General features: G+C 38.5%; 5 protein-coding genes and 1 long non-coding RNA gene across 16 annotated transcripts in view; 5 read left to right on the forward strand and 1 right to left on the reverse strand.

Annotated features, from left to right (window-relative positions):
* Nucleotides 1–1,601, forward strand: part of PMCA (plasma membrane calcium-transporting ATPase 3) — a 107,683-nt gene extending 106,082 nt beyond the window's left edge. The window contains exons 10-11 of the transcript XR_015324536.1: nucleotides 971–1,144; nucleotides 1,350–1,601. The gene's annotated coding sequence lies outside the window, so the exon portion shown is untranslated. The remainder of the gene's footprint in view (nucleotides 1–970; nucleotides 1,145–1,349) is intronic.
* LOC111246638 (peptidyl-prolyl cis-trans isomerase NIMA-interacting 1-like) lies at nucleotides 1,450–4,056 on the forward strand. Of its 2 annotated transcripts, none has more exons than XM_022796554.2 (4): nucleotides 1,450–1,601; nucleotides 2,173–2,328; nucleotides 2,639–2,742; nucleotides 3,075–4,056. In XM_022796554.2, the coding sequence occupies exons 2-4, from the start codon at nucleotides 2,186–2,188 to the stop codon at nucleotides 3,293–3,295; spliced, it is 468 nt and encodes a 155-aa protein (XP_022652289.1). In that variant the 5' UTR covers nucleotides 1,450–1,601; nucleotides 2,173–2,185; the 3' UTR covers nucleotides 3,296–4,056. The 2 variants fall into 2 exon arrangements, with proteins under 2 accessions (XP_022652289.1, XP_022652288.1); XM_022796553.2 differs by having other exon boundaries at nucleotides 1,457–1,601; nucleotides 2,170–2,328.
* LOC111246637 (uncharacterized) lies at nucleotides 4,046–16,843 on the reverse strand. Of its 4 annotated transcripts, none has more exons than XM_022796551.2 (6): nucleotides 15,542–16,843; nucleotides 6,959–7,084; nucleotides 6,347–6,496; nucleotides 5,500–6,050; nucleotides 5,019–5,187; nucleotides 4,046–4,637 (listed from the first exon to the last, which is right to left on the reverse strand). In XM_022796551.2, the coding sequence occupies exons 2-6, from the start codon at nucleotides 7,082–7,084 to the stop codon at nucleotides 4,503–4,505; spliced, it is 1,131 nt and encodes a 376-aa protein (XP_022652286.1). In that variant the 5' UTR covers nucleotides 15,542–16,843; the 3' UTR covers nucleotides 4,046–4,502. The 4 variants fall into 4 exon arrangements, with proteins under 4 accessions (XP_022652286.1, XP_086840823.1, XP_086840822.1 ...); XM_086984697.1 differs by lacking the exon at nucleotides 15,542–16,843 and adding an exon at nucleotides 7,854–7,899; XM_086984696.1 differs by lacking the exon at nucleotides 15,542–16,843 and adding an exon at nucleotides 7,858–7,893.
* Nucleotides 16,844–20,931: 4,088 nt separating this feature from the next.
* On the forward strand, nucleotides 20,932–33,039 carry LOC111246636 (acetylcholinesterase-1-like). 3 transcript variants are annotated; one of them, XM_022796548.2, is made up of 18 exons: nucleotides 20,932–21,091; nucleotides 24,473–24,597; nucleotides 24,985–25,049; nucleotides 25,530–25,785; nucleotides 26,005–26,182; nucleotides 26,343–26,450; nucleotides 26,862–26,961; nucleotides 27,405–27,512; nucleotides 27,787–27,912; nucleotides 28,377–28,508; nucleotides 28,770–28,928; nucleotides 29,331–29,423; nucleotides 30,076–30,187; nucleotides 30,506–30,597; nucleotides 30,878–30,964; nucleotides 31,183–31,295; nucleotides 32,091–32,148; nucleotides 32,526–33,039. In XM_022796548.2, exons 1-18 carry the CDS (start codon nucleotides 21,081–21,083, stop codon nucleotides 32,622–32,624), a joined length of 2,022 nt encoding a protein of 673 aa, XP_022652283.1. In that variant the 5' UTR covers nucleotides 20,932–21,080; the 3' UTR covers nucleotides 32,625–33,039. The 3 variants fall into 3 exon arrangements, 2 of the variants coding, with proteins under 2 accessions (XP_022652283.1, XP_086840812.1); XM_086984686.1 differs by lacking the exon at nucleotides 20,932–21,091 and adding an exon at nucleotides 21,106–21,313; XR_015324537.1 differs by lacking the exon at nucleotides 32,526–33,039 and having other exon boundaries at nucleotides 20,951–21,091; nucleotides 30,916–30,964; nucleotides 32,091–32,117.
* An 850-nt stretch (nucleotides 33,040–33,889) lies between these two features.
* LOC111247679 (protein RCC2 homolog) lies at nucleotides 33,890–40,953 on the forward strand. 5 transcript variants are annotated; one of them, XM_022798921.2, is made up of 7 exons: nucleotides 34,301–34,795; nucleotides 35,772–35,818; nucleotides 36,178–36,308; nucleotides 36,589–36,684; nucleotides 37,062–37,143; nucleotides 37,463–37,767; nucleotides 37,952–40,953. In XM_022798921.2, the coding sequence occupies exons 3-7, from the start codon at nucleotides 36,198–36,200 to the stop codon at nucleotides 38,822–38,824; spliced, it is 1,467 nt and encodes a 488-aa protein (XP_022654656.1). In that variant the 5' UTR covers nucleotides 34,301–34,795; nucleotides 35,772–35,818; nucleotides 36,178–36,197; the 3' UTR covers nucleotides 38,825–40,953. The 5 variants fall into 5 exon arrangements, with proteins under 5 accessions (XP_022654660.1, XP_022654656.1, XP_086840815.1 ...); XM_086984689.1 differs by having other exon boundaries at nucleotides 34,301–34,774; XM_086984688.1 differs by lacking the exon at nucleotides 35,772–35,818 and having other exon boundaries at nucleotides 34,323–34,339; nucleotides 34,615–34,795.
* Nucleotides 40,954–45,427: 4,474 nt separating this feature from the next.
* On the forward strand, nucleotides 45,428–47,170 carry LOC147756414 (uncharacterized). The gene is made up of 2 exons (XR_015324039.1): nucleotides 45,428–46,141; nucleotides 46,557–47,170. It is a non-coding gene; the product is annotated as an uncharacterized LOC147756414 (long non-coding RNA).
* Nucleotides 47,171–50,669: the final 3,499 nt, after the last annotated feature.

Below are 50,669 nucleotides of genomic sequence, written 5' to 3' on the forward strand. Positions count from 1 at the left end.
ATATATAGTGGCGTCGTGTTCAAGAGATATTTCCCTTTTTATCCACCTTCTATCTAGCAATTCCATTTGAAAAAGGCTAATAATAATATTAATTTATTAACGTGGTAACAATTTATGAAATTTTAAAATTGCTAAATTGTCATTGGTTGGATTTGTACGCATTATACACTTGAGAAAGACTTGAGAATTTTGGCTTTGTCACTTTCAAAGACTATTGTCGATTAACTCCGTAATAACCCGCATCACTTATGGGTGTGCCACATTAACCACTCAAACCCAAGATGTTGAAATTTTTATCAAGTATCAAAGCTTAGGTTTGAGCATTCATTTGCCCAATCAGAAAAAAAAGAAGGAAACAATAAACGTATGAGCTTTCTGTGATTTAGTTTTCGTTGTAAGTTCGTAAGTTTGAGTATATATCATATAAGTTGCATTTACAGTTGCTGCGTAGATACATCGTGTATTTATTTGATCCCACTAGAAGTAATTAGTAAGAAATACTGCGGTAATGTATCGTTGTAGATATGCGGATGTACCAAGAGTTCTGGTTCTCGTCTTTAAGAAGTCTATTGAAGCTGTTGAGGTCATTATGATTGCTGAGTCCGCTGATTTCTAACGTACAAAGAAAAATGTCCAATAGCTTCCTTTGACGTTCGGGAAGCGGCCTTTAGGGGAGTCCTCCCACTCGGACCTTATTAGCGACTTGTAACAAAGATGCTTGCTTGTTATGAGATTGTAGTAGAATCAGCAATGCATTGTCTTATATAAGCATATGCGAATAAATCTGGTTTTCACCATACCATCGCCGGTGCGGATGAGGCACTACTCGTCTTACAGTCAGTCATTCAACTGTAATATATGCTGTTCTCTATGGCGACTACTGGAAGACCACACGGCCCTGTGGATAATAGTGACAGTAATCAACATACGAGTCTTAGCTAATGTCTTTATTTGCATCATTTTGTTTCAGCTATTGTTCTCCAGCTACTGCTGTTGTTATTGTTGCGACGGCAGCCGCCACAGGTCATTTCGACCTTGAACAAGGAAAAAAGTCAATGCCAGGCTTTCATTACTACGAATATCCTAAATTGGTCACTGATGAATAAACTTATTAACAATAACGTACGCTAACATGGATTATCAGGTGACTACAAGATGAATCGACGGTGTTTTTAACTTCTCGTTTTTTTTTTTATCAATATATTAATTCACTCATGTTCACGTCCTAACATTAGAACGTGTTTTTGAAATGACATATCCTATATTATTCTATCTTGGTTGATCTTTTAAGCTAGCTGACCACTAATTTGAACAAAGTAATTAGTGATTAGTGCGAATCATTTTTGCAGCCGGATGCCCATCTTCTGATGAACTTGACAGATTTGAAGTTCAGCGGCGGAGCAGACGACTCCTATTGTGTGTTTATTTGGTGGTTCATGAGCAGAATAAGCCGGGTTCGGGAGACTATTGAGGAGACTGTATCTACTCTGCTAATCGTTCCTATCACGGATTCTGTCTATGTAGGAAAACATACGCACTTCAGTTGCAGTATCTTCCTTTGTAAAGCTTGAGCATTAGACTATTTGGGTTGTCAACCTAAGGTATGGATGCCACTGTTGCACTGACTGAAAGTAATGTACAGTTATGAGGTGTTTGATATTTTTGATGACAGCCTTCAATATTTTGGAGCAACCATGATTTCTGGTTGCAGTTTTAACTAGTTGTTCAGATGAAGGTTGATCTGGATAGTTTACTATTCTCTACCAGAATGCTTTTAATAGCACTTTAATTATGTTTGATATCGGCACATTTCTTGATAGACCACTCTTGTTTTCGTATTTACTCGTTCTATGTAAAAGTGTCAACTACAAGATCTATAGTGATATCTATTTAGTACCATATGACACCTGCTTTCTACTCAAGAAATCTTTTTCAACACGAAGTAACCATTGTATGTTCAACGGCTTTAATATTTTTCCTACGATGAGTGAACGTAAAAATAGTGTCATTTAAGTACCAAAGCAGACGCGATGCAGATTTGTTCTGCTCTGCTATTTTTTCTTTCTGTCTTTAGAGATATACATTGTTTTTTTTTTGTACATTAAACGGTGTTCATTTTTGCCTGTTATACATCCATGTACCTAACCTAACTTAATCGTCTCTATTCAGCAGAAAAAAATTCAAAATGTCGAACGCATCTCTTCCCGCCGGATGGGAAAAGCGAGTTTCGCGCAGTTCTGGTGATTGCTATTACCTAAACGTGCACACGAAAGAATCGCAGTGGGAACTGCCAACTGAACCCGCCCAACCTAAGGGCGATAAGGTCCGGTGGGTAACCTAGTGGTCATATCGACGCTACAACTATACTGACAACCTTTGATTAGCAAACGTCATCGAAGATTAAACCTATAGAAAATTGTCAGTGTGAATAACTTTAGCCGTTTTTAATTCAGTTTGGAACAAAGCTGAATATGTTCATTAAGTTTTCCGAAATAGCAGTCTAAACCTTTAGTAATGAGTCTATTAACACATGAGCATTTCGAATATTTTCGTACACAAAAATAGTTATATCTTTGAATTTAGTTTGAAATGGTACTTGATCTAACTGCGTAGGCCTTCTGTATTTTTTCTGCGGAAGAGTGCGACATTTGCTGGTAAAACATAGGGATTCAAGGAGACCTTCGTCTTGGAGAGAGGAGAATATTACAAGAACCAAAGAAGAAGCCCTGGAAATTCTCCGAGGTACAAAGAGATTTATTAAATTTTAGCTTTTCGTTAGCTTTAGTTTAAATAGCAAAAAGATTCAAACGATTTAAAAACCAAACTTATTCAATCTGTGCTCTTGACATACACCTCATATTAAAAGCTGTTTTTTTACGAATTATAAAGCGTATTAATGCAGCTCAAGAACTGGGTTATTAACAGCAACGAGATATCAATGCAGACTTGAAATCAAAAAACACTAACTGTCTAATAACAATCTAGTTCCTCAAAAGAGAAAATGATTGATAGCAGATAATGTGCCGTCCGCTATAAACTAAGCAGTTCATTATATATCCCCTTATCCTTAACAGACTACGAATCCCGTATTAAAGCTGGATCAGCGACCTTTGAAGACCTTGCCACTAAATTCTCGGATTGCAGCTCAGCTCGCAAGGGCGGAGATTTGGGCTTCTTTGGACGTGGAGCAATGCAAAGACCCTTCGAAGAAGCTTCATTTATCCTACAACCAGGTCAGATGTCGGGGCCTGTGGATACCGATTCAGGAGTTCATCTCATTCTACGAATTGAGTAGGCTGTCGAGTGAGTCACTGATGTTACACCAATAATTGACTAAGAATAAAGTCAGCCGATATTCCTTAAAAAAATACTATTATAAAAACTATCATTAATAGTTCCGGGGTTTCTAAAAGCTCAGTTATACTGCATCTGTGTCCGTCAGGCGTAAGGAGTGTGTGATCAGATAACGATACTGCGGGCAACCTATTCCATAGAATGAAAGTTAATTCCCACAGAGGAATCTATTCGGATAATAAGAATCACAACACTAGAATATATAATGGCCATTTTTCCCGACACATAGTGGAAAATCGAAAGACTGTGTAGCGAATGTAGTAGCACAAAATTTTTGAATCAGAGTTTGAATTGTTTAGAAATTAATTGTGACTTGACAATGAAATACAATAGCAGGAAACATTGTTGTTACTTGCCAGCTATGTTAAGTGATCTTTGAATGAACCGGAGAAGCCAGAGAAGAAGGGCTGTTTCCTATGTTTCGAATAATTTGAAGGACAGAAAACATTGCGTTTGAATCATAAACAGCTATAATGGATATATTTGTTTATGAATGCATTTAGTTAGATAGATCATCTAACTTTTTTTGGCTAAAGTTTTGGGTGAAAAGACGGATAATTTGACGAGTAAAAAGTAAAAGGGGGCATTTATGTCAAAACAAAACGAACAATCGATTCTAACTATAATACACAAAACAAGATATAAACTTACGGAAGTGTATGCTAGTGAAAGAGAAGCAAAAAAGCACGTATTAAATATTAACTTCGGTTTGTTTTTTATTAAATATTTCCCTTTTATTTTACATAGACACAAAAGCCTGGGTACAGCGACGTTGAAGTTACCGGTCTTTTTATGAATTCAAACCCGTCTTCTTCCTTGGGTTATTTAGGAGCAATGGTAGTCCACGTTCTACTCTACATGCCTCTTTTGTATTATAATTACATTATTATTATTACTGTTTGGTAGCAGGGGCACAATTCTTTATTACAGAAGGTTATTTGGCATGTAATTATTTCAATTAGTTATTGAACTTTTATACTCATTATCGTTAGGATTACTAAGTTATATCTCTAACTGACCTTTGCGTTCCTATCTGTAACAGCAAACTTCGCCTTTCGATTCGATTTGGTAGTAAATTTAATAATAAATATACGCTGGCGCTTATTATGTCACGCGGTTGAAATCGTGCTAATATTAATATACAGTTTTTAGAATTTCTTGAGTGTTTTTCGAATGAGTGCCAAACGCTGTTTGTGAGCCTCAGAAGTTGATGTTTTCTTGTACGTGTGCAGATCTTCACCGCCAAAGCCTGGAATATATAGATTATGTTGACGCTCCAGAACCTGTAATAAAGAAAGCGTTTAATATTCATGGAGGTTATGAAAATGAGAGTTTGTTTCTTACCATGGCGCTTGGAAATAAAAGCAAAGTACCCGTGAACAATTCAACTTCTACCTGAACAGAACGTTTGTATATATCCAAGCTATGTTGTGGACAGGAGCACTCCCGTAGGCGAGATGAGGTATGTAATACCTTAACGCGCTGAAAAGTGCTTCAGCATTGAAAGTTACTTCAATAAACGACTAATGCTAGACAAAATAGGTGTCTGTTGTCAAAAAAAAGTAATTGTTTTTTAATCAGTAAACATCGGAGCCTACTTAGTGCTCTCTATAGGTTGATACCACAAGATTTGTGATCCATTTTGTATAGGTAAAATACTATACCACGGAGACATCCTTAGCTTCGAGAAGCTGACTTTTGCGGTGTTTTGCCATAAGGCATGACGAACTAACAACGCTCTCGATAAAATCATCCGCCAGTTGAAGTAAAACCCCTTCGACCTCTTCATCTAATTGTTGCATGGGGTCAACTTCTTTAACGAGCTCGGTTAGCCTGTAATGATTTATACGGCCACAGTTTAGACATATTATAATAGACATCAGCGAAAAAAATATTGATAGACAATATTTTGCTGATGTCTATTATTTTTACAAGACGCTCATTAACGATGTAATGATTTATACCAAAAATCTAACGCCTTGTATGTACATTATTATAATACAGTAGGTTTTGAGCTATACTTAGCATTTTTAGAACCAGATAAATATTCGCTAAAATACTGAAGAAAACGCTAATCAGGCCTGGCATACATGGCTAGCGTCTACTATAAAACGTGCGTCAATTAATGAAAGCAGAACTACGTACTTTTCTCTATTGAGAATTTGCTTATCGTCGTTTTTATTCTCCTGATCATGCTGATCTTTCTCCTTTTCCTTATCTCTTTCTGCGCGTTCCTGACGCGCCCTCTCCTGTTGCTGTTGTTTCGAGCTACTATTCGCACCTCCTGGGCCAGCGCCGCTACTGCTGCTATTACTTCCACTTCCACCACTAGCGCTACCGGATCCACCGCTTGAACTGCCCCCGCTACCTGAATTGTTGCTGATACTGTTGTTTGAAGTGTTGCCACCGCCTGCATTGCCTGTCGCTGCGCTAGTCGGCCCGGCACTGCTAGATTCGGATTTTGGTGCTCCTCCTCCGGCACCGGTAACTGCATTTCCGGCCGGGGGTGCAGCAACGGCAGTTGATATAGTAGGTGTCCCTGCCGATATTGGAGTAGACGCTGGTACAGACCGGTCGGAAGTTGGTCGGACGGAAGAGCTTGTATTGATCGGCGTTGACGGCGCAGCTGCTAGAGGTCGTAACGGAGCTTGCAGCGTGCTCAAAGGAAGTGTGACAACTTGCGGGCTATTTGTGATCTAGAAACAACATGAATGGCAAAAAAAATAGCTGCATTATTCTAAAAATTGGCTAAAGCAAAAGAGTGAATACGTTAGAAACGAAAAAAAAAATGCTAACTATGTTAATACGGCAAATAATATCTTAGTACAGAGGTATCTAAAAAGCTATTGATCTGTGCAATTCTCCTTCGCCAACATGTAACTACTTGGTAATTAGTTACTTAGATGATTACTTCGTTCTTTTGTCCCTTTGAAGGCTACTATTTAATGATTGGAAGTTCTTTTTCAATATGTCAGTTCTAGAGAAGACTTACCCTAGCGGTAACAGACGTAGGAATTGCTGATGTGGTTACTGCGGCAGTGCTAATTAAAGTTGCTGGGGAAGCGCCACCTCCAACAGCGGTTTGAATCGAACGACGAGCAACGACCGGTGCCGCTACAAGGGTGCCTCCACTCGTCGATAACTGAGGCATCACATATTCCACCCAGAAATAACAACTATTTAATGAAGTAAACGACTCTACTTTTCTTCTGCGGCTCTATCATCGGCTTTAAAAGCTTTATCATCCATATAAATGTAGATGAATGACACAACACTAAAGTAATAACAGACAATCGGACTAACCTAGCACCATTGCCGTAAACCAATGCCGTAATGCCTTAAATCTTAAATGATGTATCTCGGAACCCCGACCCATCTTCTTTCACATATTCAGGTAGGTATATTAAAATATTACGAGCTCACATGAAATAAGTTCAGAAAGAAGCTGCCTCGAAGTTTTTGTCTAGTGTTTTTCTAGATTTCTTAAAATAATTGAGTTGTCATACCAGACTGCCGTTAATTGAGGTTTTGCTTGCGACTATATTTGTTAATTTTGCATAGCTGTTATTAAATTTTAAGAGAATAATAGAAACATGATACTCACAGCGGTGACAGGTAGCTGCACCATAGTAGGATTGGACGATACCACAGTTGCCTGTGGAAATGTCGACACAGCCGAAAATATTGGCCCTGCCGATGAGACTACGATGTGCGAAGATGGAAGAGACATCTGGAAGAATACATTTTCCATTATTTGCATGCTTTCGTGTTACATTGTAATTACAAGTGACTTCTGTCTCAAACTAGAATTTGCGGTAATAGAAAAGCTCATTGAATTTTTAGCAGGTTAGCAAATAATACATATATAAATAATATATATATATATATATATATATAACGATAAACATTGTCAAGCCACTTATTTCTTATCTGTCTTTAATAAAGTTTCTTTCTTAAACATTTTTTGATGATTTCTGGCAAAAGAATACTTTAATAAAATAGCATCTTTATGTATAAGCTTTAGCAAAGTGTTAGCATTGTCGTCGTCACTGCTGGAGTGATCAAGAAGAGATTACCTAGGCGAAGTGTGTGCAGTCTATCATTGACCCTTAGCGAACTTGCATAAAGGCAACAATGATGCACTTTACTAACAAACTACATAGAAATAGAGTAGATATAGGTAAACAAAACAAAAAGTTTTTGATTCTACTTTTGGAAGATAATCTAAATAAACGTATTTTGCTTTAGAGTAGTTCAGTCACTGGAGAAACCATTGTAACCTCCCCGACCAAAAAGAAAGGCATGGAGACACTCAGTAACGTTTCAGTGCTGCAATACGAACTATTCACTATAACTTTAACACTTTCAGTACACACGAACCGTTATATTTTCGGTGACTTAAATGTTTATAAGATTGCTACAAATTACGAAAATTAGCCAGATAGAACCCATGCGGCACACACACACACACACACACAGTACGTTCTAATTTAGCCGACCTGCCTTCTTTAGAACTCCTGCCATAAAATATCAGAATCCTGATCAAATGCATTCTTTGTAAACAAATATGCCCTTTCCACGTATACTGGCGCGGAATTTTGAACATGGTTTGGCGCGAGAGTCTACGAACTACGTTGGATGAAGAATATGATCATAAAGACCAGTCAGATATTGATGCTGCTACTAGTAATCATGCTAACAAGCATACAGTCCAATAGAAGTACGCGCTCGTAATATGCATAGGATCAATTACTACGTTATGAGTGTTTATTTAAATTTAGTGAAAAATTTCTACACAGATGGCACGGAGGGTACGCGCATTTGGAACAATGAAGTAACGAGGATGGAGCACAGAATTATTTTAGAAAGTACTTCGTGAGATTTTTGCTTTCTGACAATAAACAAGAGCAAGTAGAAAATAAATCAGAGAGGAAGAAAAGAACTAATACGAGTAAGTATAAAATCATGCTCTGATAGCATCTACGTAAAATTACGCTATTTTCTTATTGGCAGTTTGTTTCATGTTAAACTCTTCCAGAAGACTCCAATAACCAACTTATCATTCTAAATTAATTTCAGTTTTTTCAAACCGATTAGTCCCGGCAGCTGCTAGTGTTTAACTGACGTTTTTTTCGAACTTTTTTTTACCAGTGGGCTTGCTGATTCGCTTTGTTAGAAATATCGTTTGTTCCTTGCAGCGAAACGAGCCAAGAAGAAAAAGGGTGAGTCTTCTTGGTATTGTTAACAAAGTCTGCCTTCTTTGTCATTTTCAGCGCGTCTGATAACGTATTTTTATGAATCTTCAAGCTGCCGCGCTCTGACTTCCTCCCATCAGTCACCTTGCCAACACATCATAAGTGCCGTTTCAACTAATAAAATATTACGTCGTTAGCCAAGAAATTCGCAACACGTGTAAAGTGCATTTTTTAAATGATGTAATAACCATTCTCCTTAATTAACAGGTGTTTTTCCTCTAGAGGCATCATTAATAAAAGTATTTTATGAAACGCCATATACGATTACTCAGTTATGAGTAAGGTTCGTGAAGCTTCAATTCATGCGACGAAGAATTAACGAAGTCTCTTCGAAACACTCTTGCCGTATATAGGCAAACATACTCGTATTTCGGCACGCAATTCCGAAGTGGAGGAAGAAAATAATAAAAAATGTATCGAATTTTCTGAGACCTTAAGTTTCATTGTCTGGCAAGAAAATAAAAATGCTTATCCCAAAAAAATCCGTATCAAAAAAATCCCAAACTTTACATACATGTTTATTATTGTTACGTAAGTACAACACGATAAAATTTAGTGCATAAATACATTTACATTTTACGATACAGAATACAATACAATTTGTGCGTAATCTAGAGATGCACACTAAAATAAAGTCTGCGTATTTTCATTAATGGGGTCATCGAGTGAATCTGCAAGTTCGTAATGGAATATGGAGTTAATACGACCATAATAGAGCAAAAAGGAGCATCAGGCGTACTGATTTGTCCTATTCAAATATCCTATTAGAGATAGCGAAGCGCTAATGTCGCCGCTTACTAGTGGGCGGGACCGACTCAACTAAATAACAAATTCTATTACGACTATGGAGCCCGGTCCTTCGTACTGGGCTAAGGAAATTATTCAAAAATTAGTTCGGAAATTACGAAGCGATGCTTTCCTCATACAGCTTAAATAGTGGGATCAAGTGGCTCTCGCCAATCATAATTATTCCTGGCAATTTAGATTTTGCTTTATGGATCCATTATACCAGTTTAATGATTCAGACCTGCGATTTCGGTGTTTCCATTGCCGTACCGTGGATGGTTTACTTGCCCTGATTCCGATAATACTCTATCTAGTTTAAACATTCTGATAGTTTGTAGTAGATATCTCATTCGTTCTCCTTTGTGCTCATGGTTCGGCGCCTCTATGGCAATTAAGCCATCGCTGTGTTATCCTTAACTGGTTGCCTTTCACTCTAAAATTTTCGCAAATTGGTCTTTCAAAAGCGCCACGTTCCGAGCGGCTCGGTCGATTCATTTTTATCATAGTGTTTTCTCACCAAACCATTTTACACACAAAGCATCATAAATTGTTAGAGTCATTCTTGGAGAAATTTCTTACCGTCCTGTTAGGTCAGGTATATTTGTCCCTCCATTATAGCAACAAAGATATTTGATCAATCTTTCTTTGCCCACCATTAAACACCATAAGCTGCGACAGCATATTGAAAAAGCCGACATTAGGAACTTATAGAATACTTTGGTAAACGACAATAATAATAATGTGTTGGGGCACCCCTGAGTCATGTAGAAAATTTATTATAGGTCTATACGGTATAGCTTAACCCTTTATTAATGATAATTTATTGTTTAATACCAAGTAGACCAAGCCAAGAAAAGACTAGATATGTTTAGTGCAAGAGTGTAACGTAGCATAAGTGCTTATTGACTTTGTTTATTTTCGAGCTACATTTGCAATAGTCCAAAAATTCTTTGATTCTTAGCTGGTATCGGGTTATCCATTTCGCTGCTTTAACCTCCTGTTCATGTAGCTACTCCATTTCAGTAAATAAATCAGAAATCAAAGTTTGCAATTTTGATAAGTTATGAAATTAAAGTGGCGTTATTGAAAGAATTCGCTATTGCTCAATTGTAAATTAGACTGACTTTTTCGATTTTGCAAATCTGCCAAAATTGTAGACCTGCCAACTAGCGGTATAATACCTCGTTCTAACCATAGCGCCTCGTGTTATGCTTGTGACACCTGTACGTCGTTAGCAGTTCATGGCTGAGCAATGTTTAGAGAACCTCGTTCCTAACTCTCGTGAACGCGAATCCAAAATGACTCATATCCTTGCTAGTAGGTTAGTAACGATCTCGCCATCTTAGATTAATAAATGACTTATCCCATTTAAATATTTTCCTTCCGTTTCGTAGTACAAGGAGGCCAACATGTGCGGCTGTTTTCTTGCCTTTTAGTATATGATTTGTACACCACACTGAGAAGCAAATGAGTAAAATACAAATGTGAAAACCAGCTGAGGTATATCTTTGTGTGGTTTTGCCATAGATGTGTCGCAGTGATTAGATTTAGCGTATCCGACGGCTAAGTAAATTAGCGGAGCCGCTGCCTCGGTCGGTTGATTAACACCATTGGCACGCCCGTTCAAAACTGGTGCTTTTAGTTATATACTTTGATTACCGTTTGTATTCTTATCATTCACGCTTTTATTTAAAATTTCAGGCAAATATGTCCGCATTAAGAGACTGGTCGTATACTTATGGGCACAATTTCTTACAAGAGCTTGCAAAAAAAAGTAATAAAAGGATATTTCATAATCATGCATCAATCGACTTTTCCTTCCAATCATACAACGGCATATAGTCTTAGACCATGCACCCATGCATCAAACGCTACCTATAATTAGAGTAAAACCTAAATTGACTGAAGGCCACTAGCCTAGCTGCTACTCACAGCGTGGGTTTTATGCAGTGCAAAAGATCAAGGAGAATATATATATTTCGAGTTAGACTACGCTCTCTACTGGGCTGCTTTATGCGCCGTGCGATTGACAAATTGCGCTCACACACCTTTTGCTCACGCTTGTTTATTTGGCATTCGGAAAGAAGGCCTGCGACTTTAAACACACGACTTCTTGGAATTTGGGGAGCCTTTGATGCAGGCTAATGCAAACCTTCTATTAATTTTTTGCTTTACCAAAGCTATCGACAAAGTAGTGGGCACACAGTGCAAACGGCAACACCTTACCCATATTCTCGATTTGCACCCAAGTGAAGATCTGAAGAAATCTAAAAAAAGCGCCTCAAACACGTTGCGTAGTTTTGCATCAATTATGATATAATAGCAGATTTGAAGTGCTCTTTCTCTTCGTTGTTAGGGAGTTTAATTATTGAGTGGAAATCAAATGACTAAGGCGACGTTAGGGAAGGCAGGCTGGTGTTAGCACACTGACATGTCACCGCTACGATTCGACCCCCTCAGATTCGCTGCTCAATATCTGAGCGAGCCCCTTTTAAACTGCTGTTTTGAATGTGCCCGGAATATTCCTTTGTCGTACGCCACCTATGCAGCCGAGCACTCTACTGTCCGTCAGAAAAAGAACGGCGAAGCGGCTTTTATGGGATCGTTTTTCGAAAATGTTCAGACGATGCTTAGCACGTTAGTAGGTTAGTCGATAACCCATATCGATGGTGTTTGGGAACAGGCAGATTGAACTTAGCAGCCTTGTATTCGAACGTTTAGCCCTTGTGAGAATTGCCAAGGCGTTAAGACAAAGAATGTGTATCACTATCACAGTCGTGATTATATAGTGGCTATTTCGGGACGCTACCTATACACGAACAAAATCTGCTCTCGCATAATAACCAAGCTCCATTTAGTCCTTTTCAAGATATAACTTAAATATTTAGTATCTAAAACTGATGGATTCAAGATTGAATTCTATGATAGAATTTAATTTTTTTATTAGCTAACTCACGCTTAATATGGGTTATCTTGTCTTGTAATGACATTGACAACTTGTGCTAATTGCCACATTATTTAATTGTGCATGGGTTCGCAACATTATTTTTAGCTTAGATTGTATGCAAAGTGTATAGGACTGCTGCATTACCCATATGTTAATATATACGTTTCTTATGTTCGATTAAAATTTACTGCTTAATCTTACGTTCCCTCATCAATGAAGAGTCGAAGCTGTATTTGAGCCGAGTCAGCAGACTCGGCTCAAACACGGGTTCTAGCAGAGGTTTTAGCAGCAAACGTGCCTGCATCCGAAAATCTATTGACAATCTTATATTAGTTTCCTTTAAAAGGAAGCTGTATTCAATATATTTCTTTGTTTCGCTTGATATGTCTTTTCAAAAAAAATAGCAAAGGTACTCTCTTCTCTTTTTAGCACGTAGTTGAAAGGTTGTGGCCCTCAAGAAAATTATAGGATGTTCATTGATTGGCTATCGCTACTGTTGGTATTGTGTAATTTAAAAGCGATTAGTGAGCTTTTGTTACTGATGATTTTTGAAAATGATATCAAAAATTGCAGAGTGAACCGTTATAATATCTTCTTAGCAGAACAGTTAATATGTGATTGGTAAAGTAGTTCAACGATGAGAGTGCAAGGCGATTGGATTCGAGATATCCTTAATTCAAATTCAATGTTTGGCGCCAGTGTGTGTCCTCAATTTCTACTACAGCTTTTTCGGGTTAGTCCTTACACAGCCCTTAGAGACGGCACGATCACACATTCGAGTGTGCGCACCCTAAGTATGGACGGTCCTCCTATATTGCATGCGAAGACGCTTAACCGGGAATTAATCACTAGTCTTCCATTATAATGGTGGTAAATCAAATATCGAAGATGCGCAGTGATTCTTTAACCATTGGACGCTATTGAAACGACACAGCAGCTTCTCGTGCATTGCACAAACTGTAGCCCTCAACGACCGACGAGTTGGGTAACACTTGACTAATGACGTCTTTATTTTGCTAAGGTAATTCGTTCACATATGCGATCAGCAACTTTGAAAACGTTAGTGTCAAATATAAATAAAAAGGTAATACCCAATAATTCTCTACAGTATCTTAGTTGTTTCTAACCTTCTTTTGCAAAACATCAGTGACTCTGTCTGTTCCGGTTAGAAGATACACGTAAATGGTCGAATTACAGCTGATGTCGCTATTAAGAAGACGTGCTTTCCTATTCCTAGTGGTCATCTTTATGAACTGGGCCTTTGCGAATGCTGATGAGCCATTTACGTGCTAATCAACGTGATGCTTCAAGCAGAAAGTCGTAAGGAGGTCGCAGAATATAGGTAATAGTGCTATGTATTATAACGGTCTCGGATGTAATTATAAGGAGCCTTATGGGATTTTCCCTGAACGTCTTGATTATCTTCAGCCGAAATTTAAACTTTACACACAGGTACTATCATACAAGGGAAACACGTCCCATATCGTTACGATTTTTTTTTCGCTTATGTGCATGTTCCGATTTTTTTTTACTTTTGTTTTGCCTCGCTGCGTACTTACTGCATTTTTTTTCTTAGAATTTCCCAAATACTCCCGCCATGATATTCTGGTATAACAGTTCATTCGGGTTAGAGGACGCAGAAACGCGATGTTTGGCGATCGCTAATGTTAATAACACATGAGTCCGGCGGATCTGGCGATCTTAAATGAAGGCAAAAGCTTCGCGCTGTCACAACGAGTGAGAGCCAACGTCATTGTCGCCGACGGGAAATGAGGCGTGCGCTATTCAACAATGTACTTTGGATCGGTTGCAAACGGTGTAGTAATTGATATTTCTGCCGAAAATATCCAGTTCGTTGGCTTCTCTCTCGGTGGCCAAATGTCTGGCTTTTTTGCTGGACACATTTTCCATGTGAAGCATCACCGCATAGGAAAGATTAAGGCTCATCTAGCTAACGCTAGTTAGCTTAGTTAGCAAGCGCTTTAGTTTAATGATGGTTCCCTTTGGTAACATTGTACGATGTACTAGACGAAAACATTATATAAGGCCAAATGTTCGATTGTTCACAGCTCTCGATAGTGCTGCGTCCCTCTTTGAAAGATACGGCATCTACCCGCGTAAGCAGTACACCTACTTCCTGCACATCTCAGGAGGCAACCTCCTTTGATAAGGAAAGATCGCCATCGAGATCGATTACGGACATGGGGGTTACAATTTCAATATAGGCATTGAGCAACCTGGGGTAATTATTAACAGTTTGTGTCACCTCGTAATTTGCTTTTTATTGTTCAACCTTACCTTTGAGTATTTAATTTCAATATCTATGTTTGTGGCTCATAGATAACTTAGCCTTGCATTTTAGATTTAAAAAAATTGATGCTTATCCCCCCCACCCCAAAAAGAAAACTGCATTTATGGAACTTTTAGCAAAAGGATTCAAGCCATGAAAGACTTGAAACTTTACCGAAGGTACCTTTGGAATTGGAAGGATTAAGCGAATGTAATTGACCCGAAATAAGCTCTGTATTCTATATAAAATACAAATTAGTGAAACGCAAGTATGCAAGAATACCTTACTCATAGAATCTATATGCATCAGTATTTGGCGATCGTTTCTCTCTTTTCAGTTTTTGATCTAGCTTGTTCTCATAACCCCTCATAACGCCAATAGTACATCGACGCCTTGGAGAGCCAAGATCAACGTGTCTATTCAAGACATCGCTATCTCACAGTCACAAACGCCAACCGTAATCATTATGCTTTCGCGAAGGATTTTATTCATTTCTTAGGCATGATCTGAGCTGGCGTAAATGAGACAGTCTACTTCCACAAAACTGACTCTCGAGCTCCTTATTGGTTCAACGATTCCAGTTTCTAAATAAACACTGCCCTGGTCCATAAGATGATGTATGAAACAGGAATTTAGTAGATGTCTGTTTCTTAGGTGCAATAATCTCCGATTATAAACCATTGAGATCTCTGGCCAATTTCTACAATGAGTCAAGGAGGCACTATGGCATGAAAGTCATTTTTTTGGAACAAAAAAAAATATTTTATTTGACTTTTGATTGTTGTACTAATAAACAAAAAAAAAACTTTGTTGGCTACAACCCCCACTCAATAGTGTCTATTTATTTTTCGTCAATTTATAAAGAGTCTAAATTGTTAATTTCGGCAGATTTTACGCGCTTCAACTTACGTGCTTATGATGACCAGAGCCTTAGCTTTCACTTCAATAACACCCGCAGTGACAATCCTATCGAAACAAAACAAAAAAGAAAACACGGAATAAAAATTTACATCTTATTCCAAATAGTCTAAATTCAGGACTATGTATTAGGCATAAGAGATGAATTAAACCTTTATTTGATGACAATGAAAGGGGAAAGCTAAATATCCGAGCAATGGATTAATAAAAAGAACGGATGGCGTGGGCGGATTTGCTGCGACTCTAAAAGCATTGCTAAAGTGACTCTTTTTTCAATCGGTATTTCCTAAAACAAGGTAGCGGGCCTGCAGGTTGTAGATAACAACGAAGTTAGAAGGCTGATTTCATAAGAACCACGGGTTTGCGAAACGCTGGTTCGAGTCCGGAAGTCGCCCGGGGTTAGTATCCGGAAAAGGAGACGCGCATTAAGTTCGTTTATTTTAGGGCTTTTGTCAAAAATCATAATTTTTTCCTGCAGAGCAATACGATTGCCATAAAAAGACTACTAAGAACTGTATGTGTTCGTCCCAGAGAAAAGACCTCTGCTGGGTCCTGGTTTGCACATAGCCCTCAAGTACATTTGATACAGCCATGAGGTTCGTAGCGGGAATCAACAGCTTGCTGTTCCTAAACGAGGGAACTGAAACTGTCAATGCCCGGATAACTTAAGAAAAGGTAAACTTATTTCTGAAACACACCGTCATATAATAAACATGTTTCTAGGTGACTTTCCGACAAATGATTCCTCAGCTAAGAAATCATTATAAAGATTACACTGTATTCTTGATGCTAGCCTTAACGGCGATGTCGTCACCTTAGGTATAATCTGACGCTATAAATTCAGATAGGTTTTCGAGGACACCAAAGTCCTTCGTGTCAGCTATATTTTTAGCTTTGCTTTCAGAAATCAGCGCACGGTCGTCAATTTACAGGTAAACGCGATCTAGTTTTGTCGAGGTTGACGAGGTCGAAAAAACTATATGGGCCAATTAAAAGGAGCGCACACAATTTAACGAAGGCTTTGAAATTTTAGCCAAATTAAGTTATAACTGCTAAAAGTTGAAACGTTACATACACACATCACTCATGTTTTAACATGACTGATTTAATACTATTAAATACGGCCAATATGACAAACATTTCTCAACTTCATATGCTGAGTTATTCAGACATTATCTATAGATAAAAATACATTTTCTTTAGGTTATTCCTAATTGGTCGATGTATCTAAAATAAACCTAATTGAACGACGAAGACAAAGTGGCGTGGAAACATCTTGTTAACGGTGTGTGCAACTACATTGGTTGAATGTCATGGATATATATATGTGGTGAAGGATGATTAGATTGTATTCAGTGCCTATATAAAAGAACAACAAATGAATGTGCTAACTGCAAGCCTAAATAGCCTCTTGATGGCTCTCATTCTTCAACTGGACGCCCTTCGCATCATCACGACTAGACGTGTACAGAGCACGTTGTGATTGGTCGACGGCGTTGTGGGTGTTTCCCATTGCAAAACAAGCTGTGCTTATAAAAAGCCGCTCGATGGTGCAGAAGGAAATCTTTTCCAGTTATAGGTGTAACATTATTTCTGTTTTCAACATTCTGCATCTGACTGAAGCTCTTGTTAATACTCCAGGACTGATGAAGACGTTTGTACTCATCTTGCTTGCAATTTTCGTTGTGCTTTTGAGCACGGCGTGCGCTGAACGACAATGTAATGCCTGCGGTCCAGAATGTTCCGGTCAGTATAAACATTGTAATAGTAACGTACCGCTGAGAATGTGTAGTATGTCACCCTAGGGTGAATATGAGAGTCAACCTAGTGGGCAACGTATCTGTATGCTAATCTTAGAGACACGTTATGGTCGTTTCGAATTTATGCACAGACAGTTTCGTGCTGGAAGCCAGCCGTCTGCTTAACGGCCATGTCAGCAGTATAATTTAAAATACAGAGATTCAGACCTGTTGGTTCGTATGACGCTTACAATTTTCATAAAGTAGTCACTTTTATTGAATGTTTTCCTTGTTATTATTTTTTTATTCAATTTCTAAGTTAATGGTTTCCAATCTGAGTAATCTGTGTATCTTTGTGATATCAGTGTATTATGCACACTTATGTCCGCATAGGAGTATTTATGAACGCGCAACTCTTGTTCCCTTCGTAAAGTGCTTACAAAATATGGCTCCCGTTTTAATATTGTAGCAAGTTACTAACAGCTTTAGCAGAATTTGGTAATGGGTATGCTGGGCTGGGCTGGACTGTTGATGATTACAATGAAAACAAAAAAATCTATGATACTTTTAGGTTTTGGTGGTTTCCGCTTCATAAAAGACAAGAGCCTGTCGAGCAGAGCTGAAGTCCCATCAGCTAGACCTATATTTGATTGACATTATCGTTGGTTTCGAATTTGGCTATTCTCCCTCTGGAATTATCTCATTCAAATAGTCGGACTCTACGTTTCATTATTTAGCATCACTGTCTAGTAAAATAAGAGCAGTCCTTTTAATTATAATTTACTATGTGATAATATAATAATATAGTAATAATTAACTTATCTAAATGCGCCTGAGTTAAAATGAATTTGATTAGCCGGGACCGTGGATAGGCTAATACAATATAACACGAACACGAAAAAAGAAATTCTTATTGTGATCTTATCGTTTTAGAAAAGAAACATTATATGTAATGAAAATCCGTTCATGGCTGTACGTAGCTAGCAGACGCTTTCATATTTGTTGATTTTGGGATTCGCAGGTGCTTGCGGCACCGCCATGTTCCGGGCGTGTTGCTTTAACTACAATCGGAAACGTAGTCTTCAGTTGATTCCACCCCAAATGGATCATACGGAACAAGATAATGGAGGGACTCAAACTCTTGATGGGACGTTGGCTTCCCTACCGAACGTTATTGGACTAAAGCAGGCCGTGTGGCGAGCCAGGAAGGCCGGCTGCGCAGTTGATTACTAAATAGGATAACCATAATTTTTGCCTTTTTCTTCTACAAATGATAGAAACTCATTGACCAACTCACCGAAGCTAGTTCATTTCAACCACAGCATGATAATGCACACCATATGCATTAAGTCTGAACTCACCCTCGATGCTATAACAGTTATACAAAAGCTAAAGTATTACGGCTGTAAGCTAATATATTTGGAAGCTAGTTATTTCTAATTAACCTCTCCTAGTCATCACGTTGAAAGGGATGCATAGGTCTTGCAAAAACATAACCATTCGCCCCATGAAATGGGCAATACGATGGTCGTAGTCAAATCAGGTTCTAGATAGACTTCATAACGAATTGCTATTACAAAAATACCAACCGATAACAACTAATACGTAGGAACGTTCAGCAGAGCTCAGGACGCCTTACGGAAGCCAAACATACACAATAGTTGGTTCGCTAACATTTCGACCCTATGAAACACTACGGTGGTACGGACAACTTTTTCGCTGGAACAATCCACTGCAGCCTCGGGGTCGGCAAGAATAGCTGGACGTTATCGCGCGCAACTGCGGCGACAGGCACAGAATGGAAGGAAGATTGCAAGGCACAAGTGGCACCAAGGCGTCTCACAAGACCTACAGCAGGGCAAATTGTCCTTAACAGTACACTAAACTCAATGTGCAATACTTTTTGTAACTGTGCTAAGAAGACGAGTGTCTAAATTTCATCAAGGTAGATTTCACTGACGAATTACCTGAACTGGTAAACAACAAACGTGGCGCAGCCATGACGTGTGATCTCTTTTAGGAACACTGGCAACTTTACCAGCATCAATGACAGCGACGAGACAACAGCCTACGTAGAAGGAAAGTAAAATAAAAATTGCATCTAGATGACGATGTTATTGTGGTTTATGCCAAATAATATGAAGTTGCTCAAGGACGCAGTAACAACAGGCTGGTGCATTAACAAAACAACAACAACAATGATTATTAGATAAGTTGTGTGAAATCGTTTAATGACGCCGTGCGGCGTCACAATCGTCGCCGGGGCCCCCCCTAGCCCCTAGAGAGAAAGAATAGTTTAGAGTGTAGAGTCAGAGCGTACTATTTCGAATCATTCCATAGAAAATACCGTGTATGCGAGCTCTAACTAAAATAAAGCCGAAAATGTATTCTTTGCGAGGTGTTGGACATAAATAAAACATTCTGACGCTTGAAAGAGCCAAGAAGTGATTAATTTCAGTATTAATGACTTTAGCGATCGTCTTGCGTATTAGCAACATTTTTCCGTGAACAAGTTACCTTTTCGAGACAGAGAACCCAACGAACAATGATATTCAAGGTTTCAATTCCTCAATGAGGTTAAGACACCCCTTTTCCCTTTCTATTAACAACGACATGCTGGGTTCGATTAGTACAGTTCATTGGGTGAGATCTATCCTAACATTCTAAAAAATTGTTTTTTTTTTTTTAATTTTGAATGAAAATTGAAAAGAAAAAAATCTAGACAGAAAAACACGTCTATTGGACACGATAATTAACGACTTTAGTCGACGACACTATCTACAAATGTCTAAAGATATATCTTTACGGTCGTTATCACTAGTTGACGTGTAATAGTATGTTAATTTCTTACACACAATTATGTGGTATCGTTCATAAAAATACTCGACCGGTTCTCGCTCTTAGTTTAGAGAATTAAATTCTCCCGGTGAAGGTGCCTTGGGGTATTTCTTTGGGCTATCTCTCATCATTTGTACATTGAGGAAGAACAGCATATTTACCTAAATTTGGTTTCCCTATGCTTGTAGTTCCTAAAGGACCAGTAATTTCTTGCGATCTGTTTTCTCATTTACTCATTGCCATCATCTTTCAAATTTGCGACGGAACAAAACTATCTTGAATACACATTCTATAACTATTCAGGCTATTTTAAAGCAGCCGGTAAATTGAAATACGAACAGAAGTTCCGTCTTCTGGATACGAAACATTTGACAGTACTTCATACAAGACCAGCACAGGATACAAAAGACAGTTTTATAGAAAATCGTTTGTTTTGCTGGGCTTGTTTTCGTTAGGCTATACAACATTACTTATCTTTCAGTATTAGAAGCCGCCGCTATTGTTGCTGGCAGTCGTATTGCTTCGTAAAACCTGTGTGTCGTTGGAAAACGTCCATGATGTTGTGGACGACATGTAACCGCGCATTTGCAAGCGGCAATGGCGACAATGCCATGACGTTTCGCCGAAGGCAAGGGGTGATTTGCCGAAAAGGACAAAAAACAAACGAGAAAGTGGCTAGTTGCTTGATTGCTTCCGACTGCTAGGTTTGCTAACAGCAGGTTACTATTGTTGCCACCATTTGCGAGAGGACGGCACCCTCGCGGTATCAATTTTCTTCTCGTTAGATGGCGCCACAATCACAAGCGGTAAAGCAAAAGGAAAGTTCTGACTATATTTTAAACGGCAGTCGACAGTAATAGCGTGCTGTCGAAGAACTGCAAGAATCGTCACTTTATTAATATTTATCATTAAAAAGCGTAAATAAGAAGCAGAAGAAGAAATAAACAAAGACAATGACACTCAAGTAAGTTTGGTGAGAGATTGTGCATTTGTTGTGCTTTTGTGATGAAAGCAAGTGTTCGATGCTTTTATGAAGTGTGCTATTCTAACGGTGTGCGAACAAGAGAGTTATGGTAAAACGTAACAGCTTTACAGCTCAGTATATAGCTTTTCGTTGCATCGGCTTTCCTTCTGAGTCGTAATCGTAAACAAAAAGGATTTTGATCAATTTATGTAATTATTTTTGGTAAGGGTAACATGGTTACAGTAACTACTGGTTGTATTAGTTTGTATTTGTATGCTAAATTAACGATATCGTTCTTACTTTTAGAAAAACGGGAAAATATGAAACGCGTATTTTCTATTCGCTTTTAGAAGTTTGTATATAGTGATACGAAATGTATTATCATTAGCTAACAAGCTCCTGTCTCATAGAAGATTCGAAAAGGCAACAAAACCATCATCGAAAAGGTAACCTAGTTGTTTTGGTTGACAAGCGCCTTTTTTTTCGTAGGGTATTTGTCGCGTTACGGGCCTTAAGCCACGAATTCGTCATTTTCTACAAAGTTTTCTTTCAGCGCTAGTTCTCAGCCGCTGTCATGGGAGCCTGGCAAGTGTTTAACGGTGCTGTTTGGCATTGCTCCAGAGACCAAGTAGACGAGAGAAGCTACATGTGCGATTGTTAGGTAAAATTAGGCTGCAAATATTGATTATTCATAGGTTCCTTCTTCCGCTTTTTTGGCCAAGCGGTCACAATAAACTCATCTGCGTTTTCTCCAATAAAGCTCCGTAATGGTACATACGTACGGGTACCTGCTTTTTGCAACTCGATGTTTTTGTAAACTTCATTAATGGTTGGCCGTGCGCCGTAAAGCACTAAACGCACAACAAAATAAAATACAACGTTTTCAGACCATATGGACCCTTCTGTTTCAGCGCAAAGAATACGAGTCATTGCATTCGTGTTACATTTAGTCGCATTACCATTCATAGTAGGAAAAAAAGGGGTAAAGTAGTGAAAACCCTTTGCATCTATGCTTGTTCAATCCAATGGAACCTTATTATTCTAATCACACCAATAAATATCTATCACACGGCTCTAATTAATGTGAGATTTATTTCAACCAGTGTTATTTCCTTCGGAACTGCTGTGATGATTATTTACTAGAAATTATTATCATTGGCACTAAGACCACAGAAAATAACGGGCAATGTAGGAAATTTTTTATTTTAACCTAGTGAATATCATTTTGCCCTACGACGTGCTCTATGGACTTCTTACGAGTTGTTAGGAAACATCGCAAAAGTATTATATATATATATATATATATATATATAGATAAGAGTTAATAGAGTTCGCTTTTGCTGCGGTACTTACGTTCATAGTGGCCTGCTGCCGATTCCTACGCGTTTTCTGCTATTGTTCGAGCAAATATTTGATATAACATTGGCAGGCTTTTCTTTTCCAGTGAGTTTTCTGTTCGCCTCAGTTTGTACGTATTCGTACCGGTTTACAGCATTCTGCATCTACAGGGCAATTGTCTCTACTAAGTTTACATGGTCTACGCGCCAACTTATTAACAACGATGTCTGCTTTTGGAAAAATGTAGTTATAATTTCAAGGCTCTTGTACCGGTGCTGCGCAGAATCTTTTTTCGGCCACTTCGGAAATACTCGTCTTAGTGGTAGTCTGTTCTCATATGCAATGGTCCAGCTTGGTTTTCCGGGCAAGAATTTCCTGAGGAAAAGTCACGTAAAGCGTCATCGACGACGTAATAGATGTGGTGTTCTTGTGGAGCTTGCCCAAAATGCGTCCCTCTATTATTATCAGAAGCATATGACGTTTCTCTGGTCTAATGCTTTTGGGAACCATTATGAACAGTTCAATAAATATTTCAGCACTATAAGAACCTGATATATATACAATATTCTATCGTAACCGAGTGATCGTCAAGGTGGGTAAGACATGGCAGTTCCTATGTTGACAGCTAGGAACAACAACGATGGTGCGGCGCTTTTTCGTCCGGGCGATCCTGGCTACGGACGAGTTGCGACACCGTAATTTGTCGCGCTGTTTCAATATATGGATTTTTTATTTTTTTATCTATTTACTTTATAGCAGATACGGCGTCTTCAACCAGCCGGATTGCTAGTTCTTGCGCCTATGATATTCAACCGTGCGTTCCAGAATGGTCATCTAAGGAATAGATATTAAATGTGCGCCAACAGTGCCAGTGGCGGTATCAGTCTAAGTTGATAATCAACATTAAGTTAACAAAATAACGTTAGGCCCCTAGTTATTCCATTTATTTTTCGTTTACTTTGACAACAAATGGTGGCATCGTAAGAAGGTCGTACTTCCGTACCCGAGCCGAAAAATACGAAATGTGGAAGAAGCGTATTCATCTACGAACGGAGAGGGCCTGAGTTTTCGGTATATCACAGGTATCTGAAAAAGTTAGTTTCTGATAAAGCGATTAGTAAGTTGAGCAGCACATAGATAAGAAATTATTTAAATTATTCCTGAGTGTCCTTAACGTCGCCTTCCAGGGTGGTGTACCCTGGAACGCCACAGGCCATAGCTTTAAAACAACGAGTGTAATTTACATTCGCACCTGACTTAGCAGCTGCACAGTGTACACTTTTGGGCAGCACATGATTATTTACTCGATTAGACGGGATACGGTTTTTGTGTCAGACTTGTATTACCCATTCACTTACTGTCGGCATATTTCATTCGTTTCCTCTTAAAATCCAAATCTGAAAACTTCGGAGAAGCAATACAGGGTACTTATAATAATACGTAAAAGTGTACTAAAACAAATGTACTTGCGGTTGCCGTCGGTGATTGTAAGATCTTTCGTTAACGACTTTTGGAAAACAGAATTGACCAGTTAAGTAAGAACTATCTATTCTATCTACAAATCTTATTTCGAAATTGTGCTAACGTTCTACTTGATCAGCATTATCTATGTTAAGTTCTCAGTACTCGCTCTGATTTATCACGGTACCTAACCATGGCGGTTTGCCCACCTATTCAGTTTGTATTATCAGTAAGTAGATTGTAAGAAGTAATCGTTGAAAAATGCCGCATTCTCATAGTGCTAAAATGGTGCAATATAGAGTGCTATTGATTATTAACATTCACTAACCTTCATGAATTGATTTGTAAAACTATTGCTAAACTTTTGGGCGGTCTACCAGAAACGAAATGTCAAAAATGAGACAAATATCACTTCCATTTTCAGCCTCTCTACATAAACTTCGATGCTCAATTATTTAACGCAAAATTTCTAATATTCGTATAGAAATATCAAGAAGTTTTCTTGCAAAAAAGAAGCATGACGTAATTTGAAGTTTCGAAACGTGGCTAATTATTTCGGTGTTGATTTGTCGATCATTACAGCATACTGATCCGTTCAAAGCTATTATTTCGGTTGATAATTCTCGTTGGGACCGTTGCCCTGATTGACTCCAAATGTTACATTCTTATGCCCCAGGATTTTTACGAAAAACACCAGGACGTTTCAGGTATGCTCAGGCAATGTCGTATATATAGCTATCGTTGAATTAGCTAATCATGCGAGTACGAGCTATGGATGATTGCTTTGGCTATTACGAAAGGCTACTCTAAAAACCAGGGTTTCTAGTTGTCTTCCTTTGTCGTTCTGAAAGCTGGGTTATAGATCAGCTGTAAAGGCAAAATGAAGTAAGCGGTCTCATTTAGAGACATGCAATTCATGTTTGTAGTAAAATGAATTAATTATAAAATAAGATTTCACTACAAAAAACATTTACAGTCTTGACGTCCTAGAGAAACTCAATTACGTAGATATTACTAAACTTATTAGATTAAACTTATAAGAACTAAATATAGAAACTTAGAAGACTAAACTTATTTTTTAATGCATATTGCAGAAAAATCTATCCATATTGACGAAACGAAGGGCCAAATAATCAGTCTACCTAAAAACTATTCACAGGTGTGTAGCTACAATAAGAAGAATATTTCTAACCGTTTTTTTGTCATACATTTGATCCTAACTCTGCTTTTAATTTTATCAAAATCAAGATTTTCCACATGTGTAACAAGTCTGGCACTGGATAGTATAGGTAATTGCAAATAAGAGCAAATTACAGAATAAAAATGTCGTGCAAATATCTACGGTATATTTAAACTAAAATTGTTAAAATAAAGAAAAATTCCAATATAATGGTAGAGCATTATCCGATAAGCTTCTACCTAAATTTAGCTTAATCAGACTGCGAAACAGGAGCTACAAGGACTGCTATGATTCCCGATATCCGCCCTAGGCTTAATCTACACGGTTTATTTTACAATATTATTTTTGAATTTCATCGATCAGCTTCAGTAGCATAAAATTCGCCTTCAATAATATTCATATGACTTGGAGACCCGGTAGATTTTATAGAAGCAGTGCTTGTTTATCGCATTTATATAGGTTAAGATCATTGTAGAGGACGACAACAGCGCTTTGACAAACAGCGAAGTCGCAAGCGATCCGGCTCCAGGGACGTGCACTACCTTGTGGACTACTACATCTTTACGCGCTGGGATTTCTCGGCAATTTTTTAACCGTAGAGTAAGTACGTCAGATACTACTTCAAAGAGTAGTTCCGGAACACAGAATTCATCGACTGCAAAAGAACAGGTGCCAAAAATGCCCGTGGTGCGCATTAAATCAGGAATTATAATGGGTAAGATCATTAGCTTCTTGTCCAGAAAACAATTATTTGAATTCTACCTTTTTACTTGGTGGATAATTTTTCAGCATAGGATTAAATTCATCATATATACCTGATATTATACGATTTTATCCAAAATGCTATACGCTATTCCACTGCATTAGTTGCGTTTTTGACATAAGTTCTCTATTTAGTCTACATATATCTGAGATATGCTCGTTCATAATTTAGGGCTTATAGACACTTCCGCACCAAATACAGTCTACAAATTTCTTGGAGTTCCTTTCGCGGAGCCACCGTTAGGTAAGCTCCGCTTCAAACATCCCGTTGAAATTTCGCCTTGGTCGGGCGTTTTCGAAGCGCACAGAAAGCCTCTTCCATGCCTGCAGGGTCCATTCTATATCAACAGGTAAGCAGATGAGCCTGAATCAATCTGGATTAAGACGAATGCTTTTTCACTGTATACGTTGCTGATTAAAAGTTCGGTGACACCCCTGCTGGTGAATACTTGATATTTCAAATGGACATATCCATAGCAAATTAACCTAAGTAATCGTATAATTCGTTAGCAATTGGACAATCGATAACGTAAACTCAACCGAGGATTGCCTCTATTTGAATCTATGGACTCCGGATAGCTGCGTCACTTCTACCAACTCCGAGTGTACACCCAACAAGTAAGGTTTGCTATGACTAGAATTTACCTATTGTTTCCTGTTAATGTATCTAATGATGTCCAACTCGCTTAGGATCTCAAAATTTCCCATTGTTCCGTTTCATAGTGAGTCTGTAGGGAGCTGAAGTTGAGAAGTTCTGAAAATGCCTTTTGGATGCGTTGGGTACTCATCTTAGATACACAGCTAATTTGTTTATGATGTATTAAATGAGCCTATATATCGTTAGAATTGAAGCCGCACACATCCCTAAACAAAACGATTATAATTAAGTAGGTAATACTTATATTTTGGGTCAAGGCAAACACGCCACATTGAGCAACACCATGCACTTTACTATTGTAATTCCGGCACAAGTTTGACAATCATGGTGTGTTGTTTACGGTGTTCATGCTATAACAAACTTCATGTCAGATCAGTGATGGTGTTTATCTACGGAGGCACGTACACGTTTGGCTCTTCTGGATGGGAGATGTATGACGGAGCTCAGTTGGCTGGTAGAGGAAACGTAGTCGTAAGTAGTGCGCTTCAGCGTTTCATCAGGTCTCAAAAGCACCAGCTTTTCCTAGCTTGCATTCATGAATAATCTCAGTGCTTTTTTTCTTCATATACCTTATATGCATTTTGCTTTAATGTCATAAAGAGCATTTCCGGGATCATTTTAGGCTTAAGGCGCCAAAATGACGTAGCTGGCGCTTTACCTAGGTACGGCCAGCTCGATGTAATCGATATGTCCAATGTGTCCAACAATTCAGTAGTGCGTGGGCGTTTGTCCGCAATGCTGCATAAAAAAGTAAAAGAGGTTCGTGTCTAGCTTATGATCTAAGATGTAAAAGATTAAAAGGATGCGAAAATCTTGAATACTTCCACCTATGCTATACGGTAAAAGCGCCGAAGTGTTCTAGGTAGTAGACAACCATGGACTAACTGAACACCTAATTAACGGATTAAATTCAGGTGGTAACATTCAACTACCGCGTAGGTCCTTTAGGATTTTTGTACGGGGGTAATCAAGATGCCCCCGGGAACGCCGGGCTTTTTGACCAACTTATGGTTCTAAAGTGGGTACGTCGCTTCTCAATAGATCTCATTTATTTCAATTAGATCGTTACCGTTAATGTTCTTCAAGCCCTCTAGCAGGACCGCAGTTCCGTTGTCGTTTTAACGAAAAGTTGTCTACTCGAATTCATTATACTGGCGTATGTTCCGGTCGCTGCTTATTATCAACTAAAATACTTTATAACTTATAATGAACTTACTTACAACTTATAACTGAATAATTATACCGAAATGTATGCTAGAATGGGATATTTCTTGTATTGTATCGTCACTAATTTAGGTGCAGGACAACATTATAAAATTAGGCGGCGACCCACGGGACGTAACTTTGTTCGGACAGTCAGCCGGAGCAATTTCAATAGGTTTCCATATGGTCTCTCCACTTTCACAAGGACTCTTCCACAAAGTTCGTACACCTATAGCTAGCAATAATCATATTCGGTAATTTAATGAGTATGCATCAAAAATACTAAATAAAAGCCGCTTGTTTCTTACACTTTACAAAACTCGCAAATATTTTATTTGCCTGTACGCGCGTGTCAATAGGAAGTTGGTTAGCTGTAGCAACGTTTACGCGAGCCAATAATGCTTAAATCAAATTCAGGCCATCCTTTTTGACAAAATCAATCGAGACATTGTTTGTTTTTTTATGAAATACATGATTCTGTTTTGTCCAAGGTAAACATAGATTGTATGTTTTCAGCTAGCACGGTGACATATACCCCCACACAGATATAAACCTTTATTTCGATCTTGCTGGCCGCTTTTACGCGCTACTTGTTTCGTAAGGAAGATGATGCGTTGGTGTAGTGCTATGTCAGGCATTGTTACATGACTAGTGTTGTAATTGTTCCGCACGGTATCGATCAGGTCATTATGGAATCAGGAAGTCCACTCTTCCGACTTACTGACCCAACCCGTGAAGGGCCAAAAAAGATCGAAAAACTGGCCTACGCAATGGACTGTATACAAGACGGACAGACCATCGAAACGCATTCTAAGGTAAACAAACAAGTACTTAATATTTAAATAATAAGTACTTAATAAGTAAATCATCTTACTGATGATATATATGCGAAACGCACAAGCAATGCAAAGATTTGACGAACTTTTTCGAAGTGTAGAAACAGTTTTTCAGTAACTTCAACTCTAGTTACAATGTGTTATAGGACTTGCAACATGTCAGCTCTATAAGTTTGTTTGTCCTTTTTCTGTATTTGAAAAATAAGTTTACGAATATGATTTAACTGTCTCCACTTGCAGGAAGTGGTCACTTGCTTACAAAACAAAGATGGTAAAGAACTCGTTAACACGACTCTGTTCACGTTTGGAATAAATGCATTAACGTTCTTTCCAATTCACGGTGATACATTTTTGCCTGAGCCTGCTGAAAAGCTTATCAACACCGGAAAACTAGCAAAGGTAAAATTTAAGTTTGATTTTCCTATACAGAAAAACACTCCATGGTTCGCACAGATTTAACTACTTTCGGATGTGATTGAATTGAAGTGATGCAGACCAATTCCGTTAATGTAAGCCTACTTAATATTAAGTTGCGAATATAGTTCTATAATTAAAGCATGGTCTAGCAGTTTCGTCCAGTAGTCCTCCAGCTAAATATTTCTTAAATATCCGCCTGTACTTTTTTAAAATTTCGAATTAGTTTCAGACTCGATTTAACAGGAGTAAACATCTGCGCGCTAGCAGAAGGCATTCACTGGCGCAGCTCTTTGAAGTTGGCCCCACATAGTAGATAGTAGAAATATAATGATTATTATAATAATTTCAGAGATTTATTATATTAATTAATATATTATTGCATAGGTGCCCCTGCTAATTGGAAATAACAAGGACGAAGGTTCGTATTTCGTTTACTACCTGTTTGGTAGGTCGCTGAAGCTCGAAGACGTCAGCATGGTTCGTAGCTTGCTGAATATCTTATAGTTTTTTTCTATTCCAGTTATCTATCTGCTTGAGCTTTGGTGGTTCTCGTTAAAATGGAATAATTTTATTAATTAATTATAGCTAGGCTCGTTAGGAAGGTTTATGAACAGATATTTATTTAACTTTAAAGTCCTTACAACCAAGTCAAGTTGAAATAGCCACTATTATTATTATTATCATTTTAAAGGGTGGAAAGTAAACGCATATAGACAAATTGAGTCGATCAAAAAGATCAGACTTAAATTCTATTCCACAATTCCAAGTTTTCTTAAGTTTCTAATTATGGAGGAACATCAATGACCGATTGAAATACGCAAGTGTTTAGCACACGGTCGCAAAAAAATTTTATAATACAAGTAACAAAACACGGCATTTTAGCCTACAGCTTATGAAGCAGCGGAAAATCGAAAAATGTCAAAAGCCTATGCGTCCGACCCCCGCCTTAAAATTAGTAATTAGTTTAACCATAAGATACAAAGCCTAGCTTACCTGAATGCAGCGACAGGAGTAGATCTTTTTCAAACAAACTGTGGGGAAGGTAATAATGACCTATTAAAGCTACCTCCTCCGCAACGGTGTACGCAGCACCTTGCTGCTGAGCATGTTTTAACAGTTTTTTTTTCAGGTTACCAAATATGAGGTCGATCTCTATATGACATTTAGTCTACAGATGCTTCTGCAAACTAACGTGCGGACTATTCGTGAACGGTATCTTCGCAATGTCAAAGAAGATGAGGGTAAAAATAGCAATAATTTACTTGATATTGTTTGTTCTGACATGAGTTAAGGTTATCATTTGAGCAAAGCTAAATTCAAGTCTTCAATGTAAGCTTTGTTTACCAGCTCAGTATTTGGCAGGATTAACCACTGATAGTTAACAAGCTGTACCCCAGGTTCTTGGTTGTATGACTCTCCTTCGAAAAATAAATTACCTAAGCATATAATGCGCATGAAAGTCTACATAAATTAAATTATTTATTAAACTACTAATGCTCTATATCTAAATAGCCATTATTAATATATATAAACCGATAAAAATGTTTTTGAATTTTCAGGGCGAAAAGCAATTCGGAAAGCAGCCGAACTGGTTGGTGATTTAGCAATGATTTGTCCGACAAAGTATTTTGCTGAGCAGGCAGCCATGCAGGTCTGTGAATGAATTCGGTGGTTCATTCTTTTTTCAGTATTACCGTTAAAAAGTAGTTTATATTAATTCACCATTTTGCCAGATGAATCCGCTGGGAAAGCAAAATGTATATTTTATTAATTATTTTCAATCATCCTGCCGATCTAATAAACTAACCTCATTAGGAGTGTTGCTAGGAAGAAGAAGAAGAATTACATACTCCGACTTTTCCATTATTACTCTTGCTCATAAAGTAAGACGAGACATTTTACTAAGCAGTTATTATTCTTGTATCTCATAGGGTTTAAATGTGCATTATTACGAATTCAACTTCCGCAGCTCTTTCGGAACTTGGCCCGATTGGGTCGGAACGACCCACGGTGAGGAGGTGAGATGCGAAATACGCGAGCAATAACATACCTGGATGCTTTTTAAATTTTTCGCTTTTATGTGTTTGGCCTAGAGAACCTTATATGTGCCAAAAAAAAATACGTTATAAGATGAATATGTTATAAAAAATGTACTGTATGCCCCTGAAACATGATTTTTTCGGTGGAACTGTGTGTGCTTATCTAAAGTGTTAAAATATCGATCATATCTTCGCAGATCCCTTTTGTGTTCGGGCATCCTCTTAGTGGTTTGGAGCCCAACGCCACAAACCGTGAAAAGGAGGTCTCAAAAGAAATCATTTCTATTTGGACAGACTTTGCCAAAACTGGGTTAGTACTATGTAGAAAACAGACCTATCGAAACTGCTGAACGTATCTCTATTCTATCGCACACGTACAATGTTTCTGAATGGAAAGAAAGTAGGCTTTCTTTGTCTCGTTCGTTTGATTACATTTAAGCAGATTATAGAAACATACGAGAGGATTGAGCATTGGTTAGAACAGCTCTTTATTAGTATTATTATATTATTGGGATAAATTGTTCTAAAATAAAATTGCTTAAATTTGACAGTTTTATTAATTATGTTCAGTCACAGGTAGAAAAGCTAGTAACCTTACTTTTAAACGCATACTTGCAAGGTCGACCAGAAGAACATAGCGTCTTAAATTTTCAGTGTAACCAGATAAAATATCTTTCTTCTGGATTACTGGATTTACAAACATTTTTCCATTGAGATAAAACGAAATAGCTCTACTCTTCTGTTACTAGCAATAATAGTCCCTTAGAGGCCCGTTTTATTTTCAGTTCTCAATTTTTGAATTTCACTAGCGTTTATATGTCTGTATACTACAATGTTTTTTCTTGGAAGCTCATTGTTTAACTATATGTCGTGCGTTATCTAATTTCGAAAATTAGCTTAACTAACTCGACACGGTTATATATTGGCCACTCGAAGATAGGCACCATTATGTCTCGCTATTCTATTCGGTTCCTACTGCCAATAATAATCATTTTAATACAACCATAATAATAATAATAATGGAAATCGAAATCTTGCTCTGATTTTTTTGTGATTCGCACTATTTATTCGGTAACCACCCGTTTATATAACTGCGAAATTGCAGAAGAGTGCCTGTCAAAGTTGGGGGGGTGCCATGGCCTAGGTACACAGCCGATGAACAGGTACGTTTCTTTTGCTTACTTCTTGTAACTTACATGAATAGTTTTTGGATGGCGTCTACAATAACACCTCATTTACAGCGCGGCGTGTTTCGTTAAAATGGCGTTACAGTTTACATGCAATGATGAGTTATTTGTTGAAGTATATCGTACTAATTGTTTGTAACTGCTCGACCTGACAAACGATGTGTCACAGCTCCGCGTAGTGTAGTTGGAAGATCAGAAATGTTTCAAAGTTCTCATGTTAACTGTACCAACTTTTGCCATTTATAAGAAGGCGGCATACCACCTCCAATGTGGTGTGATAAGCGTATATCTTACGTGTTTGCAGTATTTGTCTAAGTCGATCATTGATTAATTTATTTTGTTCGTTTTTACAGGCTCTTCTTCTATACGGGCCAGAGCAGAACAGTCTAAGAAAAGGTCCAAACGAACAGATGTGCAACTTCTGGCGAAAGTACATACTGGAATCGTACTGAAAGCAGAAGCATAAGATATAATGTTTGAAAAAACAACTTTATCAAAGTGTCAGGCACAACAAATATTTCTTTGCGACCCTTTGAAATTGTTTATGTCAAAGAAGCACTTTCCAAAACATAAACGTCTTCAAAATGGATTCCATGATAAAAACAAATGAGCTGTATATTTGCCTACTAGAGAACTCGACGAATTTGAGTAGCCCTAGAGCACGTATGCATTCCTATTATATTAATAAGCATACCTGCATTACCTCTCTTGTTTACAACATGAGCATGCGAACGATTTTAACAATGAATGTATATGGTACTCGTTTGCCTGACAACACACTCACCTCTTGCATATGTACATGTATGTGTGTGTGAGAAAATGATTTTCTGTACATAAAGTACATCATAAAAACATGATGTTTCTATACACAGTGTACAGTCTTATTTCAATAGGTAGTCGTAAAGCAACATTATAGTTCGATTTGAAATTCGACGGCTTCTGTAACTTTGTGTATTCGTAACTCGTATAATTATTTGTGTTCATATATATTTACATAGTAGCATTGTAATTATAATTTTAGTCAATGCTAGTAACGATTGAACTTTGCCAACATGAAATCGGTAAATTATAGCACCAGAGCTATAAGGATAAACGTGTCTAAGTGTGACATTAATTGCTAGTACGTACACATGATGGTTAGGATCGGGTTTCGCAATAATGAAAAAAATAATACTGCTTAGTTATACAATTCGATTGATGTTATTTTTAGTTTTAAACTACCTAGTTCTTATAACATCGTTGAGTTGGAAAATATCCTGCCAGTAGTTCTTCTATTTTTTTTATCTAATTACAAATGTTACTTTGTATTTGCCAGTATCAAGAAGTAGACTAGCAAAAACCATTTTTTCAATTAGAAATTTTCAAAGTTGTACATAAGTAAACTTTAAGGGTTTTTTGCAATGTATGCCTTTTCCTTGCTTTTATTAGAAATGTATTATTGTGCAGTTACGCGACGCGTTCAGTATATACTCAATTGTTGTTCTCTAGTGAGAAGTTATCGAATCTTAAATCACAGCGACGTCTATCGCCGCCAACTAGCCTCAAAGTAGAAAACATCTGCCGTTGCTTGTTGCCATGCACGCATATGTTTTCGGAGTGCTCTGGCTCCTAGCGGAAACCAACGTTCCCCTGCTTATGCCTAACCGCCCGGCTTCTGATCGAATGTTAAGAGCCTCTGCGGCGCAGCGCTTGATGCGTTCATCCTAATGATTGTGAGGGTGTGCTGAAGACGCCGGTTGTTTGGTTGACGAGTTACCGCTTACCTGCTCCGGTTAGCTGGCCGCGGTCCTGTTCGCTCGCTCGGTTGAAGCCGCCGCTGTTACTGCTTCTGCTGCCGCTCCTGCCGCCGACTCAGGAGCAAGTACTGCCTGAACAACTGGCGATCCTTCAGCAAGCGCCGACCATCCCTGCAGCATCATCGTCAGCCACTACGACTAGCGCCGAATTCTCGAACTGGTAGTTTTGCATTTGGCGCCGATTCTACCAGTAGCAGCACTTCGCCTCCGCACGTATTCTGAGGTAAGTAGCCATTGCATTTGCGGTAAATAACAGCTAATTGGCTTGATCTACAAATCGTAGCGGGATGAGTTGGCGGCCTGAGCGAATCATCGCAAGTGGTGTCGTGCGTCTTATAGTAGAAGCTAAATTTCTGTTGTTATACAACGGTGTGCGTGTGATTGGATGCTATTAGTGCTATTGTTATGCTGTTGCTCCCGCCACCGCTGTTATGCTGCACCCTGGTTTGAGATAGATAGCTTTAGCACCGATAGCTGGCTGTGCCTATCATTATTGCAAGCACGATAGCTACGAAACAAAAAAACCAATAATAAGAGGGCTTGTTAGGCTATGCTTCTTCGATGTCATCTACTTAGCAGTCAGTTAGTTTGCCATTTATTAGATGACCTATTTGTATCGTTTAATGGCTCGCATTCGGTTTGACAGTGCACCAGAATTTTCTGCTCCGACTTCTCAGTAACAGCAGCCTTGCGCAATTCCGAGTAGACGCCCGAGCGATATTGTCATCAAGACGACGCGATACATTAGCGCTTGTGGAGGCGATAACGACAATCGAGGCTGGACGGATGCGGATAGCCGAGCGAGAGTGGGTGGTTGTTTGGGTGATGTTCGTGTCTAGTTTATGATTGAATTGGTGGTAGAGTTATAAGTTTAAACTGAAGTGATTATACTAGGTGCACATTTTTTGACTTTTCCTAATTACCAAAGAGACTTAGTTCTGGTAAGCATGTAAATAAATAACTAATGCCAAGAATATGTCAACCTAGAAAGCATATTCAACAAATTAATCATTTGGTTTGATAAGGACGATACTAGAAAGTAGCATGTAAGCATAACCAGTAAATGGCTGGTTTTTGCGAATTGCATACACACTATCGGTTGAGGCGGCTTAGCCGAAATTCAGTTACATGTTGTATAATTAATAATAGAACTGGAAAATCAGCCTCATTATTGTGGATCAATATGCTAGTACCAAGCGAGGAAAATATCGTTACTAAATGTTAGTTATTATTATTATATGAATTTCAGTAAATTTATTTTATATATTCGAATTTCTCAGAAAATATTACAAGATATCATTTAAATTTTGCATACTTATCTTAATTAATCATATTGAAATTAAATCATATGCGCAGATCAGAAGTCAAAATATTGCCAAGAAAAGAGTAATTGCAGTAGGCATATTTTTTCTTTCATATCATTGCAATGCTTTTTGAATTTGGCAGTTTTATTTTTATACGGCATATGGGTTTTCTATCCAAGCGTTCGAGCCTACAAGAGATTTTAGTCCCTACATAACTAACAATATTTCTGAATTTCGTTTTACTGTATACTTATCGTAATTTCAATTTTCTTAAGAAGAATAGTTTTTCCGATTCTTTTTTAGTATTCTTTATCGATTAACTGAAACATATCAACATAAAGGAAAGCACCATTATTTTAAAGATATAAATTGTTTCCACATTATAGCAGGCTTTTGTGAGCTCTAGAGTCTTATTTTGGAATTATTCAAAGTATACCTAAATTCCTTGTGGATTTCTTACAATCTGCCACCCACTAAACGTTTCTCCGGCGATGTATAGGAAGCGTTCGAGACGGCTTACGGCATGAGGAGGCTACGCAGTTGAAGGCAAAAATTTCATGAATTTGTCTTTTATAGCTTGCAATATAATTGGATAACTATCTAGACCCATACCCAGAGAAAGGGGCATTAGAAAACAAATATGATTCTGTCTAAGAAGCATTATTTTTTTTATAATAGCGTCTTATATTGGTTATTGACAATATGCAGGGTAAACTTGTTGTTATTCCATGAAAAATACTTGTGCTACACTTCACTTGTATAAGTTGGATATTATGTACGGCTCTATGCATTCGAATGTAGGGTTCAATAACTCCCATTATGTATTTACATATAATCGATGTATTCATCTAAAATATATTTTATGTGTATTCATCGATTCATAATATTCATGTTTTTGCTTACAGAAGAAATCAAATTAAGCAGGATGAGCGCTGCAAAAAAACAGAAACTGAAGAATGGCGCCCGTGCCACCAAGAAAAAGAGGAACGATGAAGACGATGATGATTTTGAAGAATTTGACGATCAGCCCAGACAGGTTCGAAAGTCGTTTTAGTTTTTGAACAAAAAGATCTGTGCATAATGGCTTACAACACCTTATTGTCGTGCTTAATTGATTACACTCTTCGTAAGTAACTGTTAACACGCCTACAATACAACTGGTGCTACAATCCTGTGTGACGTAAATACAAATTTAACTAAATGCATGATGTGCGTTTTGCATTTATGCGGCTAAATTTGCCTTGCTTATTACATGGTTCAAATTTACCAATATAGATTTATATAGCGTGATGTGTTTTTGCGTATCGGTTACCTAGGCGAGTCCAGCTTCATCCGGCGGCGGTGACATGGAACAGGCCGACCTCGAGGAAGGCGCAGCTGCCCCCACAGAGGACGAATTAGCTAAACATCTTGTAAGTATCCATATGCATTCTACTTAGAGGTGGAACCTGATTTCCGCGGTGAGATAATTATTCAAAGGAAATGTTTATTTATTTTGTATCTAGAATTATACCTCAAGATATGCATCGGAACAAGTATTTACTTTTATGACCCTTGCCAAGAAGAGAAGATACGTCTGTGTAATCTCAGCATACGCTTGTCCGGGCTTGCCTACAGTAGAAGCATAACTTTCTGTAGCTTCATTTCTGCTATCTGTTTCCGTTTGTGTCGATACAGCTTCACGTTTCATATTACGTCCTGTTCTTGGCCATAAAGCACGATCGTTTATTGAAGTGCAAGCGTGCTCACGTTTAATTTGTTTTATTTTTATTTATTCCAATACGTGTAGGGTGTTCCCGGTCGCATTGTCTTGGCCGGCTGCGTTTCCTGGGACAGTACGGGCAAAAGCAGTAAGAACAAGAACTCGTTGCGTAAGTGTTGATTTCACCTCGATCCATGTCCATATAATAATACTAATAACATAAATCATATCGTTTCGGCGCAGTGGCCCGAACGGCAAAACCTCTGCCTCAGAGAGTCAGAGGCCCCCGGTTCAAGCACCGTCAATGACATATATTACACGATCCATGTAGTTAAATAGAATAGACATATTAAGAAAGTGAAAAAGTAATACGAAGTGCTCTAGTTCCCCATGTTCAGCAGCAAATGTGGTGTATCCATGTGACTTTCCAGAACTACAAACTATTAAATGTAAGATCATTGGCTTAATAAATGCCTGACCACTTTCAGCGTTCAACTGCCTTTGGTCTCCGATGCGTTTCGGGCCCGTGGCCGATAAAAAAATCTGCCAGGTGATCACCGGTCGTCAAGGTTGTCACACGATATTGATTACCAACGAGGGCAAGACCTGGGTTTTCGGTCGCAATGCAAGTGGTCAACTGGGTGTCTGCGACACAAAGGCGCGAAACATCCCGGTGATGGTCGATGCACTTAAAGAGTCGACCGTCGTAGCGGCTGCAGCTGGCAAGAACCACACTCTGTTCCTTACCATCAACGGAACTGTGTTTGGATGCGGAGAAAATAAATGCGGGCAGGTTGGTTTCTCTGGCTAAAAATATACACGAACCTTGCATACTGAATTCTATCATTTAACTTCGCGTAATCAAATAGCGGAACATTGTGTTGGTTGTAGGCACTCACACGATATATTTAGCATTAATGTATCTATGTTTGCGTCTAAATTAGAAATAAAAATGTAAATATTTTCTTCGGTTTTAGGTGGGTGTTGGCAATAATACGGGAAATATTCTGGTCCCGACGCGCTTGAATATGCGTGGCCGTCGGGTTGTTAAGATGGACTGTGGCAATGAGTTTTCGATGCTCGTTGACGATACGGGCTCGCTGTTCGCGTGCGGGTCGCCCGAGTTCGGCCAGTTGGGCAACAACACGGACGGACAGTACTTCGTCACCAGTAGCAAACTGGCTTTCAACTATGTGACGACGCCGAAACGCATTCCTTTGTTCGTTGAGAAAGAAAAAGATGGTCGTCCGACGCCTATCCACGACGTGAAAGTCGTGGACGTATCTTGTGGTATGAACCATACTGCCGTAGTTGACTTAAACCGCCGCGTGTTCACTTGGGGCTTCGGTGGTTATGGTCGGCTGGGCCATTCGTCGCAAAACGACGAAAAAGTTCCTCGTCTACTGCGTGGCTTCGAAGGCCCTCAGAAGGGTGTGTCACGTATCTGGTGTGGTGGGTCCTGCACATTCGTGCTAAATCACCTCAATATTCTCTATATGGCTGGTAAGATCTACACGGGCGGCAGTCGCGAGGCTAATATGTACCCACAGGTTGTGCAGGACCTCTCCGGCTGGAACATCGTTGACATGGGAGTGTCTGATCATGGTGTGTGTATCGCAGCAGACAACAATCTTGTTGTTCAGGGTGGTGGTAAAACTTACGGCGAATTAGCGCTGGGTGAGGGACGCAAGACTTCGGCCAACTACGACACGGTTAAATCCCTCGAAGGGATCAAGATCAAACAGGTTGCACTAGGTCTTGGACATTTGGCACTTCTCGTTCTCGACGATAGCGAGGAGATGACGGCCAAAATTAACAAACTGGGGCAATGGACACCCAAGTGTGCTTAAGAATGCTGACAATTGCATAAACCAAACTACAAACGCCTACGAACTAATTGCTAGAGGGTAGTAGACGGTGACATCTTCGCTGCCGCAACTCGATAGCCTCGTAAGACTTTACTTTATGGAGGAAAAGGATGATAAAAACATATTGCAACAGTATTGGTATTTTTTTTCAACAGAAATAACCCCCTACCTCTCCTCCGAGAGTACAGCGATGGAGGCTAAAAATCAACTCTTTTCTTATATAACCAATTATACCGGAGAGCATCGCTAGAATCGTGCGTTAAACCCTAGCAAGTGAGCGTAAGCCCCGGTACAACTACCATATAGTAACAACAATTGCTTCTTCTTTGCTGCTATTCCTGCCATGATGATGAAGAAAATGAGAACGACGACGAAGTTGTCACCGTGTGCTAGGTCAGGACTTCTGTTCCTCTTAAATATTGAACCTCACATACCCTATATCTTAAACAGCCCTAATTCCTGATCCCTAAGCTCCAACCCCTGAAATCCTTATTCCTAACTAACCCCGCCGATGACAGGACGATTTCCGATAATTCCAGCCAGTTTTCATCTGAGAGGAAAAATTGCGGAACGCCTCTGAGCGAGTACAGTTGTTTGCTTCCATTGAATCGCAGCTGCTGCCTCTTCTTCTTTATATGTATGTTGTAGGATCATGCATTATTTGTTTGCTCATCAATCAACCTAACCATAAATCAAAAAGCAATCAGTTCGGTCAGTCGAATCATTAGCATTACTCACGCAGACCTGTTACTATGAATCCAATCAGTTTATTAGGGCATCATTTTAGTACGCGCCGGTCATCGTGTCCTTTGTCGCTATCCTTATAGCACATTGGTTGCGATGACTACGAACAATCCGTGATAGATACCATCATCACAACATATAGATGAGCAATGCAGTTGATAGTGAAGCAACGGCGTTATGTTTGTGTGTATGTACATACATAATTGCATACCAATCGTGTTTTTGTGTGCGCGCGCGTGGTAAACATCCTAAAAGACAAATCGTCCAGCGGACGACCGAATGCAACTGGACCAGCCACATTCTGCTAAGCAGTTGTCGGATGTGTGGAATCAGATGTGGTGTGATATGATACAACAACTGTTTAAAATAAGATAGTAATGCTGATGAAATAATTAGTATAACCATGATCGTTATAAAAAATTTAAAAAAAAATTGACAGAAGACTATGTACAGCTGGGCGATAACCATTTCGATGGACGATTTCCGCCAGTAAAATGAATTCTTTTCGGCCCATTTATATAATTATAACATAAATTTGTGTATCAAAACCATTTGCGAATCACAGTGTTGCTACATTCAAGGATTTTTCGAGAACTCGCTTGAAGGATTTACGCCTTTTTGTAAAATGTCTCATGCACATATAGTTAGTAGGTGGCGAAAGTGGAAAAAACGATTCAGAAAATTGGTACGAAAAGAAAGTCGATGAAAGAAATGAACCAAATATCTACAAACACACACGTAGACACACACCTGTCGACGTGGTGATATCGTCCATCTACTTGCTACCTTATTATATTGTGAAGTTTATCAATTACAATATAACGGTTGCTGTTTTCATTTCTAGATATTGATGGCAATGATGATGGTAATAACAGCGATCACGGAACGCGACCATGAGTTCTTTTATTATATATTTATATATATGTATATCACATAACAATACATTGATATATACACGCGCATGTCTAATTGTGACTGTTCCTGCCCCTAATATTGTCCTAATGAAACAACACGAGCAATGTACTATTATGAAATATGAGGATAACCGCAACAGCAACAACTAGAAATTTAGAAGATGACCCTGACATGTCGCTGTGATGTTGGCGTTGCGTTCTGTTAAGAAGCGCACCAAAAAAATTATGATTTCGAAGAAAAATGTAATGATAATAATGTGGATATATTGATGATGATAACGATGAATGACAATTGTACAATCTCCATTTTCAGTGGACCTACTACAACCTACAGTAAAAAAATCGACAACATACTATTATAATAATAACAATTACAGCCACCACTACTCAAGAAAGTAAACGCAAAAAACAAAACCAATAAAGACTGACATTTTATTTTATAAAAAAATGCAACCATGTGTATTCAGCTGTGAACGTGTATCGAGACAAAGTTCGCAGACGAGAGTATATATGCGTCTCTTGAAAAAAATATTTGTTTGTTTTTAGTTTTTAAAAATATTAAAAAAAATAGATATTTGAACAAAGTGTTGCATTTCCCTAAAGTGCCAATTTCGTCCGTAATATCTATTCAATAATTCATTAATCCTGGTCCTAAAGCACTCACAGACTTGTTTCAAATATTGCTGCTGCAACTCTTCGAATTTTTTCTTGTTAGCCCAGGTGAACCAATCAACGTTGTCATGTCGGGGGTTACCTGATTCTCGCTTCGTAACGCTCCATCCATAGCGATTCAATAAACTCGAATCTGGGCCGTTCGACGGCCATATGTGCTCATCTCGCAACATGCTCATATTCTGGAGTAATCTTACCTCACTAGCTGGCTAATACGAATTGGTGTATCATATTGTGGAAAACAGACATTTTAACTATCTTGCGTTGCACAATACGTTGTAGAACACGCGGATAGACTCAGTGATACATTCGCTTTTCTGGGGGAAGTATGATGACGTCTCTTCTACTAGGCGCCACACTCAAAATGTGAACATTAGCCGAAAAATCGTTTTTGTCCTAACCGTACATCTGTTAGATAATGAGCAAACCAATAATTATTTCTGCGTTGAATTACACATCAAGTAAAAATCTTCTTTCGTCAGAGGATCTGTTACGTTACCCTTAAGAAAATTGAAGGGCAAACGACACCGATTAAATAGCCTGTTTTTTTTCACTCCAGAGAGCATTTATTTGACTTTTTATAGTCTATATTTGAAATCTCTGTGATGGAGTTTAACTCGCATCAAGTTTGTTTGTTGACGACGATCAAAATAAAACGACTGTTAAAGAAGTACTTTTGGACAATATCGGTTAAGTTTGCACTGATTGTCCCATGTCGTGAAGATCCCATTGTACTGTGTTAGAACCTGCTTTTTCTTCTTCAGCCGCATATTCATTTGCAATGCCCTAGACTACTAATCTGAGATAACTGAAGAAGTTTATTTTCTCGACGGGAGCTTGTCTCACATAAACGAATTGAATAATATCTGAGCTTCGCTCAAATTACGAAAACGACACGCTATTTTTGTCGTCATAGCTTGCTGTTTCAACCTAGGAAGAACTGAACGCATGCTCGCCTGGATAAATAGCAGACAAAGTTCATCTAAAACTGAATGATTTATTGTGTATATTTATTCAGCGTAGAAAATGAAAACATTACATTTCATCGCTCAGTTAAGAAAACATTTCTCTTTTAAATTTCCGATAAAGAATCATTATGTCAGGTCTATGCGATAAATGGAGAAGTATTTTAGTATTTTTTTGTCGTATTTGGTACAACATCTATCTCACTACGTCTTAAAATTGCTTGCCAAGTGGAAAGTATTGAACTATGAGTTAGGTACGTTAATCATTTTGAGAAAGTAGGCCGTTAGTGGAAGGTTAACAATATGTCGACTATTGAATAGAGCATTTATGACCCACGCGCGCTCAAACTAGAACAGCTATTTAGTATTTAATTTCTTGAATGCTACTTGGCCATCGCTACCAGCTATGTTGCGCTCATGCAGCGTTCACATGTATTTCATATACTATTCTCTCAACGTCTTCCTTTAATAGTCTTTACAGTCTGTGTATTCAGTGGGCGCTCTCCTCCCGTACGACATTCGCTGGCTTTGTTTTCGTGACGATCTAACATTGGTCCTTTCTGATCGAGCCTTCCTCCGTCGCTCGTTTCAGCACAAGTGATCACGTAGATCACGACCTGAATCAACTAACGCCACTCACGATTACAACGAGGGTTGCTTGCTTCTATACGCTACTTTGCCAGTGGCTTCGCGTTCCCGGTCCTGTTCCCCGACCTACACCATTCAGCATGAATTAGGTGAATACCTACCTGGTCGGTCTCGAAGCCCAGTGGCCTGCACAGGTTTAGTAGTGCGCGGCCTTCGTAGCTGCCGCGATAGTGAAGGACTAGACCGTTGATCGGAGATTGACAATATTTAGGCTAGCTGCTAGAGCTGTTATATTCTGACCGTATTTAAACTAGCAGTTAGTTACTATTTCTTTTCTTGACCGTTGTAATACAGTAGAAGATTTTTTAGATCCATTAGAAGAAATAGTTAGATATAAAAAAGCAGCAGTTTGATGCTTGTTAACATCTTCCGGCTTTGTCTCGATGGATAACGCAGAACTGTCCTTACATTGGGTAAGCCTCAGGAATTTAAATTGTGTAGATGATAAACCCCAGTCATAAATTAATTTGCTAGAATTTGGTGTAGGGAAACAGGCATTAAGTTAATCCCTCGATGTTCGAACATTGTTAGAGCCACTGCATCTAGGGGGTTAAACTACCACTATGTTTAATGAGAAATCACTTAGAAAACGGCCTAGTTCGTTAAAAGGTGAATAAATGGCTTGTTAGGAAAGCATTGGCATAGGTTTTGTAACTTCTTTTTTACTGTATGTCCAGCTGAATACTAAAAATTTATGAGCATTAGTGGCATTGTACGGTAAAGGAAATACAAATAATGGAAATATCGTTTACAAACTACAAACGCATTGACCGTTACGACTGTTGTATGTATGAACAAGAAATGGTTTAATCGCACCTTACGTGCCCTGTCATTATTTTTGCGGTCTTTATTTTTGTAGCTGATTAGTTATTTAGTGAATATACCCTAGTATGAGAGTAAGAATAATACGTACAAAATATATTCTGGTAGCATTACGTTCGTAATGCTCCTAATACTTGCAAACGTGCGTTAGCCAAAAATCATCTGTTTTAACTCGCTAATACTAACGGTTCTATACAACCTATATTTTGTTTGATAAAGGCTGTGTATCGTGAGTGCTACACAGTTTTACCGTAATGTGTCTTGTTTGCCTAAATCGCAAATTACGTTCTTCGAATCGAATAACTCGAATTATAAACAAATTGCGAATCAATATGCGATATAATTACACAGTCAGCTAAAATTAAACCATTAATAATATTCTAAATTAATTTTAAAAACGATGCAAAGTTAAGACAACTAATATATAATATGTATATAATAAGAAATTAAAGAATGTCAAATATATTCAAGCTTCATGAGTAATTGTAGAGATAATCTGGAGTCTGGCGCCGCTAACCGAAGATTCCAGTCTGTGATTCCTACTATAACTTTTGTCCACAGCGATCGGTGGTAAAGATTCTAGCTGCGTTAAACATATCACACCCACATTTAGCCCACCCCTGTATCTGCTTATTCGTTGACAACATAGAGCAAATGCTGCCCTAAGAAAAAGACAAATGTATATTCAAGATTATTGCTAAAAAATGAATTTATTATTTGTTCAGGCCGACGTATGAAAATAAGATTGGTTGTTGTGTGCGTCAGTCTACTTCAACATCTATCCACATCATAGCTGATTAAATATGAAGTGAAAGTACTGAACTTATCGCCACAGGAAACACGTATTCGTTTCGTCTTGACAAACCCAACGTCTGTCGAAGTGCGCATCTCCCGATGTGCTATGATATGTTATATATTGTAGAATGATGAAATCAAATTGGCTCGTGCGTACAGTGCTTTTGTTTTATCCATTAAGGGGCAAAAGCAAAGTACGACACACGCACACATCGTCTGATAACCTGAAAAAATAAGGTAGGGGAAGATATTAAGCAATGGCCTACCTTTTAATTGATCGACTGATTGGTTGATTCAGGTAAATCTGCTAAATTCTGGTAAATCTGTATTAAGACATCCCATGCAATAACCATGTTACACAGTATTAGACGTATATTAGCTCTTAGAATAAAGCCGCCTTGGTAGACACGTTATTAATTTAGGACAAAAAGAACGACTAATCGCTTGCCACGTATGATCCAATAACTAGCAGACGGGGATAAATTGAAACTGAACCGGCAGCTTGTATAAAACGAGCCCAAATATCTGCTCATTGCCATTCAAATCTGTATTCTTAATAGAAGCATTTTGATACCTGTTATTTCAGCATGCTGTTTCATATGATCCTAATTAAACGTGACGTATACATGTATATATATATATATATAATCATTTTCGCTCATATTATTTTTCTATGGGTAAACGTCGACAGAAGCTAGGAAAAAATTGGAAGTATCCATATGTTCCACTTACATACCGCTGTGAATAGGTACAATTTTTACTGCATTAGTAAAACAAGCTAAGAGGATCGCTTCTAGCCTTTTGCTCAATAGCGCCCATTTGGGGGACGCTCAGACATTACGTCTGCGTGAAACTACTTGGCTACTTTTTACCGCTGCTGATACATTTTGTGACAAGGCTTTTGTAATTTTTAATGTTCATAGCTTTCTTCACCACTGCTTTAGATATTGTTTTGAATAATTAAATAGGTCTGGTCTAAACTCGATACGGTCTCTGCATAGAACGCTACTTACGTGACAGTGAAATACCACCATAATTTTATTAATGGGTCAAAGCATACTCCTACAAAGAGATACTCTATGAACAGTTGCAATTATTACAAAAAGACCGGCTTTCAGCAAAACACCGGGCTCTCCTGGTTCTTACAAACCTAAACACTGTAAGTTAAGGTATTTAGAATGCGGAGTCACGTTGGGTGGGAGCGACTGGCTGTCATTCTCAGTTTACAACTACAACCCTTTTGTATTAATACTATCTGGCAGCTCTTTTTAGCGGCTAGGTAGTTAGTTCTCGGACGAAGACAAGTCGGTTTTCCAGTTCTCGAAATCCTGTTCTCCCTTTCTATCTCAACATTTCAATCTGCATAGGCACAACAACAAACAAAAATAGAAAGCAGCTGTGGACGCAGAGGGTGACTGCTTAAAACGCCGACGTCTTCGGTCCCGTCGGAATTTTTCTACAATATTTCTTACTTCTCCATCTACGGCCCAGTCGTAGTTGGCTCAGTAATTGATCTGATATCGAATTATATTGTGCGTCCAAAATGGCTAACACCGACCGGTACGCGGATATTGATTGGGACCATCTCCCGACGTCAATGATCTCGTTGGACGCTGTCGCTGTTGCGGACTCTAATGGGGCAATCACAGTGGTACTATTTGCACTCGCTGGCTCCGTTCGTGGCATGTTTGAAGCAAGATCAGGGTCGTACTTGGTCGACACGGCTTTGGATTTTGCAGGTACCGGATTGTATGTAGGTACAGGGCTATATGTTCGTTGACTGAATTCGTAGTGCCATACATTGCCGAAGTACTGATTCAGCACGAGAACTCGCAAAACAACTAGCTATATGGCTTCTGGATTGCGGATGTAGCAGATTTCGTAACTGCCATTGTTTTCGTAATATTTGACTCAGCTGAAACGCAATTTTGAAGAACCTACTGGCCTTATGGTGTAGATAACGACGTATACCATAAAGTGGAGATTTTATTAGTATGTGCGAGAATTCTTGCTATAGTAGTTATTATCAACCAATTGCTTAAATTAATGCTTAACTACTTATCAGATTCCCTTTATTGATTTGCCGATACAGCGCGTTTATATCTATATTTTCTACAGTTTTTTTCTAAACTTACAAACCTTATTTAATTTCAGTCCTTCCTGTCGTAAACACGATGCTGTCGGACAAGTTTTTGACAAAGCAGCACCATGATTGTCACCGAAGTAATATCATTTCATTTCTATAAATTTGAATAATCCTCAAGTTCTAATAGACAAACTTTCCTAGGCATGAAAAAAAAAACTGTTTTCTAGCAGAGTTGTTTTATTGCATTCTATATTTACAAGCATGCCCCTGATTGTACGACAATTTCTCAAGTAAATTAGTGTGTTTTTTTTAAGAAACTCATTTTCCACTAATTGTGTATATTAATCCAAAGGGCACTCTCCTTCTCTTCCACTTTATCTCTGTCCATTAGCGTGAAAGTGAAATTTGTGTTTTGCGGAGGTCTTCGTAGAGTACTCTTAAATCGTAACAGAGGACGGCCTCTGCCAATCGGACCAATTTCTATAAACGATATGTTTATATGACCGTAACAAGTTGAACTAGCGTGCACCGACTCAATACAATCGTCAGCTGTGGCACATGCTATCGCAGTTTGTTTACCGGAAATAAAAAAGCCAGATACAGGTGACACGCATTACGTCTTTTTAACGGGCCTGAGATACGATTACTTCTATTTTAGCTGTAAGCAAAAATTAAAAGGATGTTGAAAACAAACGTCATCGGCAGTAAAGTGGAGTTTTTCAATGCTTAGAAAATGAAAATGGGAGGGGGGGGGGGCAGACCATAATTCTCACGACGAAAAATCCGAAACGTCAATATACAGGAGGTAGCTCCACCGAACGTCGGGCGTATCACTGAAATATAATATTCTGAGCTATGAGCCTTTTTGAAGAATCGACTCTGCCTTGAGTAACTATTTGAGTACAGGAAACATCTGGTTCTTGATTAATGTTTTCCTTTCTCGAGCAAACAAGGGTCATGCATTGAATATCGTTGCCATTTTGAGTTTGTGTTTATGCATACGAACTATCATTCTCGCATATGTAAATGAAAATTAATGAATATGAATAATGATGATTGCTTGAGGTAGAGTCTGCGCTACACTCGATGTGCTCGCATATTGTTGTACGCGTTCACTTGTTGATTTGAGCTTGCTAATTATTTCAACAAGTATGAGTCAACTGTCTGAACTCAGTTTCGAACTGCAGATGGGGAGAGTTGGAAATTTTCACAGGATAGCGTCTTTGCAAAAGCTTCATTATATGTGGCACTTAGATTAGGTATAAAGGTCCTTAATTAATTTTTTGAACCAACGATTGCCTGCTTTTTCGTCTGTGTGATGGATTGGCCGAAATGACCACGACTTGGAATTAAAGCTCGTTCCTAAATATCCTCGTTTAAATTAGAAAAGGAAATAAAAAAAAAGAAACGAAATATTTTTATTAAAATCTTTATTGATTTACCATGCCCCTCATCATAACGTACGCATTATCAGTAATTTTTTTATTCTTTTACTTCAGAAGCATAGGCTGATTTTGAAGAATCGCATCGTTTACACATTGTGTTGAGTACAAAGCTCACACTAAACATAGGCTTACTCTCAAAGAGCCGTTCGGTGTACGCGAAGAAAGTGATTAGGGTGAGTCGGCTGAAATAGAGATTTGGAATCCTACGAATAATTGAAAGACTACCCAAATATTTGAGTAATCTTTAAAGCTATAGGCTATTTGCAATTTACCTAGTTAAATAAATATCGTTGTATCTAATTCCTTGACCTCATTTAGATGGATGTATTAAACGTATACAATACGAGTCGTTACTTTAAAGGCAGTCGGTGTAACACATACACAGTGACGTAAAATTTTTATTTTCTGAATTTCCAATCGCGGCTGTAAATTTATTGCTGGTAACATAGACGATGTTTTAAACGACATCTGTTTTATGCAACACCAGGCTTCTGTAAGATGCTTTAAATCAGATCACTCAAACATTTGGATATGACGTGTCTATAAACATTTCGATTGGTTCTGTACAAGCAATTTTTACATGTATTCACCGACACAAAAAAATTTTAATTCAAATGGAAGCGGTTCAGGTCTGAATCAGTTTTGAATATCAGGATTAGTATGTAGGGTTTCAATAAAAGTCAACTCTTCGAGCCTATATGACAAAATGGATAGAGGTATATCACAAAGTGAGGAAAACATCCTGCTGCTGTTGCTTAAGGTGCTGCTGCTACTTCTGCTGCTCAGATGCAAGTCAGCTACAACATTAGGATCAGTGTATAGTACAATCGAGAAGACTTCTTTTATTCCGCAATCCTGCTGTGTGGGTTCACTGGATGGCTGTAACGATCCACTTAAGTAAGAGGCGCACGCGTTCTAATTACTGGCATTACGCGTTGTTTAGATACACTACCCTGAGATGGAGTAAGTTTTTAAATAAAAAGTTTGCTATCGGAACCTTATAATAAAGTTATTAGGGTGTCTGCGAAAGAAAATCAGGGGCAAAACAAATATCTAAAAAGCGAACGATTCAATTCAAATTTAAATTATTGAAGCAGGAGACGACGGTAGATACGACCATTGATGCAGTAAATTACTACTCATATTCAAAATGAAAGTTCCTTTTTAACCGTTGCAGCGAAAAATACAAATTAAAGCAGCCCAAATCTGTTTGAATAAACAGGCGTACGAGTTGTATTAGCCTGTATTATATGCAATAGGTTTTCGGGCAATACCGATGGCAATAGATATGATGCTGAGATTTGCGATATATGCAAGCTATAGTTCCAAGAAGCAGTGCTCGTTGTAAATGAACATGAAACTTACTACAAAAACGAAGCACGTTTTGATCTCAATTCAGGCCCATTTCTTATACACGCAATTGGTTTGCATATAATTTCTTTTTTCAGTACGTCAGCTTTTCAAAACATGTGAGCCTCCACAATGAGAAGCAAGCATTTAACGATCGCATACAGATCTTACAACTTTTCGTGTAATATTCGTTTAAATTCTCAGTCATGATTCGTTCGCTTGGTCAGACAGGCTGAGCGACACCTCGACTAAATGTGTATGCTAACGAGTCTTTGAGCTTCAAGCTATGAAGCAAGCGTTTAGCTGCTCCTCAATTATGCTGCACTGCTTGTTGCAATATGTGCGTGTGTGTGACGCATGCGCACAATTTTTTTCTGCAGAGATCAATCAGGTTATAGTTTTTATTGAATCTGCTGAGCTGATTTCGCACATCACCATCATCAGCATCATCGTCATCGCTTCTTTGCTTATTTAAAGGTGAAGGCAGCAATAGGCAGACACATTTCAGTTTCTCCCCTTTTCCTTTCTCTCTCTCACCCACTCACTCACTCACTCACTCACTCTCTCTCGTATCACAGGCGCGTCTGTACTCACAATTAGCGTTTTCCGAAAGGTGGGAGCGTTTTCACGTTGCATATTATTGGAGAAAATCGTGGCGCAAAGATGCTTCAACGGTAAGGGTCGTCGCTTTCTGGAGAAGCCCGTTCTCGCTGGGTCTTACCTCATCTCTATGACTCGGTGTTGAAAAAGATCGTTGTAAGCACTCCGTTTGAACAATGATTGTTATAGTTACTATAAACGTATGTACTTTAGGCGTCTGAATGCTATTTGGCAAAAATGAATAAATCAGTTCGATTGGTTAAACGGAGGCGTAGTTGGTTCTGCTTGTCTTATTATATGTGCAACTATCCACACAGATAGGAAAATGTGTTATCTTCAAGTTTCATCTAAGGGCGTAACCTAAGGTTGCATAAGGGAATACAAGGTTGATGGCTGGGAGTAGGCTGTAAACACCAACAATGATGAATGATTAAATGACGTTCGTCTATCAAACAGGTGGCAAGTACTAGGTCGTCGCGCTGATAGAGTAGAGCATGACATGAACCTTTGTACTCTCTTCCGCAGAAAAGTTCTAGCCTGGAAGGGGCAGTGAGTTTCTTTAGATCACAAACAACGACATACGCGTTCAATACTGCGAAACATCTGATTTCCTTGCTCTGTATGTTGAAAAGTCAGATTAATGAAAAAAGTAGATGATGACTCATGATACAAGTGGAGTATAACGGGCAATTAATTTCCTATTCCTCTATGCACCCCGTTGTGTTTTGGTAGTAGAAGTAAGACTTCATTGTTTCGCCGGATTAAATACGAGTTGATATATATATA

This window comes from Varroa destructor, unplaced genomic scaffold (genome assembly GCF_002443255.2).
Source record: "Varroa destructor unplaced genomic scaffold, Vdes_3.0 BEIS01000003.1, whole genome shotgun sequence".
Taxonomy (NCBI): domain Eukaryota; kingdom Metazoa; phylum Arthropoda; class Arachnida; order Mesostigmata; family Varroidae; genus Varroa; species Varroa destructor.

Excerpts from the sequence above, each read along its gene's own strand:
- LOC111246638 (XM_022796554.2), top strand. The coding sequence starts at position 2,186 with ATGTCGAACGCATCTCTTCCCGCCGGATGGGAAAAGCGAGTTTCGCGC. Across the intron at positions 2,329-2,638 it reads CCTAAGGGCGATAAGGTCCG|AGTGCGACATTTGCTGGTAA; the intron begins GTGGGTAACCTA and ends TTTCTGCGGAAG. Across the intron at positions 2,743-3,074 it reads AGCCCTGGAAATTCTCCGAG|ACTACGAATCCCGTATTAAA; the intron begins GTACAAAGAGAT and ends TATCCTTAACAG.
- LOC111246637 (XM_086984696.1), bottom strand. The coding sequence starts at position 7,878 with ATGGCAGGAGTTCTAAAGAAG. Across the intron at positions 7,085-7,857 it reads TGGCAGGAGTTCTAAAGAAG|ATGTCTCTTCCATCTTCGCA; the intron begins GCAGGTCGGCTA and ends GTATTCTTCCAG. Across the intron at positions 6,051-6,346 it reads CTACGTCTGTTACCGCTAGG|ATCACAAATAGCCCGCAAGT; the intron begins GTAAGTCTTCTC and ends TGTTGTTTCTAG.
- LOC111246636 (XM_022796548.2), top strand. Across the intron at positions 25,050-25,529 it reads TACCTAAAAACTATTCACAG|GTTAAGATCATTGTAGAGGA; the intron begins GTGTGTAGCTAC and ends GCATTTATATAG. Across the intron at positions 26,962-27,404 it reads CTGGTAGAGGAAACGTAGTC|GTGGTAACATTCAACTACCG; the intron begins GTAAGTAGTGCG and ends GATTAAATTCAG.
- LOC111247679 (XM_022798925.2), top strand. The coding sequence starts at position 36,198 with ATGAGCGCTGCAAAAAAACAGAAACTGAAGAATGGCGCCCGTGCCACC. Across the intron at positions 36,685-37,061 it reads ACGAATTAGCTAAACATCTT|GGTGTTCCCGGTCGCATTGT; the intron begins GTAAGTATCCAT and ends CAATACGTGTAG. Across the intron at positions 37,768-37,951 it reads GAGAAAATAAATGCGGGCAG|GTGGGTGTTGGCAATAATAC; the intron begins GTTGGTTTCTCT and ends CTTCGGTTTTAG.